At 31.4% G+C, this 72089-nt stretch overlaps 5 protein-coding genes across 6 annotated transcripts in view; 3 read left to right on the top strand and 2 right to left on the bottom strand.

Annotated features, from left to right (window-relative positions):
* The first annotated feature begins 7410 nt into the window (after positions 1–7410).
* Positions 7411–13780, top strand: LOC109804421 (casein kinase 1-like protein 1). Its single transcript, XM_020366244.3, has 14 exons — positions 7411–7823; positions 7960–8000; positions 9784–9853; positions 9991–10139; positions 10320–10415; positions 10500–10570; positions 11504–11565; positions 11675–11738; positions 11820–11904; positions 11988–12114; positions 12258–12340; positions 12435–12498; positions 13069–13208; positions 13303–13780. Exons 1-14 carry the CDS (start codon positions 7748–7750, stop codon positions 13489–13491), a joined length of 1317 nt encoding a protein of 438 aa, XP_020221833.1. The 5' UTR covers positions 7411–7747; the 3' UTR covers positions 13492–13780.
* Positions 13781–31689: 17909 nt separating this feature from the next.
* On the bottom strand, positions 31690–43583 carry LOC109804420 (diacylglycerol O-acyltransferase 1C). 2 transcript variants are annotated; one of them, XM_020366242.3, is made up of 16 exons: positions 41619–43583; positions 40973–41053; positions 40775–40848; positions 40612–40687; positions 40378–40445; positions 39475–39598; positions 39083–39181; positions 38291–38392; positions 38039–38175; positions 35094–35175; positions 34969–34989; positions 34552–34614; positions 33765–33812; positions 32716–32778; positions 32353–32406; positions 31690–32241 (listed from the first exon to the last, which is right to left on the bottom strand). In XM_020366242.3, the coding sequence occupies exons 1-16, from the start codon at positions 41946–41948 to the stop codon at positions 32137–32139; spliced, it is 1527 nt and encodes a 508-aa protein (XP_020221831.2). In that variant the 5' UTR covers positions 41949–43583; the 3' UTR covers positions 31690–32136. The 2 variants fall into 2 exon arrangements, 1 of the variants encoding a protein (XP_020221831.2); XR_003804549.2 differs by having other exon boundaries at positions 32209–32241; positions 32716–32965.
* A 156-nt stretch (positions 43584–43739) lies between these two features.
* Positions 43740–47009, bottom strand: LOC109804423 (eukaryotic initiation factor 4A-10). Its single transcript, XM_020366246.3, has 5 exons — positions 46832–47009; positions 45844–45913; positions 45544–45650; positions 44860–45290; positions 43740–44638 (listed from the first exon to the last, which is right to left on the bottom strand). The coding sequence occupies exons 2-5, from the start codon at positions 45909–45911 to the stop codon at positions 44003–44005; spliced, it is 1242 nt and encodes a 413-aa protein (XP_020221835.1). The 5' UTR covers positions 45912–45913; positions 46832–47009; the 3' UTR covers positions 43740–44002.
* Positions 47010–54367: 7358 nt separating this feature from the next.
* On the top strand, positions 54368–56083 carry NMT1 (myristoyl-CoA:protein N-myristoyltransferase). Its single transcript, XM_020366245.3, has 2 exons — positions 54368–54519; positions 54721–56083. Exon 2 carries the CDS (start codon positions 54745–54747, stop codon positions 56056–56058), a length of 1314 nt encoding a protein of 437 aa, XP_020221834.1. The 5' UTR covers positions 54368–54519; positions 54721–54744; the 3' UTR covers positions 56059–56083.
* Positions 56084–69710: 13627 nt separating this feature from the next.
* LOC109804538 (peroxidase 59) overlaps positions 69711–72089 on the top strand; it is a 2996-nt gene continuing 617 nt past the window's right edge. The window contains exons 1-3 of the mRNA XM_020366387.3: positions 69711–70022; positions 70344–70529; positions 70639–70804. Coding sequence (XP_020221976.1) covers positions 69813–70022; positions 70344–70529; positions 70639–70804 — 562 coding nt within the window. The 5' untranslated portion in view covers positions 69711–69812. The remainder of the gene's footprint in view (positions 70023–70343; positions 70530–70638; positions 70805–72089) is intronic.

Here is a 72089-nt window from a genome sequence, read left to right on the forward strand (position 1 = left end):
CTCATAACATAACAGGTCAAAATGGACATGGTGGCCGCCACGGTGGAAATGGTGGACGACGCAACAAAACGCCATTTTGCGGATGGCGAATGGTGGCAAGGCCCAAAACTGTCCCATCATATCATTATAATGGCGTTATAACAATTTTTTGATAACATTGATCCATTTAATCTTTTTTGAGACATTGTTGATCTTAGGTAAGATTTTATTAATCTTAGTTTTGAAAAACTTCTTTCTGTTGAAGCAACAGTGACTAGGATTGTTAACATTATTCTAGAAGCAATATATGTATTTGGAAAAGAATCAAGTTTTCTTATGTAATTGAGGAGGTCAATTGGTGTATCATTTTCAACTTGTATAATTACTTTTAAAATGTTTAGTTCTTTAAATAAATCTAATCCATCAATATCGGAGTGGTCATTATGTTTTAATGAAATTTCAAGATTAAGACAATATTTTTTTAAATTCTCGCCATTTAATGACTTAATTTCTTATTACTAAATAAAAAACCAAAAATATCTTCATAAATTTTAAATTGTTCAAACCTAGTTTGAAGTGAAATAATTGTTTGATCTACCACGTACAAGAAGTAATCAATTCTAAATGATTCATTAGGAGTTTTTACAATTTCATTATCGATAACCTCATCAAATTGATTCTTTCTACGAATAGTGTGTTTTTCATGAAACTTAGGTTCTATATCCATTTTAGTAGCAATTTCTTTGACAGAAATCATAGCATTTCAAACCCTTCTTCCCTATATTTTTTGAAAAATGAAATAAGACCTTTCAATTGTTATATAGCAACATCAATATGCATATTTTTTTATTGTAAAGTTTTACTAACTGAATTAATTGCAAACAATATCTCATACCAAATAGTCATACCTAATAAAAACTCATAAAATTTTAGCTCACAAGTTTCTAAAAAATCCGCTTCACTTTTTATTTTATGATCATTATTAACTTCAATTATTTTCAAAAATGCATCTCTTATTTGTGAAGTTTGAAATCTTAAAGCTTTTACACTTTCAATACGACTTTCCCAACATATTTGTGGCAATGATTTAAGAGTTAGAATAAGGATATGATCTTGTAAAAATTTTCATCTTTTAGTAGATGAAGAAAATAATGTATATATACGTTGTAACACTCCAAAAAAAGATGTAGCTTTAGAGCAAGAATTAGCCATATCACAAAGTACCAAATTTAGACCATGACAACCACATGGAGTGTAAAATGATCTAGGATTAATGTCTAAAATCCTTTTTTGTACACCTTGATGTTTTCCTTTCATATTAGACCCGTTACCATATCCTTGTCCTCTTAAGTTACTAATATCAAGTCCAACATTTTTTATTTCATCCATGATAGCATCAAACAAACCTTTTCCATTTGTATCATCTACTTTTAAAAATTCTAAAAAATATTCATAAACTTGTATCGGGATTGATGAAACATCCACACATCGTAATACAAAAGACACTTGCTCTTGGTGACTCACATCAGGAGTACAATCAAGTATGATTGAATAATATTTTGTGTTCATAACTTTTTTAATGTTTTTTTGTTTTAATTCACATGACATAAAATTCATCAATTCATTTTGTATTCTATGTCCAAGGTAATGATTATGAATTTCATTATCTTTAATTCGATAAATGTGCTCTTGCATTATTGGATCAAATTCTGCAATCATTTCAATTAAACTTAAAAAATTTCCATTATCTTCTTGGTATATCTTTTCATTTGTTCCACAAAAGGCTAAGTTATTTTTTCTAAGAGTTTTAACAACTGCAATAATTCTAAATAATACATTTCTCCAATGTTCTCTATCTCTATGTATTTGTTCTTAAACGTGCTTGACAATTGTTTTATTTTTTTAACAATCTCATTTCTAAATCAATCCATAAACTCATGTCAGCAATATGTTCTTTACTTATCTCATGATTTTTTAACTTAGAGCTAATATTTCTATAATCCCTAATACCTTCATTTGCTAATTCACTTTTACAAGGAAGAGCATTAAACAATTTGCAACAAAAAACAAAATACTTTATCCAAGTCTTTAGAATAAATTAGTCATCTTCTTTCACGTTTTTCTCTGTTAGGCAACTTTTGAATGTAAAGTGATCAATAACTTTATTGGGATCCTTTTCTACTAATAAATCTCTCAAATTTGTATCAATATCTATCCATTGACTTGGATCATATATATTTTTAAGAGTGGACTCTTCTTCATCATGAAATTCATCAATATAATCTTGTTCATTAACTAATACTTCTACTCCATTTTCATTTTTGTCTAAGTCTACATTGTTAAATTGTTCATTCAAAGAGCAATCACCTATGTTTTTGACATTACTTGTTTTGAAAAATTTATCTATAGCTCTACTTTGAGATTCAATTAAAGCTTCAACTCTTCTCTCTCTCTCTCTCTCTCTCTCTATCTCTCTTTAGTTTTGAATAACCTGATTCATATTTCCTAGTTGACATTTTCACATTTATATATTTCAAAATAAAAAACAATGCTATCACAATATATCCATATATAAAATATTAACTCAAAATATTATAAATAAAGAGAGAATGTTAGAACAATAAAACCTGTTTGACAATAGATTATTTCACATAAAAGGTTCTTTAGGGTGTTGCTCCTACCAAAAAGAAATTGTTGTTGATCCACTCAACCTATATCGAGACATTTATAAAATGATATTATTTCAATAACAATTTGTAAAACTTACGTAGTATCAAACTTGAAAGTTGAAACCTAATCTAATTATCTAAACTTAGTAAACTAAACGTAAATTATGTAAGATATAAAGACAACATAATGATTCTAATAAATTGTAAAATTAATTCTAATAATTTAAATAAATGGTTGAAATAATAAAAAAAATAAAATAGTGAATTATTTGAATACCTTTGGCAGTTTTGGAAATTCCCTTACTGTGTTTCTGTGTTATAATATTGTAAGAATGTTTCTGTGTTATAATTGAGGTAATAAGGCGAATGACATTATCAAGAGAGGGGTTGAAAAAAGACAGAGGGAAAGAGGTAGGGAGAGAAGATGAAGAATATAGTGAGTTAGTAACATTGATAATTTGGGGCAAGAAAATCAATAGTCACCCATAAAAGAAAAAAATTTCAACAAAAAATTACAATACTAGGATTCAAACCCAAGTCCTTACAATGTTAGGCTTAGACAACGACCAACAAACTAAAGTTAGTATTGATACAACTAATTCATTAAGTTCTATAATTAAAAAAAATATTTGGGGGGTCTAAAGCTAAGGCTTAGGCTACCTTATGCTTGGGTCGGCCCTGTTTTCTTTTTTGTAAGTCAAATATAAAACATATCTTTCTAGACTAGGTTAGGTATTCTATAATACACTTTTAACTTTTATTATAAGGAAAAGAAGATGATTGAGAGAAACAAAAGAGAATGAATATTTCTCAATTATTAAAAACAATACAAATTTTATGTATATATATAAGAAATAGTTATTTTAGGACTAATCAAAAGAATATGACAAAACAATAAATCCAATATAAAAAAAAGATATCTGCACAAAAATATCTACAAGAATCAAAATAAAAATTACAATTTGATTCTATCAAAAAAGACAAAATAACAAAATTGAGGAGGTAGTATTAGCTTTTGGAAAAAATAACTAAATTGATGAATCAGAAAAAATAATAGAATTGATGAGGTGGTATTAGCTTTCTTCTAGAAGGCTTTATCCATAACCTTTGATAGCCTGCAAGTTGAAGAACAAATACATTGATGAGATCTAATTAACTTGAAACAAATATTCTTGAAAGATTGAGGACTTAGTGGTGGAAATAAGAAGGGGTTGGATGAGACCTTTCTTTAATTTTTCTTTGATAAGGAGAAAGCGAAATAGAAAGAGAGAGAGAGAGAGAAAGAGAGAGAGAGAGAGAGAGAGAAAGAGAGGGAGGGAAGGAGGGAGAGGGAGTTAAAGAATAATAGAAGGGGAATGAAAGTGATAGAGAAAAAGAGAAATAAAAGGAGAGAAAGATTTTTTATTTTAAAAAAGGATATTATGGTCTTTTTATATACATAAAACTTTTCTCATAATTCGAGAAAATTAGATTCCCACCTCCCATGAAAATATTTTTGCGAGAAAGTGAGATAAAAATGGTTTTCAAGAAATTATATTCTTGGAAATATTTTTTTAAACAGCTACCATATATGGAAAACCAAGATTTCCAAGTTGAGATTCTTAGGAAAATAAAAAAAATTTGTGTGTCAAATCCCTCCTTAAGGTAATTTGACCTCTCATGAGAAAGGATCATTTTTTTTTACAAAATTAAGAGAATACACATGAATCGATCGTATATCAACAAGTATGACATGACCTAAATCGATCCTAATCTTCAAATTCAAGGATCAATGTATATAAGCGTTACTAATTATTAACATGAGATAATTGTCATTAGTGTCACATGCATGCAGTAGCAAGATAACATGAGATACATTAAAATCCTATTTTTTGCTTAAGCAATTTTTTTTATTTAAACAATTAATGTATACAAATTTGATATTTGGGCTAAAATTATACCTTTTTTTTAAAAAAAATGAAAGACTAAAATTACATAATTAAATATAAAAAGAGACTAAGAGTAATATATATATATATATATATATATATATATATATATATATATATATATATATATATAGATGGGGGTTATAATTACACCGGTGTAACTTTTATTAAGTGTTACACTGTTCAATAACTTTATATTAAATGTGACTTTTGTAAATCCAATCGTTAGATTGAAAGTTCATATCTCTTAGATCATATATATAAAATTTTATATTAATCCAAGATGATTTGATATTTCATTTTTATAAAATAAAATTGACGTAATATATTTATTTTAAAATATACTAAAATATGAACACTTTGATTACCTTCAAATTGTTGTTCAATTTTAAAAAAATTTGATATACACGTATAAAGTGATATGAATTTTCAATCTAACGGTTGGATTTACAAAATTCACATTTAATATAAAGTTATTGAGCGGTGTAATACTTAGTAAAAGTTACAGCGGTGTCGTTTGAACCCTCTTCATATATATATCCGCGGTAACTTTTACTAAGTATTACACCGCTCAATAACTTTATATTAAATGTGAATTTTATAAATTCAACCGTTAGATTGAAAATTCATATCACTTTATATGTATATATAAAATTTTGTTAAAATTTAACAACAACTTGAAGATAATCAAAGTATTCATATTTTAGTGTATTTTAAAATGAATATATTACATCAATTTTGTTTTATAAGAATGGAGTATCAAATCATCTTGTATTAATATAAAATTTTATATATATGATCTAAGAGTAAAAAACTTTCAATCTAACGGTTAGATTTACAAAATTTATATTTAATATAAAATTATTGAACAGTGTAACACTTAGTAAAAGTTACACCGATGTTGTTTGAACCTCCCCTCTCTCTCTCTCTCTCTCTCTATATATATATATATATATATATATATATAAGGGGCAAGAATGACAAGTAAATTCGTACTCGTGAATAGGGATGGAAATAAGTCAAATCTTAAATAGGGACTTATGGCCTGACGTTTTTAAAGTCTGTTCTGACTTGACTTGTTTAATAAAAAGATAAGTTTAGACATTTAAAAAAGTCTATTTATATAAAAAGACCAAGTTTAAGTTTATAGAAAAAATTGTTTGATCAGTCTATTTATTTATATAATATACTAAAAATTAATATATATTATTAAAAATATAAATAAATAAATAAATTTATAAACACAAAAATAAATTATTAATCTTTAAAATATTTTTTGTATGACCTGTGCATGAATGTACCTCAACATATATGGCTACGTATGAATTGTCCTTTCAACAAAAAATGATTCAATTTTTCTCCTATATTTGTTTTAAAATTTAAATTTTAATGATCTTGAGTGAACTATATTTTAAAAATAATTTTATTGATTTTTAAAAATTAAATTTATTGACTTAATTAACATTAATATTTTAAATAGGTTTTTAAATAGACTATAAGACCAAGCTAGACTTTGAAAAGGACAACTCAGACCTATAAAAAAAGTTTTGATAAATAATAAGTTAGATTTATGTTTTAATTTTGTAGAACAGGCTCAACTTATATATTCAAAGTCTGTCTTGGTCACGTCTATTCCCATCCCTACCCATGGGTAATACTCAATTTATTAAATTGGGTATGGGGCTAGGATTGGTTTAAACATACCTACCTTGTACTCATATGCTTTAAATTTCTAGAAACTTTATTTATTTTTTAAAAAATTTACTTGACATTTATATAATTCTTATTCTATTTTAAATTTATGTTGAATGAAACTTAATTAATGTAATTTTTTAATTGTTATTTTATGTTAATTTTTTTAATATTTTTTTTTAAATTATTTAATTAATTTTTGGATAAATATAAGTATATCTGATACCTTATGAGAATAGGGATGAATACACAAATTTCACACCGTGGGATATAGAGGCAATGATGGGTATAGAGTATGAGAGCAAAGATGGGAATAGCGAAATTCGTACCCATTTCAATCCGTTGTCATCCTTAAGAGTAACTCTCGATAAAACTATTTTACTCAATAAATCATGATGTATAATGTATGTTGAATTTCAACTATTGTATAAATCAACAATATTTTTTTTAAAATAATTTGAAAATTATTTTTAAAATTAAGAAATAATGATAAAAATATTTTTGACATTAATTTGAATTAATATAATAAAATATCATATAATATAAAATGAAGTAAAAGAAGTAATAATTAATATTTAAATTAAATTACACTTTTTATTTCTATACTCACCTGACTTATTCTTTTATATATATATATATGAAATTTATAAAATTCACTATAATTAAATATTATATCTATTTTTCATTCACAGTCGTTTTATATTATTTATTTATCTTTTTTCATTATTACTTTTATATATCAATAATTTATTAATTTTTTTTTTCATTTTTATCGTTAATATTTAGTATGTATTAATTGAATGATGTGTTTATTTATTTTTAATGTATCTATTTTTTTTTAATTATCTAAAAAATATAATAAAAAATAAAAAATAAATATTTAAAAAAATTAAAATCAATTATATTTTTAATTTTTGTACATAAATTTTAAACATAAAAAAATGGAAAAAGTATTATTAAAAAATATATTTTTCTTATAGAAGAGAAGATAAAGAGTATACAAAAGAGGTGATATGTTGGTTATTAGATGACATAGTGGATAAAAGTCACGTGACGTGGAGCCCAGTGACGAGTGAGAACTCGGTGAAAACTTCGTGGCGTGTCCGTCGTATATATAATATATTTGCTCTTTCAATCAACACATCAAAATAACCGACGGTTACAAGAATATTCTTTCTTCCAAATCCAAACCACAATGCATGAGAGAGAACATCACAATTATTTTCTCTCTTAACACAATTATCTTCTCTCCCACTCAAATTATTTCTCATTCTTTTTATTATTCATTTTTCATTATATTATTTTGTGTTTTTCTGTTGGAGCTGCATTTTCCTTTTCATTTCTGTTTTTTTATCTGATCGATGAACGCATTCGTAGAACTTTTCGCATTAAATGTTACCCTCTTTCCGAATTCGGCAATGGGATTAGCTTAGGGTTTCGAAAAAATTCTCTCTCTCTCTAAAGAATTTTGTTTTTCGAATGGAACCTCGCGTTGGGAATAAGTTTCGGCTTGGCCGTAAGATCGGTAGCGGATCGTTTGGAGAGATCTATTTAGGTTGCTTTATTTTGCTTCCGTTGTTGTAATCGTTGTTATTCTTTTGATTTTTCAGCGGTTATTTGTAATTTGCGTGTGTTATTGTCGAGGATGATGAGTTATTTTGTTTTTTTTTTTTTGTTTTTTGATTGTGCAGGTACTAATATTCAAACTAATGAAGAGGTTGCAATTAAGCTTGTAAGTGCTTTTAATCAATTAGGTTTTGGATTGTATTGAATTTAGAATTAATAGAATTTGAGTGTTTTGTTTTTTGTATTTAAAGTCTGAAGGAGAGGACAATTTGCCAGTTTTGTAGCCATGAGTTATGTGAAACTGGTCTGGGAATGGGGGTTTCATGTGAAGTCGGTTTTTGCAACGGGTTGTTAAAATTATTTTCAGGCTGGATTTTGTCCTGGCGTACTTAATGTCATTGATTGGTGTGTGGTTCCGTTATGGGTGTCTGTGACTGTGTCTTCTTTCACTGAGCTTATTGTTTACGTTTTTGTGGGAGGGGACAGGGTGGAGGGTTAAAGGGTTCTCATGAGAGACATTTTTCACTGTTTAGTCACCAATCTTTATGGGGTGTGAGCGAGAATTTTGTTGTTATGTAGTAGATTCGCGATGATTAAAGTAATCTGTCTGCTCTTGTTCAAAAGCAGAATTAAAAAATTGTAGGTTTGTCATCCTGCTTGTTATAACATTTCTGAACTGGTTGGAATGCTAGTTCAATTCCTTTTAGCTGTAAAAATGAGCTGGAATTGTATAAATTTAGGCATAGGAATGGGAATTCTTCTGATCGATGTACTTTTCCTTACATCACGATGGCTGTCAAAAGCTAGTGTTTTTCACGCATAATGTTATCTTTTTAAATAAGGAATGGATTTTTATTTTTTAATTATTGAGTGGTTCAGATTATAGAATATCATTATTCTTTTTAGTGTGATTGCATGTGTTTTTTAGTCCTATGAGAAGAGGGAGAGGGAGACCAAGAACTACATTATGGGAAATTGTTAAGAGGGACCTCATAGTAAATTATATCTAAAAAAATCCGGTCTTTAGCCGAGCTGAATGAGAATGTCATCCATGTAGCTAATCTCTGTGGGAAAAGGCTTTTGTTGTTGTTGTTGTATGATATGATTATGTGGCCAGCATTGCTCATCACCTTCTATGACATGTATGATTCTAATTTGTGACGAAGATTTCATTCATTTCATGTGTTGCCTTAAAATAATTATGCATGTGATGTATCATGAGAGAAAAATGCATATTAATTGAGCTTTCTAGCATGCTTTTTTGCCAGATCAATGAAAGAGTTCAATTTGATTGACTCATGGTCCAAAGATTTGGGGTAGGGGGTTTGGTTACAGCTTGAAAGTTGAAATATTCCCTATGTACTGTTATTAAGTATTAGCTGCCTGCCAGGAAATTTAGTATCCAATGCTCATTAAGAAATAATTTTTTTTTTAGAAGAGATTAAATTCTAGAGAGGTTTATAAGTTATAATTGGTCCATTTTACTCTTAAGTTTAAGTTCATAATCATAATCATCTACAAATTAAGCCTCTTAGCTCCTGTTTTTTTGATATAGGAATTATTTACTGTTCTTTTTCCTTCAATTGTTATTTTCTATTAATTTTACTTTGTCTAGAGTGTATATTGTGTAGAATAATTTAATGATGAGGAACAATTGTTAGTCTGTGAAAGAGAATCCTTTAAACTGCAAAGAGCAAAATTACTTGTGAAGTGAATCATCGGTAAATTTATTATTTATACCATCTGTGGTATTTACTGTTAAAGTAGAACAATATACATTTCTGCTTTGGTCTCTACTTGGATTTTGCTGGTCATGTTGGACTTCTGTTTTGTCTTAGGTAATTACTAGATTCTGGATTTCTGAGTTTCCCAGAGCTGATTTTCCTTTTTTTTTTGTTTCCCCCCTCTCTTGTTCCTGTTCTTTGCTGCTTCTTGATCTTTTATATTAGGAAAATGTCAAGACAAAGCATCCTCAGTTGCTTTATGAGTCCAAATTGTACAGAGTTCTCCAGGGAGGAAGTAAAGTCTCTTCTCATATTAATTGTTTTTGTCTTTCTTTTATTTGCATATTTAGCAATGATCCCTGCTTTTAGTAATTGATCTTTTATTCTTATTGATATTTATAAACAGTTCTGACACAAATTTGGTATTGGCAGCTGGAATTCCGGATGTTAGATGGTTCGGAGTGGAGGGAGATTACAATGTTCTAGTGATGGATCTGCTTGGACCTAGTCTTGAAGATCTATTTAACTTCTGCAGTAGAAAGCTCTCACTAAAGACAGTTCTCATGCTTGCTGATCAAATGGTAGCCCTTCCCCTTCTTTTGAGTGGAGAGAAAATTCCAATGAACTATTTCATTCATATGATACTATTAATTAATGATTCATTTAGGTCCTCTAGGTTCTATTCATGCAGTTGATTAGAACTAACTACTTGGCTAACTAATAAACTAATAGTAACTACTTGTATTTTGTTTCTTTGTCAGCTCAACCGCGTTGAGTTTGTTCATACTAAATCGTTTCTACATCGGGATATTAAACCAGATAATTTCCTCATGGGCTTGGGAAGGCGGGCAAACCAGGTGGCTGATCTTGTTTAAATGATAGCTTTTGATGTATTGTATGTTAATGTACTAGGCATTTACTCCATTTGGATCTACATGTAGGTTTACTGTATTGATTTCGGTTTGGCAAAGAAATACAGAGATAGTTCAACCCATCAACACATTCCTTACAGGTGCATGGATTCAGTTACTAATCTACATTATTCTTGTAGAGTGTTGATAGACCTTGTTTCCTACTGGAATTGATGACTTAATTTTGATATTGTAACTTTTCATTTCAATCCCAATCTTCATATGAGAAAAGTTTAGGAAATGTATTTGCCTTAGGGAGGGTGTATTCATTTGATTTTTTGAGAGCATAATTTTGCATTATCAAACACTGAAGCTACAGTGATGCTGTCGTGTGGCGTTTCACTGGAGCAGATGGAGCAGGCATTAAAATGGTGAAGCGGCTTGCACGATCGTGGGTTGGTGCTGAGAGTGTGGAGCGGTTTGCAAAAAATCGAAAATACCCTAACTTTTGAAAAGAATTTATTTCTTAGAAATAAACAATTTTTTTTCTTCAAAATTTCTCTCAAGAGGCTGATAAAACAAACAATTATTTCTCCAAAATAAGTTATAAAACAAATACACTTTGATGTTAAACTAATACTCAAGAATACTGTGTCTCCTAATAATTGAATACTCTTCTTGAATAATGTAAATAGGAATTCAATTCTCGTCCTTTACTGAAATTATGATTCTTCCTTTCCATGCAGAATCTGTCAAGTTTCCAAAACTTGAATATCTGCAGTTTCATGCTTAATGCCCATCTTCCTTTATAATTTGTTGACAATTTTTTATTTTGCACTGATACCATTGTTTAATTTTCCTGATTGGGTAGGTGGTGAGAAGTGGTCTAAATTTAATCATGTGTAGAGTGGTTTCTTGCTTGCGATAACATCCTAGTTTTGTGGTTCTAGATTAAGGTGGTGATTCTTGTTAGTGATGTTGCATCCATGTCTGCTTGATTTTATGTTTATGTAGCCCACGCTTGGCTAGTGCTGTTTTGTATTAATATAATTTATAAATGCTATATGTAATCTATTTGATCATTGAAACTGCAGGGAAAACAAGAATTTAACTGGGACTGCTAGATATGCGAGTATGAATACCCACCTTGGCATTGGTATGTAATTTTACTGTGATTCTTACCTGGCAATTTTTTAGTGTGTGGCAAAGTTATGCCATCTAACAGATGAATGTTGCTTGAAACTACTTTAATGATCAATGCACAGAGCAAAGTAGAAGAGATGATTTGGAGTCTCTTGGTTTTGTCTTGATGTATTTCTTGAGAGGAAGGTGATTATTGCCATGTACCCTGCCTTTTTTCTTCAGGTACTGTGTTGAATGTCTTTGACCTGATATGCATTTTATATGCAGTCTCCCTTGGCAAGGACTTAAAGCAGGAACCAAGAAACAGAAGTACGATAGAATCAGTGAAAAAAAGGTTTCTACCTCGATTGAGGTTAGTATTGTTTTATTGGCCTCCTTGAATTCATATGTTGCATTATTTCTTGAATTATACTGATAAATTATTGATTATTCCAGGCCTTGTGTCGAGGTTATCCAACAGAATTTGCATCATACTTCCATTACTGCCGCTCATTAAGGTTTGATGATAGGCCAGATTATGCTTACCTCAAAAGAATATTTCGAGACCTGTTTATTCGTGAAGGTGTGAAATTAATCTCATATAAAGTGCATCACTTTTGTCTAAGTGCTCGAGTTTATCATGTATATACTTTATTGTATGATTTTCTTTACAATCTATGAAAAGACCATGCGGTATATTTGCTCTTTGCATCGGCATGTGGACAGGATTCCAGTTTGATTATGTCTTTGATTGGACAATCTTGAAGTATCAGCAATCACAGCTAGCTGCTCCTCCAGCACGAGCCATTGTAAGTAGTTTTCGTTACTCATGATTTTTTTCCTTTCCGGAATTTCACTTCAGCCATGGATAGAATTCTAAGAGGGCAAGATGCTTGTATTTAGGGTCCTAGTGCTGGAACTAGTTCGGCAATGCCTCCAGCTGCAACTAATGCTGATAGACAGACAGGTAATTTCTTCACTGTCTGTATGTTTCTTTATGATGCTGAAGTTTGGTTAGTGTGCTACACATGTGTATGCTTTCTTTAGAATATTCAAGTCTAATCCCCATGGTATTTGAATGTCTAGCTTAAAGTTCTTGATGTGATCTAGTCCACGGTATATTCAAGTCTAATCCATAGTAATACATGAGTGTATGCTCTATTTAGTATATTGATTCAAGTCTAATCCATGATACTCTTGGTGTGACTGATCTAGCCTTTTCTTCTATTTTAAAATTAAATACAATTTTATTTAATCAATGCTGCAAAAATAATTATTTTTTGCTCCCTCACTGTTGTTGCTCTTATTGTCTTTATTTTTTGGTAACTAGCTAATGTAGGTAGACCACTAGGGTTAGCCTAGGGGAAAGTGATTGATTTAGATGTGTAGATCTAAGTTCGATCTTTATTGCCATTTTATAATTTTTCTAATGAATAAAAAAAACTAGTTAATGCAGTTTCTCTAATAGCTTTTTTTCTTATTCCTCCAAGTTTAGCTCAAGCTTATTGCTGCTAACCCCCCGTCCTTGTTCTCACAGGAGAAGAAGGGCGACCTCCTGGTCTGGTTTCAGTGGATTCCACAAGGCGAAGAATGTCTGGGCACATTTCAAATTCTGTAAATATTTCAAAGCAGAAAAATCCATTCTCTGCGGATGCTGCCGTCAGTAAGGAAGCCTTGGTAAGTTGTTTTCCTTTTTAAAAATCAGATCATGATTCTTAACTCGCTGATTATGAATGTGTAACATGTGATATCAAATCATATCTTGGGTCAGCCAACTGGATCATCAAGACGAGTTGCTGTTTCTAGTAGCCGTGATGCATTTGTTGGTACTGAAGCTAACCCCGGAACAGCGCGCAGAATAGCACCTGCGAGAAATGCTTCTCATGTCAAGAATTATGAAACTGCAGTCAAGGGCATTGAAGGTTTGCAATTAGAAAATGATGAAAGGGCCCATTATTAATTCCTCACCTTTTCGTGTTGTAAATATAAATTTGAGTTGACGGGCGCTGCAATAGTTGCCTGTGTTTACTAAGGTGAGCTGTGAAGGGACGTGGGTATAACTCAGAAACCTGGGCTTGTGTTGTTTAACCCTTGTGCTCCTACTCATCAAGTGGAGAATTAGAAAGAACTTAAGCTAAATCTGGGATTGTTCTTGCTTTTAAAGCTTGGGTTTACATTGACACTTATCTTCTGGCGGGAACCGTAAATTTTGTAATATTTTCCTGTGAGTTATTATTGATTTTACCAGATGTTTAAAGTGTCATGTGGATCACATTGTCGAAAACTATCAAATACAAACAAAAATCTGGATGCACTCAAGCTTTGGATAACGACTTAAAGTTTCCAAGATTTTTCTGGAGATTACTGTAGTAATAGGAATACTCGAGGTTCTTGGAATGTTTTTACCTTAATTTGGTGGGACAAGGATTGAGTCGCTCTTTGTAACAAAATGTATGTTTTAAATTTTCATTATTTTAAAAATTAAACATGTAACCCGGACCGGTTCTACTACTTTTTTGTGAAAATTGGCTGGTTTTATCCGGGTTGATCTGGGTTGATTACATGCAAGAACCAATAACCCAACTGTTTTGTTCGTGCTCTCGGTTACCGAACCTATTTTTACAACACTGGCTGTAATTATTATCTGTACTTTAGCTGAACAACTCAGCTTAGTCTGATTGGTCCAACTAGAAATTAGGCTTGGTTCATTTTCTTAAGATTTGGTTCTGACTTCAACCTAGGCCTCTTGTAGTGCATTCATAAGCATTCATATTGTTTAATGTTGATATTTTGGCAAGTGCAGGAAGTCTTCACAATTTGGTATTAGTGTTCAATTTTATTATGGAATTTGAGCATCTAACCGTGATAAAAGAAAAGATTTTGAGATGAGATGTAGTGAAGAACAATATTTATTTAAGGGAGTTTCTCTTACCAAGTTTTTGGTCTTTAATGGAGAAAATTATTCATATTGGAAGGACATGATAGAAATGTTCATCAAATCTATTTAATATCATCTTTGGAAGATCATCATAGGAAGTGATGTTGCAGTTATCAAGCCAGAAAATGAGTATACAGAAGAAGACTATAATATCTTGCAACTCAACACCAAAATAAGATATATCTTGGCCTACTCTTTGTCTAGAATAGGACATAACAAATTTTGTAACTACAAAATTGTTAAGGAAATATGGGAAGTTATTAGATTAACTCATGTAGGTACTAAAGACATTAGGCTCAAATAAGTTGTAACTCTTCAGAGGTAGTATGAGTTGTTATTTATGAAGGAAAAAGAAATCACAGATGAAATATTTGAAAGATTTTAAACAATTCTTAATGGGTTGAAATTCTTGGAAATTGAGTTCTCCAAAACTCATAACAATCTCGAGATTTTGAATAACCTTTCAAAGATCAAGGAACCAAAGGTCGTTGCCATATCAAAAGCATGCGATCTCAAGACTCTCACTTTGGATGAACTTTTAGGAACCCTAAGAGTTCATGAAGTCTACTTGAACAACAATGATCATCTCATGGCAAATGAAGCTTGAAGATTCACTAGAAAGAAGAGAATAACAATTCACAAAATTTATATACATTCTCTTTATAAAAGCTTTGTATTTAATTAGTTGTATCACATCCAGGGATGACAATAGGGTGGAGCAAGCCGAGTGCGGGTTTCTCTATATCCACCCTATCTCCATTCCCATAACCTATACCTATCTCCGTCCCCATATCTGACGGGTATGAAATTTGTGTCCTCATCCTTACATCTGTTGGATATCGAGTATATCCGTACTCACTCTGTACCCGTTCAAAATTAATTAAATATTATTTTTTGCAAAAAAATATATAAAATAAGAATTTCAGTATAAAATAATAATTACAAAATTATATTAATTAAACTTTATTTGACATAAATTAAAAATAGAGTAGGAAATTATATAAATTTTAAGTAAATTCTAAAAAATTAGATTAAATATTTATAAATTTTAAGCGGGTATGGGTACAGGACGAGTATGTATATACCCATCCTCGTTCTCGTACTCAGTTTAATGAATTGGATATTATCTGTACTCGTGTCTGATCAAATCAGGTATTTTCCATCAAAGTCGGGACGGGTTCAAGCATTACTCACGAATACATATTTACTTGCCATCCTTAATCACATCTTGATAGTCAAATGAAATAACAGTGATTTTCCAACTTTAATTTTGTGTTATTGCTTTGAGTTTGAAGAGGCTTCACTATAAAATAATACTTCATTGTTGAAGTTTGAAGAGACTTTATGTTCCAAAAATACTTGGGTAATTGCTTGTCAAAGAAAACTTATGTTGATTCAAAAGTATCTTGTGAAAGAATACTTGTATCTATGTAAAAGATAGTTAAACTTGATTAAGTTGATCAAGGATTGGACATAGTCTCGATTGTTAAGATGAACCAGTATAAAAACACATTATGGTATTCTTGTTTATCTATTCATCTACACTACTAAAGTTAAGATACTACTTATTTAAGAAAAAAAAATGTGAGTTTTTGATTGACACTATTTAACCCCTTTTTCTAGTGTCTACCTTTTTTGCACAATTATTGTATTCAAGTCAATATTTCTCATACGCTACAATTATGTAAGGGGAGATCCCACAAAATAAAAACATCTTGTTGTGAAATTCCCTCGAGTTTTTCCCTTTAAGTCCTCCTCGCATGGAGTTTATCAAGGTCAACTATGATGGTGCATTTTGTCTCCATATAGACAAAGCGACTATTAGGTCAAAACACAATCTTGGATTCCTCATGATATAAGTTTTTATGATAACAAATTTAGATGTTTTTCAAGAGAAAAGCTTTTCAAATCATGTTATAAGACTAATAGTATAGATGATTGGTTACTTTGACATTAAATCTCTCAGAAGAATTACTGCATTTGTAAGATAAAATCATTTAATATATATATCGTTTATTATCTCTAATAAGAAAATTATCTTTGTCTATGTTATTTCTTATAGATCAAAAGGAATAAAAAGCTTCTTTGGTACTCATAATACAAAAAGGAACACAAATATGTTTTGCATTAGGGAAATGACGAACAAATTCCTTAAAACATGTGAAGTCTAAAAAAAAAGTCATTTCTGGATGACACACGCAATAACTCCCCTTTTAACTTTCTTGATCAAATAAGAAATGATAATTTGGTGAAATATATTTATTTCCCACATTTAATGTACCGATGCCATATCCTTCCACAAGGAATAGAGATGGAGATAGACAAAGAAAACCTGTGAGAAATGTTCAAGGATTTGCAATGGTCATCTTCATGAAATACCTACATGAAGAAACTTGAAGATTAAAAAGAAAGAAGAGAGCAACAATCATAAAAATTTATATACATTCTTAATGTAAAAGCTTTGCACTTAATTGTTTGTATCACGTCTTAAGAGTAAGACGAAACAACAAAGTGATTTTCTAGCTTTAACTTTGTGTTATTTGTTTGAGCCTGAAGAGACTTGATTGTAAAAGAATATTTGGTTTTTGAAACCTAGAGAAACTTTGTGTTCAAAGAATACTTGGGTAGTTTCTTGAAGAGGCAAATCAAAGAACATTTAGGTTAAGCCAAAGGTGACTTGTGAAAGAATACTTATATCTTTGTAAAAGATAGTGAAACTTAATTGACTTGATCAAGAACTGGATGTAGTCTCAATGGTTAAAACAAACCAATATAAAAACACAATGTGTTCCTTTCTCTTAACTCTTGTCTACACTTGTAAGGCTTTGTAACTACTTCATTGGTTCAATAAAAAAAATTTGAGTTTTTTTTAACAATATTTAATCCCTTTTTTAGTGCCTTTCTTTTCTCCATAATTTGGTATCAAAACTCAGCCTTTAACAAGATTGAACATCTAACCGTCCTAAAGGAAAATATCCTAAAATGGGAAGTAGTGAAGGTTAATACCAGTTTGAAGGAGCTTTTATTACAAGGCTACCAACCTTTAATGGAGAAAACTACCCATATTGAGAGGACACAATGGATATGTTCATCAAGTCCACCCAATATCTGTTGGTCCTGTTAGAACACGAATCTAAAAGGTGGGGTTGAATATATTTTTCACTTAGATGACTTTCTATGATCCTTAAAAATTTTCTTATTCTTTTCTTTCTTTTCTCAATATCAATTAATCAAAATTTAGATTACAAATCATTAAAAGATACAAATTATGAGATTTACCACATAGTGAAACAAATATTTGTAATCCAAATTGATTTTAATGATTACCTTTTTTCTATTATTATTACCAAATTGCTATATGATAAATTGAGTATGAACAAAAATTGATAACATGTCAATAAACGTTTTTCTTGTAATTCTTTTTAACAATTTTCACAAGAATTATATCAAGAGATACAGGTTAAGAGAGAAATACACAATGGTCTATATTGATTTAGCCATACAAGGGCCTATATTCAATTTCTGACTTAGCACCCCACTAAATCAAGTCATTCCACTATAATATTCTTTACACACACCATGTACAAGCAATATTACAATCATAATGAAAACCACACAATCTTGATTCCACAAGATTTCACAATCACAGAATTCTTGCACCACATAAGAACCCGCTTGAGAGAAAACAATCTCAAGATTTCTCTTAACTCTTCTTGAGATACCCTATCTCAAAGAGTAACATACCCGCAAGTAAAAACAAAGACTAACGATCAATTGAGAAGAATACACCTAATGTGTAGAATGATCTTCCTCAGCGATTAGCTCAACAATCTTTCTAATTCTTTCAAGGACTCATCTTCTTGAATCAATTTTTTACTATTGTATTCTTTTTGAAAAATATGTGATATGATGTTCTTCTAAAGCATTTTTCAGAGTATATATGATATCTATTTTTAGTAATAGTTGTAATCTATTTTCGATAAAGATAATCTATTACTAGACTTTTAAAAATTGAAATCAGATTGATTCTAGAATGGAGTTAATCTATTACCATACATGATAATCGATTATCTCGAGCTTTAGCAACCATAAAACTCAATTTTATGTAGAGGTAATCGATTACTAAGGAGGGTTATCGATTAACCCGATGTCAAAATCAATTGTTTTCACTCAAAAGTCATCATGGTAATCTATTACCTCAATTGGTAATCAATTATCATAATGAGGACTTCGAATTCCACAACAAAACTAAGTTTCAGTAATCTATTACCTGAAATGGTAAGTTATTACTTGACTTAATATTTAATTCTTTTGAATGAATCAAGTTTCATTTAATGTCAAAATATTTTGCAATCTATTACCAACTCTTGATAATCTATTACATTATGTGTTCACATAAAATGATAAACATTCAGTTATGTTTACTAAAACAAGATAAGATTTTGAAATCATAACAATCATAACAAGCAAACACACACAAGCATAAGTCTTATGAAACAATCAATACGATATCCTCTTAACATAGGCCACAAATTATAAAATGAAGTAAAGTTTGTTGAGCTTAGGAGAACTTGAATCTTAAAGGAGTTTTGATGATCACAACAAGTATACAACAACAACTTGGAGCACAAAAACAAAGTTAAAGAAGAGTCAAGAAAATGCTATGAAATGGAACTATGTAATAGAGCTTAGGAAATAAATTATTTTGAATGTGTTTTTATATTTTGTGTGCTTTGTATGCTTTGTGCATAAGCAAATCTATATCTAAACTAAGTAGAGAGTATATGATGATGAATTAAAAAGATTGGAAACTTATTTTGAGGTATAAAATGAAGTTTTAAAAACTAACTCAAAATAATCGATTATCATTAAATATAATCGATTATTCCGGCTAATAGGCTAAGTGGAATGCCTTGCTGTAATAATCGATTATTCTCCAAAATAATCGATTATCCCAGGAACAACTTTCTGGAATAATCGATTATCCAGCTAAATAATCGATTATATTATTCTTGGTTGATTTCCAGAAAATCTGAAGAACAAAATAATCGATTATTCTTTAAAATAATCGATTATCTGTGTCTGAAACTTTTATAAATAGTTTGAACTTTGAGAAACTTCAGATAAGGAGTTAGAACTGATAATCAATTTGTGAAAAACGTTTTTGTGAGTCTTTGTGACATCTTGGAGAGTTTTCTTTGTGAAATCCAAGAGTAAAAACGTTTGTGAAAAGCTTTGTTAGAAGATCATCATCATCATATTCTTGACAGGGGAAGATAAAGATTTGTTCAAGAATTCCAGGTGAATTCGTTCCTTTTATTCTTTGTGAATCTTTGTGGAAAATCTTGAGAAGGGTTTCTCAAGTGGTAAGGTTTCTTGTAGTGGGTTCTACAAGGGGTGTTTTCTTGGGGTCAAGAAAGTGATTATCTTTAGTGTTGAAGTATATGCATGTGTGTGTGCTTGTAAACCTTCTTGCTTAAAGATAGTGGAACAAATCTTAATCAGGTGTTGATTAAGGACTGGATGTAGGTCACATGTGGAGTGGTTGAACCAGTATAAAAGACTTGTGCAATCTTCTTTTACCTTATCTTTTACATTGTGTAATTTCTTGGTTGAACTTTAAAGAAGATAAAACTTGATTAACAAGTGTATGTGAATATTGATGGTTTAAATCTGTAATTGAACTTTATTTTTGAACCTCATTATGTTGTAATCAAGTGAGCATATTGCATTCATACTTTCTTAACAAGTCTTTAGAAGAGCTTCATTTGGAAATTCTATCATAGAAAAGTTTTGATTGAAATTAAGATCCAAAATACTCTGATAAATTTTTAAAGGGTCATTGAATCCAATTCATCCCCCCCTCTTGGATTGTGCCATTCTTTTCTAACAATTGGTATCTAGAGCAAGGTTCTTGAGAGTTATTCAAGATTTCAAAAATGGCCAACAACAACCTACCCTATGGTGAGGGTGTGTCTATTCATAGACCTCCTGTTTTCAATGGTGAAAACTATGTCTATTGGAAAATTAGGATGAGAATTTTCATTGAAGCTATTGATATTGCTGTATGGGATGCTATAGAAAATGGACCCTATATTCCTATGAAAAAAGATGATGATGGTGAGCTTAAGGACAAACATTGGAGTGAGTGGAGTGATGAGGAAAAGAAAAGAGCCCAACATGATAAGAGAGCCAAAAATATTTTAACATCTGCATTGTCTATTGATGAATTTTTTAGAATTTCACAATGCATATCTGCTAAAGAAATGTGGGATACTTTGCAAGTCACTCATGAAGGAACAAGTGATGTGAAGAGATCAAGAAAGCATACTCTCATAAGAGAATATGAGCTGTTTAGAATGCAAAATGGTGAATCTATTTCTGATTTTCAAAAGAGATTTACACACTTGATAAATCACCTTGTTGACCTTGGCAGGAAATTTGAGAAGGAAGAGCTGAATTTAAAAGTGCTGCAATGCTTGGACAGATCGTGGCAAGCAAATGTGACAGCCATTGAAGAATCAAAGGATTTGACCTCCTTGACATTAACTACTCTCTTTGGGAAGTTGAGAGAGCATGAGCAAAAGCTGCACATATTTGATGAACATGAGCAGCAAGATAAGAAAGGCAAAGGAGTGTCATTGAAAGCCTTGAAATCTGCCAAAGGTAAAGAGGTGTGTGAAGAAAGAAGCTCCGATGATTCCGAAACCGAGAACTTCAATCTGCTGGTAAAGAAGTTCAGAAAGTTCATGAGAAGAAAGAAGAATTCCCCCTACAAATTCAATAAAAAGACAAACAAGAAAGAGGAAGCAAGCACATCCTCCTTCAATTGCTTTGAATGTGGAAAACCGGGACACATGAAAGCTGAGTGTCCAAATCTCTTGAAGAAGCAACAAGAGGAGAAGAAATTTAAGAAAAATGGAAAAGGGAAGAGAGCCTACATTGTTTGGGAAGATAATGACTCAAACACATCAAGTGATGAATCTGAATGTGAGGAGAACAACTTGTGCTTGATGGCTGGAACTGACCATAACACAATTGTAAGTGACTCTGACCTTGAATCCAATCCGGATTATGATCAGCTCCAAGAAGCTTTTATACAAATTCATGAAGAAGCTGTCAAATTAGGTGCCTTAAATTCAAAGTTGAAAAACAAGCTGAAATAGTATGAAAATGCTTTAATTGAAGCTGAACAAGAGCTTGAAGATTTGAAGCATAAGCATGAAAATCTTCAAACTATGTTTAACTTTAGTGAAGCTCACTCCTCAAAAGATGTTTGTGAACATTGCAAAGTTTTTGAAAAAGAAAATGCTGATTTAAAATCTACACTTGCAAGGTTCACTAATGGAAATGAAAACTTGAACATTCTTTTGGGAAAACAAAGAAACACTTTTGATAGGAGTGGACTTGGTTTTAACCAAAGTATGAGCATGCCATTTAAGTCAAAGAAAGAAGCTTTTGTGAATAATCAAAATTTTAGAAAATTTAAAAGCAACTTTTCTATACAAACAACTTGTTTTTATTGCTGCAAAAGAGGCCATACAATTAGGAACTGCTATTCTAGGAAATATGGAGTTCCAAATGGAGAAATGATTTGGGTTGAGAAGAGTCAAAGGCTGAGAACTAACCTACAAGGACCCTCCACATGGGTACCTAAATTTTTCCTCTGAATTTTTGTTGTAGGAATGCTTGAGGGCCAAAAATCTACTTTGGTATCTTGATAATGGCTGCTCAAGGCATATGACTGGGGATCCTTCAAAATTCACAAATCTGAAATTGAAGAATGAAGGGTATGTTACCTATGGTGACAACAATAAGGGAAAAATCCTTGGCCATGGCAATGTTGGTAATGCCTCCTCTCAAACATTGATTGAAAATGTTTTGCTTGTTGATGGGTTGAAACATAATTTGTTGAGTATTAGTCAATTGAGTGATACAGACTTTAAAATTGAATTTGATGATACATGTTGCTTGATATGTGATAAAAAGAGTAAAGAAATCAGATTCATTGGTAAAAGAATTGACAATATATACATGCTTGACTTAGAACACTATATAACAATGTCAAACACTAAGTGTCTAATAACTCAAGAAGAAAGCATATGGCTTTGGCATAGGAGAGCTGCACATATTCATATGGATCATTTGAATAAGCTGTGTAGGAAAGAATTAGTGGTTGGTCTACCTAAACTCAAGTTTGGTAAGGACAAGCTATGTGATGCTTGTCAAAAGGGCAAGCAAGTGAAGGCTAGCTTTAAAAGCAAAAATCAGATTTTCACATCTAGACCTTTGCAATTAATTCACATTGATTTGTTTGGTCCTTCAAGAACCATGAGCTTAGGCGGAAACTACTATGACTTAGTAATTGTTGATGACTATTCTAGATACACATGGGTTATGTTTCTTGCAAATAAAAATGATGCTTTTAATGCCTTTAGAAAATTTGCCAAACTTGTTCAAAATGAGAAGTGCTCAAACATCACCTCTATAAGAAGTGACCATGGAGGTGAGTTTCAAAACTTGATGTTTCAGAAATTCTGTGAGGAACATGGTATAAACCATAATTTCTCAGCACCTAGGACACCTCAACAAAATGGGGTTGTTGAGAGAAAGAATAGGTCCTTAGAAGAACTTGCTAGAACAATGTTGAATGAAACAAACTTGCCAAAATATTTTTGGGCTGATGCTATTAACACTGCTTATCATGTGTTAAATAAAGTTCTGATTCGGCCTATATTAAAGAAAACACCCTATGAAATTTACAAAGGTAAGAAGCCTAACATTTCATATTTTAGAGTGTTTGGGTGTAAGTGCTATGTGCTGAACAATGGGAAAGAGCAACTTGGGAAGTTTGATGCAAAGGCTGATGAAGCAATATTTCTAGGATACTCTACAAATAGTAAGGCTTATAGAATTTATAATAAGAGAACTCTAGTTGTAGAAGAATCTGTCCATGTGGTATTTGATGAGTCAAATAAGCAAGAGACTAGGCAAACTAAAATTGAAGATTTAAATGAGTTGCTTGATCAATCCCTATTGGAGAATGAACCTAATGAAGTGCCTAAGGAGAGTGAATCACATGAGAAAGCAAAGGAAACAAGTGAACAACTGCCTAAGGAATGGAAAACCACTAGAGACTTATCAATGGACAACATAATTGGAAGCATTGGTAAGGGTGTCTCAACTAGGAGTGCTATTAAAAATATTTGCAACACTATGGCATTTGTGTCACAAGTTGAACCTAAGAACATTGATGAAGCACTTAAAGATGAGCATTGGTTAATGGACATGCAAGAGGAACTAAATCAGTTTGAAAGAAATGTAGTGTGGGATTTAGTGCTATTACCAAAAGATCATCCAATTATTGGAACCAAGTGGGTCTTCAGAAATAAGCTTGATGAATCTGGAATAATTCTAAGAAATAAGACAAGAATAGTGGCTAAGGGGTATAATCAAGAAGAGAGAATTGACTATGATGAGACTTTTGCCCCTGTAGCAAGGATAGAAGCCATTAAATTACTTCTTGCTTATTCCTCTATAAAGAATTTCAAGCTTTATCAAATGGATGTGAAAAGTGCTTTCCTCAATGGATTTATACAAGAGGAAGTGTATGTGGAACAACTACCTGGCTTTGTGGACTACAAGAATCCTAATCATGTGTACAAGCTCAGAAAGGCACTCTATGGCTTGAAGCAAGCTCCTAGATCATGGTATGATAGGCTGAGCAAATTTCTAATTGAGAATGATTATGAAAGAGGAAAGGTGGATAATACATTATTTGTCAAGAAGTTTGAAAATTATACAATGTATGTACAAATATATGTGGATGACATTGTGTTTGGATCTACAAATACCTCTCTATGTAAAGAATTTGCTAAAACCATGCAAGGAGAATTTGAAATGTCAATGATGGGAGAGCTTACATTCTTTTTAGGATTGCAAATTAAACAAATGCATGATGGAATATTCATAAGTCAAAGCAAGTATTGCAATGAACTTCTGAAAAAGTTTGGTATGGAAGGGTGTAAGGAGGCTGCCACACCAATATCAAACAATTGCAATCTTGACTTAGATGAGAAAGGAATTGTTGTTGATAGTTCAAAGTATAGAGGCGTTATAGGATCACTCTTGTACTTGACAGCAAGTAGGCCTGACATAATGTTTGCTGTGTGCCTATGTGCAAGATTCCAAGCTAATCCTAAAGAATCTCATATGAAGAGTGTGAAGAGAATTCTTAAGTATTTGAAAGGTACAACAAATGTGGGGTTGTGGTATCCAAAGGGAGTCTCACTAAGTCTGATAGGTTACTCAGATTCAGACTATGCTGGGTGTAGACTAGATAGAAAGAGCACAAGAGGAACTTGTCACTTGCTAGGTAGTGCACTTGTTTCATGGCATAGCAAAAAACAAGCTTGTGTTGCTTTGAGTACAGCTGAGGCTGAATATATAGCTGCTGGAAATTGTTGTGCTCAAATTCTTTGGATGAAACAACAACTAAGAGATTATGGAGTTGAGTTGAACAAAATTCCTTTGAGGTGTGACAATACTAGTGCAATAAATTTGACCAAGAATCTAGTGTTGCACTCTAGAACAAAACATATTGAAATAAGACACCACTTTTTGAGAGATCATGTTCAAAGGAATGATTGTGTTGTAGAGTTTGTGGAAACAAGCAAGCAATTAGCTGATATTTTTACAAAACCTCTACCAAGAGAAAGATTCAACCATTTGAGAATTGAATTGGGAATAATCAATGAATCATGTTTGAATTGATTATGCTTTGAGAGTGGAAATTAGAGATGGTTGGAAGAAAGTATCAGTGACAAATAAGACTTGGTAAAATTTGACAAATGTTAAAAATTCTGAGAAGCAAAACTTCTCTGGAATAATCGATTATCTAAAGATATAATCGATTATCTTAAGTAATTCATGGAAATAATCGATTATCTTGGGTAATAATCGATTTTTTGGAACATGAAGAATTCCAAAAGTCTCTGAAATAATCGATTATTTGGGCAATAATCGATTATCTGGTAAGAAGGAACTCAAGAGTCACTGTAATAATCGATTATCTTGGGTAATAATCGATTATCTGGAAGCTGGAATTTGAGAAGTCACTGGAATAATCGATTATTCTGTAAATAATCGATTATCTGGGTTGTGTTAGGAGAAACTACCCTCTGTAATAATCGATTATCCTTAAAATAATCGATTATCCATATCAGATTGCGTTTTTAAGTGTTTTTACTGATGCAAATAATCGATTATTTGCATAAATAATCGATTATCTAGGCGATGTGTTTTAAAATTTCCTGAAACGGTTATCTCCGCGCCAACTTTTAAAACCACCCATTACCCTTATATCCAGAATGTGTTAGGGCATAAAACACTTCTCTCAACTGATCTTCTCTCATTCTCTCATTTTCTCTCAACCCTCAAAACCCTAACCCTCTCAAATCCTCTCAAAATCTCTCTTCTTCTTCATTTTCTTCAAGACCCATCCATGGCATCTTCATCCAAAAGGCCAAAGAAGCTTGAAGTGAGGGGGAACAAACGTCCTCTACCCTCTGGGAAACTTATTTCTAAATGGTTCCCTGATGAGAAGACATGAGTCCTTATTTTCTGGTATTCTTGACAGATTTGATGATTTGGATCGTGAAGTGAGGCTGATCAAGACCCAACTTGGGATACCGGAGGATGAGGATTGATCCGTGTTCTGTTTCTTTGATTAGTTTTAATTAGGATTTTTAATTCTGTTTTGGAACACTTTAGTTCAATATGGTTGTAATAGTTTAAGTTTTTGAACAATTTTAATGCTTTGTGGTGTTGAACAATTTGAATTCTGATGAAGTTTGGATTTTATTTTGCTGATTTGGATGTGATATCATTTTCTGGTTTGCTTGACTGATGCAAAAGTGCTCTGTTTTGTGAGCATATGAGTTGCTATTTTGGTTTTGATTGGAATACTCTGTTTTTAATATTGTGAACATGTTTTTCTTGACTTGATTTGGTTTGAACTGTGGCTAAATGGTGCACATATGATTGGTTTGGTTTGCTGAATCAAAGTTTTATTTTGGTTATTGCTGAACATACTCTATACATGGCTTATATTTGAAAAACTTGGCTTACTTTGTTTTTGATAATGCCAAAGGGGGAGAAATGGTATGGTGTGTGGTATGGTGTGTGTATAGTTGTTTTTGCAGGTATTGTGCTTGTTTGTGTGTATTATGCAGGTTGGAATGAATTGAAGGCACAATGGCTGAAAATTTTTGAAGCACAATAGCATTGGGTTGATACAATATGGATCATGGGTTGTCATCATCAAAAAGGGGGAGATTGTTGAGTTTAACAGAGCTTGAATCTTAAAGGAGTTTTGATGATCACAACAAGTATACAACAACAACTTGGAGCACAAAAACAAAGTTAAAGAAGAGTCAAGAAAATGCTATGAAATGGAGCTATGTAATAGAGCTTAGGAAATAAATTGTTTTGAATGTGTTTTTATATTTTGTGTGCTTTGTATGCTTTGTGCATAAGCAAATCTATATCTAAACTAAGTAGAGAGTATATGATGATGAATTAAAAAGATTGGAAACTTATTTTGAGGTATAAAATGAAGTTTTAAAAACTAACTCAAAATAATCGATTATTATTAAATATAATCGATTATTCCAGCTAATAGGCTAAGTGGAATGCCTTGCTGTAATAATCGATTATTCGCCAAAATAATCGATTATCCCAGGAACAACTCTCTGGAATAATCGATTATCCAGCTAAATAATCGATTATATTGTTCTTGGTTGATTTCCAGAAAATCTGAAGAACAAAATAATCGATTATTCTTTAAAATAATCGATTATCTGTGTCTGAAACTTTTATAAATAGTTTGAACTTTGAGAAACTTCAGATAAGGAGTTAGAACTGATAATCAATTTGTGAAAAACGTTTTTGTGAGTCTTTGTGACATCTTGGAGAGTTTTCTTTATGAAATCCAAGAGTAAAAAGTTTGTGAAAAACTTTATTAGAAGATCATCATCATCATATTCTTGAAAGGGGAAGATAAAGATTTGTTCAAGAATTCCAGGTGAATTCGTTCCTTTTATTCTTTGTGAATCTTTGTGGAAAATCTTGAGAAGGGTTTCTCAAGTGGTAAGGTTTCTTGTAGTGGGTTCTACAAGGGGTGTTTTCTTGGGGTCAAGAAAGTGGTTATCTTTAGTGTTGAAGTATATGCATGTGTGTGTGCTTGTAAACCTTTTTGCTTAAAGATAGTGGAACAAATCTTAATCAGGTGTTGATTAAGGACTAGATGTAGGTCACATGTGGAGTGGCTGAACCAGTATAAAAGACTTGTGCAATCTTCTTCTACCTTATCTTTTACATTGTGTAATTTCTTGGTTGAACTTTAAAGAAGATAAAACTTGATTAACAAGTGTATGTGAATCTTGATGGTTTAAATATGTAATTGAACTTTATTTTTGAACCTCATTATGTTGTAATCAAGTGAGCATATTGCATTCATACTTTCTTAACAAGTCTTTAGAAGAGCTTCATTTGGAAATCTTGTCATAGAAAAGTTTTGATTGAAATTAAGATCCAAAATACTCTGATAAATTTTTAAAGAGTCATTGAATCCAATTCACCCCCCCTCTTGGATTGTGCCATTCTTTTCTAACAAAGTTAAACAAAGCTAAACAATGTTACATCAAAACTAAAACTTCATCTTCACAAAGATCTTCGAAAGGGCTTCAGACTTAACAATATCATCTCTAGAAGATCATCACAGGAGGTGATGTTGTAATAACCAAGACAAAAAGTGAGTACATGCAGGATGACTACAACACCCTACAACTTGCACCAAAGCAAAATACATCTTGTCTTGCTCTTTGTCAAGAATGAAATACAAGAAGTTTTGTAAATGCAAAAATGTCAAAGAAATATGAGAAACCATCAGGGTAACTCATGAGAGCACTAAAGACGTTAGACTTAAATGAGTTATTACTATTTAGTGACACTATGAGTTGTTCTCTATGAAGAAGAATGAAACTATTAATGAGATGTTTGGAAGATTTCAAATTATTCCTGATGGGCTAAAATCCTTTGAAATTGAGTTCTCTAAAGCTCATAACAATCTCAAGATTTTAGATAATCTTCCAAAGATCTAAGAACCTATTAAAAGAAAGATTTCAAAAGTTTTAGTTCTAAATCAATTATCGATGATTTCAAGTACCTAAAACGCACAAATCTGCACTTTAAGGTAATTTCTAATCATTTAATTTAATATTGTTTCTAACATGGTGTATCATATTGTCTCAATTTTTTGACCCAACCTTTTCTAGTAGTGTCAAGATGAATGTATCTACTAATGTGGTGGGCTCATCTTGGAAGATTTGGGATTAACAAAATGGTTTATACATTAAATAACTTTTGTTTATATAAAATATATTGGAAACTTGTTACATTATTTTGCACACATATATATCTTGCTATGCAGACTTGTCATAGGTGATATTAGGCTTATGGTGTATTATTTTGATCTTTTGTGTTTTATCTACAACTTAAATTTTAGATATATAATATAATATTACATATTTAATTTATATATTAAATTTTATGTTGGCTAGCTCTCCTAAATTTTTGGTTCAAGCTTTGTCACTACCTACAGGAAGACCAACTCTTCAATAGATGCTCTAACTGGCTATGGAATGACTATGAATTTAAGCTTTAAGATTTTTTTACCATGTTCCTACTTTTCTTGTTTTACCTTTGTTAGTTGATGACTCAACAATTGACTTCGGTCATAGTTGTTTGTTCGTTGGCCTTCAGGCTATTTTATTTATATAAAAAAATGAGTGACAAGAGATAAAATATTTAAGTTATTAACAAAATAATGAAAGGGAATACATGTGACAATAAGATAGATGTATTTAGCAATTGTTTAATATAAAACAAATCTTTAAAGAAACTAATAAGATAGGCTAAACTTATATAAAGTTAAACCAAACTATAAAAAAAAGTTTGTAACAATTTAACAAATCAAAATAGGATTATAAAATTATCAAACAAGCCCCGAATCAAACTTTGACTTAATCTATTTTCTCCCACAAGGCATTAACCTAATGTGTTTTGATGAAAAAAATTTGAGTAAGATAAAATAGTTTTAAATATGTTTCTATAAGCTATAATATGTTATTTTATTTTATTTATACCTATAAAGTTTTAACAATTTTCCCCTATAAATCCTATAAAATAATTCTTGTAAAATTCTTAATGATATTTTTTTGTCATATAAAATTATAAACTTTTATTATTGATTCCTCTTATATTATAAAATATTCATTTTAGTCCTATAATTTAATTTAAAAAACAATTGATTTGTTCTTTTATAGATGGTTGACACATCATTGGTTAATAATTACAAGTATAAAAACCATAATAAAATTTTATAAGAACCAAAATCCAAAAATATTTATAAAATTTTATAGGAACCAAAAGTGTAAAATGGATATATTATGAAAAGTAAAAAAGATATATAAACCTATAAAATATAATATTTAACTCTTCATTAAAGAAGGGATACATTTTAGAGCATCTATAATACAAGTTATTTAGATTGAGTCACTTGTTCTATTTTTTTATGGTTGTTCCTTATACATATTTCTAGTTGTCTTTGATTCTTGAATTATATTTTACTTTTTATCGTATGTTGTCATCCTACCTCCTAGTAAGATGGTGGTTACTATATTTTCTTTGATTTGATGCTAAATATAATCTTAAATTTTCTTTTAAAATAAATCATTGTATCTTATATATGATATATAGCATAAAATTAAGCAACTCAAATTGTACAACCTCGTGATAATGACATTAAAAATATTTTTACAAGATAAGATAAAATGTATTTGTATATAGTTAATTTGAAAGTCATGGATTATGAATACTTCAAAACATAAAGTGTACTCATAATATTATATTAATTATGATGTAATAAAATAAATAATAATTACACTTCTATATCTTACTTTTTCAATTTCAAAAATTTAATCTCTTCATTTTCATTTTACAAATGTAAATCACCAAGTAAGAATGTGAGTAAATCAGATCAGACTAAACTTTAAATAAACAGGTCAGACTTATTCTATAAAATTAAAGTTCAAATTTAACCTACTGTTTATCATAATTTTTTTTATAGGTATGACCTTACCACTTTTAAAGCAACTTATTTATTTGTTTAAAAACATATTTTAGTTTAACAAGTCCATAAACTTAATTATAAATGAGCCAACAAATCTAATTTTAAATACACATGTACATATATATATATATATATATATATATATATATATATATATATATATATATTTTAATTTACAGATTAAATTTTTTTAACTTTATTATTATTAAAATTTAAATCTAAAAAAATAAAAACTAAAAATGGACAACTCATGCATAAAAGAGAGTAATCTTTTATATGTGTATGTGCATGCATGTAGATAGAGAGGTGGAGGGAGGGAATGAAAGAGGAAGAGAAAAGAAAGATGAGAATTTTTAAACTTAATTCACTCAAAAATTCATATTTTATATTAAATTTTAAGAATTTAACCATTGAATTAAAAAAATTTAATGCATAAATCAAGTTTATAAATTTTTAAAACAAAATTTGAAAATAATTTGATACTCCATATATTTGATTTTATTTAATTTGGAATTTAGAATATTAATAACTAGTCATGAGACAAAAAAAAAATTAGACGAAAATGTGATTGTCAAGAGTTTTTATTTTCTATTTCTTAAATTTTACACGAAATATAAAACATTTAAGTGTAACAAAAATATCAAAAATATAAATAATTTAAATTTTTTATTACAAGCTTATTTATTTAATTACATTATTAATAATATAATATGTATATCAACTTTTATTATATTATATAGTTAAATAATCTGACCTATATTAGACTTGAGAAACCTTTTTAATGCCTAAGTCAACCTTTTTAAATAAATAACTTTTTAAAAATTTAAACTTATCTTTTTTATTAAATAAGACAGACCGAATTTGAAATAAGTAATGTCATATATCTTCTATTTAAAGTCCGTCTTATTTGCATCTTTGATCAAAGCCATCATTAATGTAAGTTCCACAAATGAAGGGGACAAGACATCTCATGGATTTGATGTTTCAACAATCAGCTAAAATAAATGTAAACTGGCAGTTGGCAAAGATTTTGTCACAAATATTACGCACCAAAGGTACTCTTGTCCCGTATTCCTCATTTACGAAATTAGCATGTTATTAGTGCACTGAATGATGGCCATCATCATTCATAAAACTTTCTAGAAACTAGATACAGTCAAACCACTTGGGCAATTACAACTATGAGCTATCCCTCAACTCAACTCAACTAACAATTACAGCTATTAGCAGCTGCCACATGACATTGTTAGTTTGCTTCCAAAATTGCTTGCATATTGATGAAAGTGCAAGAGCAAGTTATAAAGTACATAGATCAAGATGAATTAACGTCCAAAGACTCGCAAATCACATGGAAAAGCTTAACCCAGAGGAATCACTGTCAAAGCAGATGATGATCCCCATACAAAACAAAGATATCTACATCTCAGAAAATGCAAAAGCTCATCCACATCGACAGTTAATTATGCAATGCTGCCTTAGTCAACTTCTCCTTTTCTATTCATCAAGTCATGGTAGTATAATAATACGCACATAGGTTGCCCAAGAATACAAAATATGAACCAAAAAATCATATTTCCAACCTGCCGTGCATAAAATAGCAATAAAAAACAAATATCAACTTGAAGAATATATCTTATAAGATACCTTATTAATAGACCAAAATTCTTAAATAGGACACTTTAGGGACATACCATTGAGTTTCTGTATTTATTTTGCAGGTAATTAGTGATCAAGACCAAAGGAACCTAGAAAGAGGGAAAAGACATTCGTCATTATCACATCAAGTGAACTAAAAGTACCGTTGTCATAATTATTAATTTGTCTAGACAACACTATCCTTCGCTTGGCCATAGAACTGGATTTAAACACTCACTACAGATTTTTCATTTCTTATATTGGGGAAAGTAGTTGTTTTTTTTTTTTTTTGGGGGGGGGGGGGGGGGGGGCGGGGGGTGGGGTTGCTACGAAAGTTTATGCAAATTTTATACTTGAATAATAATTGAAGCTTTAATAATGTGGAGAAATAGAAGGAGAAAACGGCAATAAGCCTTTACCTGAAACATAATTCCTATAAAAGCCCACAACTTGAACACATGGCAAGGAACGGCAATGCATAACTGCACTCAAATGAGAATGAGCAAAATTGCTAAAGGAGGAAAAAATTAAAGGCAATACAATAAATGACACAACTCAATTAAAACAACAATACCAATAATGAATATAACAACACAAGTGACATCACCACTAATATTGTCAATTCAAACAATCAATTGACAGCCGTCTTCACAAAGTCTTTAAGGAGTCCTGGAATTGATTATATTTGAAACTAGCTCAGTGAATATACTTTATATGCTCTAGCTCGAGGGGACCATTAGATATTGTAGATATCTTATATTCTGGTTAAAGGCAATTATTGAATATTGCTAGATATCCTTAATTATGGAAATTAGGAAATTCTAGGATTTACATAATTATGGTAATTAGACAATTATTCTCTGTTGTTATTACCCGTGCTTTGTGTACATTATCACACAGATTCAATCATGTCACTTGCTTGTTCATATTCCATATGGATATGCAAGCTCCAACTATCCAAGCCAACAGAAAAGTATTTTTTAATTAAATACCTAATGAAGAGTGACTGACGTGTCTGTCAAAAACACATCCAACACTCTGTCTGACACCTCACTGTAAGAGAAATGTCCGTGCTTCATAGATGCAAATTTCTCCCCAACCATGATTAGCCAATATAGATGTTGTGGTCTGTGGAACTTGGTTATGCATTGCCCAACCCCCATAATCATGTTTTCCACTTTTTTATGATGTTTGATTTTCATACGTGAAAGTGGGTTTAAAGTTCAAATGAAATAAAAATAAAACATTGATGCTTATGTGGTGAACAAATGCCCTATTTTTTTGCATGTCATTTAGAGACATCTAACCATAAACTATTTCACTTCAAACCAATTTTTTATTAAAATTAGTTTTGCAAAATAAAGATTAAATTCAACTTTATAAACGTTTACTCAATGACAAATTATAACAAACTACCAAAAGGGAGAGAGGACAATTGGGGAGAGAGGAACAGAGATGAACCACACACCTCATGAAACACCGCAGAGACCAGGAAGGCAATTAATGCAGAAGCACCCTGTACATGACAAAAATCACAATCACAAACACAACTAAAAAGAGAAAGATGAAAACAAAGAATAACAGAACAAAATTATAGAACATGAGAAAAATAAAGTGAGCTCCTCTACTAATCTACTATTCTTGTTTAATCTTGTCAATCCACATGCGAGTGCATGTGACTAATTATGCTAAAGTCGATATCTGAAGTGACAAAACAGAAAATACTTGAATATTGTATATCAGTTGAAAACATTTCACAAACAACTAAGTCTGCAATATGGAATGTGGAGATATCAAAGAAGGTAAATGTAAAGGAACAAGCACAAAAGATGAAATGAGGTCTGATTTTAAGGAAATCGAATCAAACATAAACTTCATGAAAATTTTAATTCTGCTTTTCAGTTTAAGCAGTGCAAGATCTTTACTTGCTTTACATATATATATATATATATATATATATATATATATATATATATATATATATATATATATATATATATATATATATATATATATATATATATTTACCAATAGCTCATTCTTACTCCATACATAACAAGTTGTGCATGAAAGTTAATGTTTTACATTAATTAGATAGAATATATATATAAATGATTTACAAAATATTTATTTATCATTATAGAGTAACTATATCCAAAAAAACAGACACTTCTGAAGGCATACTTTTCATTTGTGCCTAAAATTTACAGTTTAGGGTTCACCCACCAAGATGGTAGGATGTTGCTTCATTTTACCTTGGGTATACCATTCCTTATGCATGGAAAATATATGTGGCGAACCATCCATTTGTGCACAGGCTGCATATTATAAAAGAATCCATCAGTTAAATTGTACTGGTTTGAACTACAAAATGAAAGTTATAAACAATTGCTGATATGTTCTAGCATATGGTTTAGGAACCATATATTCAGTAAATGATGGAACATTTAAGACAGAATTCTTTGGGGGAACTGCAATTTTGTTTTTTCTTCCCAATTCCTTATTTTGTTAAAATAGCCTTATATATTAAGCATGCCTATATAACCAGTGGCATAACTATATCATAATTCATAATATTATATATATTATATATATATATATATGCATTGACAAGAATGTCATCTGAAAATCGGGCAAGCACATGATATTATCTCACTGAAAAGGAAACATACCATATTCCACATTCTCCAATACTGATGAAAGCAGCAGCATAAATGCAATCAACAAAGAAAAGTCGTAAGTTCTCTTCAAGAAAGTGCAGTAACTAAATCCAAGAACATGCCAGGACAAAGCCTACCTCTTCAACAGTCTTGGCATTCCACCAATCTTTATAGAACTCACGATCACCAAATCGAACAAGCTCTGCAAGTATATTTAACCTACATTGCAGCAGAGTTTCTAAGGATAACCACTACCAATATTACTCAGTTTTTTGGAGGAACAAGTCAACAAATGAATAGATTTTTATATAAACTTTTCTAAAATACTACTTTTACTAACAACAAAAAAGGCATGTTGATCAAAACCTGAAAGGTAAGCACTTGTACATGAAAACACAGATCTAAACTATTTTCATAAAACAAGAATCTTATTGATGAGAAGGGAACAAAGATTAAAAGTGCAGAGAATGGTAAGGTATCTCAAAGAAAAAGTAAGCAAACTCATTAGTAAAGTAAACCACTACAATTTCTTTTTTGTATAAAATGTCTCAGATTCTTTGGTGCATCTTAAAAAGATTTTTGAATATATTTATATTTTGGAGTATAATATGGAATCAAATAAATACTTAATAGATTAAGAAATCTTAGCCATTGTTTTCTGATTTTATTATATGGTTAGTAGTCATGCGATATTATCAGGCTTAGGCTGGTACTAGCAGTACTAACTAGTATTTGACCTAATCATCTGTATAAAGAGAACCAATGGATTAGCATTCTGTAACATATCATTTCGTACCATATCAACAATAAACATGTCTATTATTCTTTCCTCTCTTTCCCTCTCTCTCTCTCTCTGCCTGAAACTTTTAATTGGTCCTGATTTCCATAAAATCTGGAACTCCACTATGACAATGTCTTTCTCCAGTGTACCAATTGAATTATGGCAATAAGAAATTTTCTTTTTACTTTCAAACTACTGATGTTCTTCCATGTTTCTTTCTCAGTGACTGTCATCAATGTGTGAAAGAATGTTTGGCCTTCTTTTCATCAGTTTTCAGACATCCTCACCATCATTATAGTGTCTCTGTTTGATGGTTTCTACTGTTTGATTGATGTTCCCACACTACATACCATATTATGGTTGCCATTTGACCCTATTTGAGTCTGTATGGACTCAACTTTCTAACTGTTTGCCTTTATTTTGTAGGTTATTCATGCTTAGCTTCCACTTCTTTATGTTTGACACTCTTTTCACTTTTTTTTTTTTCCAAGGCATCTTTCTTTGCCATTGTTTGGAAGCACTTTTGGCATTCATTGTCAAGTTTACTAAATTACTTGTCTTTGCTCTCTTCCTTTGTATGGTAATACTATTGGTTTTCCAATGCTATCTTGGCATTGATAGGTACTGCAAAAATGATAAAGATGCAATCTTTAACCACAGTTTAATCATTCTTATGGTGATAAATCTCCCTGCCAAGTATCCTTCCTGTGGTGTAGTGGCACCTTTTCCCACTGACAATCAATCTGGTAGTGAATTGTCTACCTAATGACAATCATACCAGTATTAGCCTCTTTTGTCACCAACGATGGATTCTTTAATGCCAGAAATTCAAACCAGCCTCATTTTCAATTTTCACCTCCTAAACTTTCTTGCAATTTGAAGTTTTTGAATGCAACTCTTCATTAGTTTGTAAATTTTGGGCCTTCCACAGCCATGCAAACTTCAAACTAGCTCTTTTGCTTGTCTGTCATTCCAGCCATTTTCTCCAAGTTGTTTTCCAGCAGTGCTCATCTCGCACATTATCTCTCCACAGCACCCCCAACATACCTGAGTAATTTATTCAGCTACAGTTTATTGTTCCCATATTATTTTACCATTCTTTTAGTGGTTTTATTCATAACAACTTAAAGTTTAGTAAGATTCAACTTGAAGGAGAGCATTTGAATATCTAAAAAACTTCTTATAATATCTTCCACGCATCTAAGAATCTTTTAGAATAACTTCAAAGATCTTTAGATTTTATTGTGTGTGAATAATCAGAGAGAGAGATAGAAGAAAACTGAATTTTGTTATTATTGATATTCTAATCGCTACAATGATAGAGAGCAGGTTATATAGTGACAGAGAAGTGTATAAGAGAAGCTAGGTAGTTATGCTGACTTGTCAACAGCCAATCAGCTTACATTGAAGCTAACAACCTTCTAACTAACTGTGCTGATGTGGCAAACAGAACCCAGGCTAACCAAACTATGCTGACATGGTCAACAGCCACTCAGCTTACAATAGAAAGAGAAGAGTTCTCTCTAATACTCTATTATTGTGAAATAAACTGGTTGCCCAATTGAGAAAGCAATCTTTTGCAATATTTCCCAAGTTTATTATGTTTCCTAATTTACCTTTTTAATTAGGATTTGGCCCTATTATATTAGTTGGCCGGGGCTTCTACAATTCTACTAGTAGTATTACACTAGTAGTTGACCTAATTATTAGTATAAATAGGACGATCGAATTAGTACTTTATAACACATCACATTACACCATATCAAGATAATTGTATTATATTGAATATTCTTTTTCTCTCTCTTCCTCTACTTAAGCTGTATACTTTCAACACTTCAAATATCGTCTAGAGAGAAAATCAGAGAATCACTTAAAATAACAATCGGCAGTATTGCAGTAAAGATGGCCATAAAACAAATTTTACATCTGAAAAAGCATATACTTCGGACAACAGTCTTGCATACACATGCTTTTTAATCAGCGAGATCTATTCATCAATGTTGCAATTACTCTTCAAGTTTATAAGGTAGATATAAGCTTCAGAAAAGTTTGAAGATCAAGCAATAACAAATAGACACATAAAATCATCATTATTATTAGAAAATTGCCCAGGAAGAAGTCAACTTTTGACTATTGCTAGTTTTCATGCTCAACAATTTTCTCAGCAATAAATACAAGCATCGAAAGCTACAAACTTTTCAAAATTTAAGGTTAGTAATAGAAATTTCATGTGGATAAATTTTTCAAAAGAACACAATCACATACATATATATACAAAAAAAAAAAGGAGGGAATACAAACCAAAGGTGGAAAAAGCAGTAGAACATGCAGAGCCACACGTATACATTTGGAACAGAAAGCTTCAAAACTCTCTCAATGGCATATAGAAGGTTTCCCTTCAAAGGATGTTGAGAATTTTGTACAATAGGATTCATATACTGCAAAATTATGAACAAAATGATGTCATAACTTGAACACTGCAGAATTAGTGAATAGAAATAGAAATTAAAGGGAAAGAAATGAACCGTAAATTTGTTAACAGCTAGTGCTTACTTGTTCTATTATAAACCCCATGACTCCTGTAAATATTATCAGCTTGACAAGTTGACGAAACACCCAACCTTTTCGAACAGAAGGTGTGCGAGGATAGCTTGTCTACAACAGTAATTCATCAAATAGGACATTTACGTGTAGTAAAACATGTTTGAGTAAAAATCTCATGATAATAGAACAAAGTCAGCACACTAATACATTTTGGCAAGTGCAAACACAAGTGAACAGCCAAAAATACTTCTAAAACAAAATCTGGAAAAATTTTGCAACTTAATCCTAACAATGAACATATTACAGTCTTCATAATGCTCTTTCCCTATTGGTTAAGTGTTCAATATATAAAGAACACATTTCTTACTAAAAAAGCAAACACCACTAGAGCTACCAAAGCCAACCAGTATCATTAAGAAGTCCCATGAATGTACACTATCTTTATATTTTCATGTCAACAAGTGATGTTATAACAGGTTCTTAATGTTGGGAAAAACCCAAATCCTACATCGACTAGAGATAAGGCAATCAAAAATTATATAAGTCAAAGGCAACCTTTATCTTACAAACCAGTAATGTTGAGTTAGACCCATAACCCACATTCTAAAATGGTATCAAATCTATCTAGATCCATTCTAAAAAGACCACCCACCACTTGATACACGCATCAAACCCAATAGAACTAGGCGTGAGGGAGTGTACTAGAAAAAATCCAAGTCCACTATAAAATTCTATAACAACAAATCAGAATAATTTTGTAAAATGTATATAAGTAAACAATTCACTTAAAAGTTCCACTACCTGATAGCATAATGTAGGAGCAACCATGAAGTATGCCAAACTCTTGAAGGTCACAATGTACGGATACTCCATAATCGAAGTATCAAGTAATGTTTCTCCCTATAATGCAGGGAATCATTATTGAATAAGGGGAAAAACAGAGCGTTTATCTTTCACTAATCTGAACAGATTATAGCAGAACATCAGCAAGGAGCAAAGAAGGAAGGATTGGAGAGGGGAGTGGGCTAGATGTTATTCTAATAAGGATGAAACAAAACTGTATGTTTAGTTTTTGAACACAACAACCACAACTACAGTTTGGTCATTCATCGGGTTCAAAAACTAACCATCATATAAATTGTATAGCATATGATCTTATTTAAACATTATTTTTCATGAAAATTAACTACTACCTTTTCATTTGAAACAGTAAGTGCTCTCATATCATAGTTTGTATGTGCATATGACACCAATTTTAACCACACAATGCAAGTAAATAGCATCAACGTGACACCGGATAAAAAAGCAGAATCGCACCTGCACAGAAAAGTAACAGATCCATAAGCTATCTTTGCTATATTAATATCTATGAAATGAACAGCTACCTATGGCTATAGCTATTATATCCAATAAGCAGACATCTTTACTGTATCCCTTATCAGGAATTTCATGTCTGAAAAGAATGTCTGAGATGTAGTCCCCTTTTCTGTTGATGGAAACATAGGGATATGCTTTGATCCTATAGTTAATTAAGGCTTGCAAATGTTACATGGATGTAATGCATATGACAGCAGATGACACCTTACATAGTTTCAACAGACAAAGCTTCTGCTTTTATCACATTAGTATATTTGAAGAATGAAGAACCAACAAATTTGTTTTTCCTTGACATAACCTTTTGTATTTCTACTAATAAGAATTTGCAAGACAAGGTTCAATTTAATTCATTTCATTTTGCCCCACAACAAAGTTGTTCACATTAGTATAATGTTGAATTGAATATTTCAGGTTGTTGTTCACTTTATTTCAATATGCGTAGTTTAGTTCAGTTCAGGCAAACCTTTCTTAAATTCAATGTAGTTTTTTTAAGTTCAATTCAATTCATTTTGCCTACCCCTAAGGTTCATATATAAAAAAGGAATTAAATATCTAATGCAAAAAAAAAATCTTAAAATTCCTTCCTAGATAAAGACATTATTGTATTTGCAAATACTTCCAAGATTGATATATATTATGCGGTTGGTAATAACAAAAGCCAGGGATATTATAAACTGAAAGTTTGAAACCCTAGAATAAATTTTGAAGACTATACTGACCTGAGTATCACTAAAACTGGATAGGAGAATTCAACAGTCGTGATGATTACATGAAGTAGAACAACAACCTGCAATATTCAATTCAACATTCTCATCATGTATGGAAATATAAAAAATTATGTGATAAAAAATATCTCGTTTTATATTATGAAACTATTGTTACTTGTCAAAGAATCAAGGAATTAATGTGGACACGGAACAGTTTTTTCATGCTTAATTGACAAGATCACTTACTGGTTCAGAAATACACTTTTGTTGTGCCAACCTTTCCACTAGAAAGGCAGCAAGCGGAAATATGTTGAGACTAAGACTGCAAACAAAGCATAGATATAGTTTCAGAATGTCAAATGACAATTTAAGAACTAATCTTATTTTTCAGAGGATTCATCAAACATACCAGCACATGAAGAGGGGCCAATCTCTCAACGATTTTGAACTAAACCAAAAGCCATATTTAATCAACCAACCATACTGCAAAACATATAATACAAGAAAAAAAGTTAAAACAGCTGCACGTAGATAAATGCATGATTATATATTGGAAATTCAAAAATCTTGCGCAATAGAAATAAATAAAAAAATGGAAGAAGCAAACCTTCATTAAATTCTCAATGATAAGTCTGCTGTTCACCGCAACAAGCACTACTATACAGAGATTGAACAGTCCTGCGTGACTCTGCAATTTATTGTTTAATAATTATTAGTAAAAAACAAAACAACCATTATGAGGCCACAAGATAAACAAACAAAACAACTAAGCATGCCCCTCCAATACCAACAGTAGGTTGGAAAAACTAGAATATCCAAATTTTTATTTAATTAAACGCAACAACTGATCAAGTTAACAACCAGTACTCGTGATTAAAAAAAAGTAGCACGCAACCAACAACTGACAGTCAACCAGCGCAAAATTTATACAGAAAAAAAGTTAAACTCAAAAAGATTCGTACGCCACTATCAATTATATACACGCAAATTTCAATAGCTCTCTAACATATAATAAATTTTTTAACCACGTATATAATTTTCTCAACTACAAACCTACTGGGAGCAATAGCACAAACACTAGATATGTATTATCGTTATTACTACAAAATATTGAAAACTGTATGCCGCCGGTAAGATTCGACGAATTACATATACAATAATAGAATTTTTTCATTTTCGTGGATTGAGTGGATTACGAGGCAAGAAACTCTCCATGCAGGATTTGAAATGAAGAAGCAGCGGAGGAAATAAACCTGTCTGAAAATGTTGTCGGAGCTGAGCGGACTCTCCTTGATTCTGCGGTGAGCGGGAACGGAGGGACGGTAAGCGTATTTGACCTCGGCGACTAGTTCTCGGTCATTGGCGGTCGCATTATCGGAGTCTGCATGATTCATCTTGGGATCTTGATTCTCGTCGTTGCTCTTTCCGTTCAAGGACTCGTCGGAGCCTGAATATCTGACGGCGTCTTCGGCGTCGAAGAGGCCGCCGGCGGAGGTGGCGCTGGACTTGCGCCGCAGTCTGAGATCCGAGTCGCTTTGGACGGAGGCGGTGCCTACGCTTTCAGACACATCGGAGATCGCCATCGGCGAGGAGTAACGGTTGCTTACTCTGTCGCCACGCGGCACTCACGTGGCAGCGCAGAAACGATTTGCTCTTTTAACGCAAAAAGACTCTGAATGTCTTTTATAGAGAGAGAGAGAGGGATCGGAATCAATTACTAAAGAAGATTCGAAAAGGGGCTGTGGAATAGAAGAGCGAAATTTCGACAAGTGACGAGAAATGTCGTCATGGAGATTAACTCTTTTTCTTTTTTTTCTTTTGTTTTCTATTTGTGAATATGTTTGGTTAAAAATTAAATTGAAGTGGCATGTGGGAGAAGAATAATAGCCTAGTCACTGGTCATACAATTTGGAATCTTGTTTTGCCTTCTTATCGAATATTGTATTCTTTATTTAGTATTACTGTAGACGTTGGGAAGGGAAGCAGAGCAGAGCGAATGCCGAATGAAATGAGGTTGGACTTGAAAGGTTCCCAATTTGTGAAGAAAATACGCGGGAGGCACAGCTTTCCGTTAACACGTAACGTAAATGCGGACTATTATTATTTATTACTGAAGCAATAAATGTTCCCTTCAATTGCTACGTCGTCCCCCAAGACTCTTGCTCATGCTGTTGGATGCATTTTGTCCCTTTTTTAAGGTTTTTTTACGTTATTATTTTTGTTTACGTCGTATTTTCAAATATCAACGGAAAACGCCAGTCACATTGGAATCATTAGCATTTAGAATTACAAGGTTTTTTAACCCCCTCCATTGATTGTGAGTTAATAAACTAGCTATTATTCCCTCCATTTTCCTTGTTTCACTTTGACCTTTTATTTATTTTTTTCGATGAAACATACATCTCACCTTTAAACAGACTTCAAATTCTTTTTTTTTTTTTTTTGGCGAACGCGATGTTAGCTAAGGTTAAATGACCACTCACAACTTCCGAACCCAGTCCTTAAAAATTAGAAACACGTTGATCACAAATATATAACTTTTTTAACTGCAGTTCGCATAGCGTATAGCCAAAGAACATCGAGTAATCAGGCCCTTAGCTCATCGCACATTGAACAATACAAGAGGAAGCTAAGCCTTAATCAACCAAACAAAAACCAGTTTCAATTTCCTTTGTCATTATCGGGTTTTAATATTAAAATACGTGTAATAACATTAGTAGGAATACTTTATCTGTGACCCTAATCACCCGACAAAACAGGCTTCTTCGACGTTGTCACAAGTAAATAGCAACATTAATCACCCACCGCCACTGACTTTCTTTCAATAACCTACACAGTATTTCAAATTACCAGTAAAGTTGCTCAAGAATTAAAACATGATTTTAAAATCTTGAAATTTCAATATCATCCTGCTCATAAACAAGTTAACCAAGTGTTCCATAAATGCTTACAACATTGACAACCACAGAAAACAACTTGTGACTGATGATTTGACGAGATTGCAATCCATATAGCCTTTTATGGAAAGTAGATAAACACAACCAAATATCTTTAGCACCATGGTCTTCCCATCTTTGGAACATCGAATAATAGACAAGTTGATAGCTACTTCAATTGGGATTATAGCAGCAATAATCACTAGAAACAGGCTACCCATGACCAGTTTCATTTTATTAATACCATTTTCAAATTGAGGAAATGAAGCAACCAAGAAAATGAACTGTTCTTTAAAAAACATAATATGTAACCCATGAACCTAAAAAATAAGTACCACAGCACACAACCGCCATTAAATTAATGTTTTGTCTGCAATGCCATGAATCAACTTCGAATACATATAATCAAATTATCTCATGTTAGAATAGCCAAAAACGTATACCAAAAACCTTGCTTGTTAGAAAGGTGCAACAACGACCAATACACCAATTCGGACAATAATGTGATTCCACATTGCAAGTACTTATCACTTGGGACATTCAGACAACTGACTGTAAATTAAATTACTACACCTATTAAAAAAGTCAAACAAGGTTTACGAGCAGAAATACAACAAAAGGGGCAAAAAGGAAAAGAAACATTACATAACACTTACCTCAGAAACCAACTTCCCTCTAATATGATAGAACAAAAAATCTCATCAAAGGAGTTCAGCAACATTTGAAGGCAGCTCCTCAATTACCACGTTGTAAAACTTCTGGATGTCATACAGCATTTTTTCATCATCCTTTGTGACAAAGTTGATAGCAACACCTTTCCTACCAAACCTCCCACTACGTCCAATACGATGGAGATAGTTCTCAGGCTGTGTTGGAAGATCGTAATTTATAACCAAAGACACTTGCTGGACATCAATACCACGAGCCAAAAGATCAGTAGTTATTAAAACACGGGAGGACCCAGAACGGAATTCACGCATAATAATGTCCCTGGTATTCTGATCCATGTCTCCATGGGTTGCTGAGACTGTGTGATCTCGGCTTCGCATCTTGTCAGTCAGCCAATCAACCTTTCTTCTGGTGTTCACAAAAATGACACTCTGAGTAATAGCCAATGTCTCATAAAGATCACAGAGTGTGTCAAGCTTCCAGTCCTCTTTATCAACATTGACATAAAACTGCTTGATACCCTCCAAGGTGAGCTCATCACGCTTCACAAGGATTCTCACAGGTTTGTTCATAAACTTCCTTGTGATCTCAAGTGCCTCAGGAGGCATTGTAGCAGAGAAAACTCCCACTTGAATCTTAGTTGGAAGCAGCTGGAATATATCATAGATCTGATACAAATGAAATCAAGATTTGCAGTTCATGCATTAAATTAAACTAATCAGAAATACAAATAAGGAAATAAATAAATTTAATGAAGAAACTTGATGAACATGGTTAAAAGGCATGAGTTTATCATCAATATACAAAAATAAGAAATGCATGGGTACTACATATCAGACACAAGAAATACAATCAGTAAATTAACAAGGAGTTATTAATTAACAAGCACCTGATCTTTAAAACCACGGGAAAGCATTTCATCAGCCTCATCCAATACAAACATCTTAATGTGATCCGGCCGAAGTGACTGCCTGCGCAGCATATCAAATACTCGACCAGGAGTACCAACAACAACATGGACACCACTTGATAGAATGCGTTGGTCTTCACGAACACTGGTACCTCCCACACATGCATGCACCTTCACACCAAGGTAATCTCCAAGTGCCCTCATAACCTTTTCAATCTGCTGAGCAAGCTCCCGAGTTGGTGCTAAAACCAAAGCTTGGCAATCTGTCAAACTATAGTCAAGTTGCTGCAGAATTCCAGAGCAGAAAGTTGCTGTCTTCCCAGTTCCAGACTGAGCTTGTTGTATAACATCAAGTCCTTTGCAGAATGGAACTATTCCCCTTTGCTGAATAGCTGATGGCTTCTCAAAACCTAAAACACAAATCAAACTAGTCTAAATCATACATCCATAGATCAACACTAGCATCAGGACAACAAACACCACAGTTTACACAAATTTAGTGAAATAAAGCCTTACACCGTTACCAAAGAGTAATACTATGACCATATATTTAAAACAAAAAAAAATACAGAAGAATTTCATGGTCCACTCCAAAATAATAGAGCAATAAATAACAATTGGCATCACATGAAAATAAAAGAGGACACAGAAGGTTAAATCTACCATATGCATAAATGCCTCTAAGGAGATTCTCTTGCAAGCCCATAGCATCAAAACTGTCATAAACCTCATCATAAGATGTGAAGAAGTCCTGTACATCAGATGTAAGCCTGCAACATCAAATTATCAAAATCAAAAAAATAACATTAGAAACCCATAGGCCATTGCAATTGGACATGTAAAATTAGACTGAAACATGGAAGACAATCACAGCAAAGAAATGATAATGAAACACAATTCTATACAACTACTTCGAAAAACAATAATGAAAAAATAAAACTTAAAATAAGTGGAAGATCTTACAACTCATTCATCTTGCTATCATATTGACGAGTATCAAACTGTGATCCCTCGGGTGCAAGTCCTGCCATGACTGCAAGATGAAAAGAAATACTATCATGACGTCATCTATTAAAGCATGTTTGGTTTGGTGCCCAGCCAATCCAAAGCCCATTTGCAGCTCAAATGGGCCACAAAAATGCTAAAAGCATGTATGGCAAATGCAAATCCATGTACACACTCGAACATTATTCTCGCTCTGCAGCCAAATAGGCGACAAATTTTGCTTTGGCCATTATGAAGGGAAAAAAACATTGTTTGTGAATTGATAAAAACACTAATAATTCGACATAATTCAACAATACTGCAATTATACTCCAGAATTATTCTATCTAATACCACCCAAAAAGTTTGAAAAAAAATAAATAAAAAAAATACCACCAGCTTCTTAAACATCAACTCAATTTATATGCAACCTAACTCAAAAAACAGCTCATTCCACGTCAAAAAACAATCTATATCCACACTATACATCAGCAGCGATTCCGACGAAATCACTTTCAAATATATGTTGGTGTTTCCGATCACACGCCACTTCACTCCAATAAAATCAAGTTCATAAACTCCAATCCGAGTTCAGAACACACGCTAAGCAAATCAGCACAAGAAAAAACAAAGGTGACAAAAAGAAACACAAGCGCAAAAGAACACAGTCGGAACAAAATCAAATATCAACAAACAAACGAAATCCTTAAAAAGAATAAATTAGGCGTCACGAGCGCAAAGGAAACAAATCAAATACATCCACAGGATACTAACGGTATCGAAAGGAAACAGAATCGATGATAAAAGGAAGTTCCTAGTTCCTAAGCGTTCGCAAGGGTTGAAACCAAGGCATCATAAGCAGATCCAATCGTAAAATCGCGGTAACAGCTACATCGATTGAATAACGGCGTAGAAAAAGAGAGAGAGATGGCGTGGAATCGGAGGAGAGAGAGGGAGTGAAAGCAACCTTTGGACGACGGAAACGTTGGTTGATCGGAGGAGAAAAAGACGAAGGCAAAGAGAGTGGTGAGAGCAGTTAGGGTTTCCCAAACTGCTCAGATCTACGCCGCGGAAAGAGAGAACAATGCGTTTTTGCGAAAGTGAGTGGGAACTGTGAGAACAAGGAAGATTATAGCAACATAATACCCCTCTCCTTTTTGGCTTAGGGAGTGTGCTCTTTTTTTCTTCTGTTCCTATTTTGCCCTTGCCCTTGCCCTTACCCCCACTCACTTTGCACCCAGTCAACGGGCATGGGTCAAACCGCCATCAGATTTTATTCAGGATGCACCGTTGTTGGGCTCCGGCCCATAATCAGAAAATTAGTTTTATGTTTTTAATATACTTAACTTTTGAAAAAATAGGTAATGCAATATAATTTTATATTATTATTTAATCACAAATTATTATTTATATTAAATGATTGACTTTGATAATAAATAATTAAAAAAACATTATAATAATAATATCTAATTGATTCACAATGTAAAACTATTTCACACTTATAATATATTATTATAAACTCTTAATTTTTATATAATACTTATTTTATAGAGTATTAGGAGAATAAAAACACTATGTGTGTACCGTAATAGAAATTATATAATACTGAGTTCTTAATTAAAAGGTGAGTAGTTTGTGAAGTAAAAAATTAGTGTACTATTTAACTAATCACACTAGCATTTAATTATTCATGTAAGCATCATTAATTAATCCATTGATTGCTTTCTTGTTTATAAACCTAACATATAAATAAGTAAGAATTATTTGTTTTTTTTTTAATTTCATTGTCGTCATGTTGTCGTGTAAAGCTTTTCTTATGTGAAAAGGAAAAAATTCAAACTCATGCACTCGTAATAGTTTAGATTTTATTGCATTTTGATTATCATATTATTTCTATTTCTTGACTTCGGTCCCTTCATTTATTTTTCTTGTTAAATTTGGTCTTTCTACTATTGTAATCAACCAATTTTAATCAATGTATTGTCTTGATATATAGTATTTAATAAAAGCATTAAATGTCAATACATTATTGTTGCGTTAATATTTTTGTTAAATATTAACTATTAAGTTAATAAATAAACTAAAATTGTAGGATTAAAGTAATGGGGACAAAATTCTCAGACAAACAAAAAAAAACGTTGACACTAATTAAATAAGTAAGAAATCAAAAGTGTAAATTTGTGAAATCTTTATTCCTAATAAAATGAAAAAAGAAATTAAAACTCCTTGTCATTCTTGTAATTAGTAAAACAAAAGGCACTATATGTCTTATTAATGTTATGAGATGTGAAAGTTACATAATCGTTATGAGATATGTAGATTATTTTTGATAAATAATAATTTTTATTTAAATTAATAAATGAGATATGTAGATTATTTTTGATAAATAATAATTTTTATTTAAATTAATAAAGCAAAATTACTAAGTTATCCTACTTTAAAAGAAAGAAGTACGTAGTTATCATAGTAAATAAAAAGTAAAAACATCTTAAAAATTATGTACATAAGAATAATGAATCATCTTTATATATTGTTATAGATAATAACAAAATAAACTCATCAATTTATTATGGAGAATGAAAGATGGGTTAGCGTGCATAGTAAATAAAAGGTAAAAATATCTTAAAAATTGTGTACATGAGAATAATGAATCGCATTTATATATTATTATAGATAATAACAAAATAAACTCATCAATTTATTATGGAGAATGAATGATGGGTTCACGTGTCTTTAGAAAATAAGTAAGAAATATAAACTCATTTTCTTGGCTTTGAATGGTTTGAAATGTTAAAACTTAATATGGTTATAATTTGTCATAGAATTTGCTATTGTAAATTACAATGTGTTGTTAAGCTCAATAGTGATAATGAAATGTTTCTATTTCAAATTATTTAGTGTTAAATGTTTTAAACTAGGATAGAGAAAAATACTTTGTTGACATTGTAATAGTTTATGTAAGTGTTGTCAAAAATAATTTTCTAAAATCCTAATGAAAGTGGGGTTGGTTAAGTTTCAAAAAATTATAAGGAAAAATTGTTTAGTGTTTAGCTTTGGAGAGGCTGATGTCGAAGAAAATCATTCATTATGTTGGTTTTAAAAGGCTAGGTACAAAGAAAACTCAAAAGAGATCCTTTATTCCAATGTTTCCTTTATAACAAAAAATACCAAAAGTAAAAAAGAGCAAAAGAATGAATGAAGTAAAATGGTAGAAAAAGGTTGTAGAGGTGTTGTAGAGATGACTATAGAGAATCCATGTACAAGAAAACTATACATAACTATCTTCAAAAGATTAAAAGATCATAAAACACTTGAGATTTAATAATGAAAAATCTCATCATAAGGGAAGATTATATGTAGAATCCACACTTGCGGTCAAATTAATATAAAATCACTTACCTTCTATATCTCACATCCTTAACATTTTTGGCTAACGCTTCCATTTTTTAAACCACATAAATCATAAATCAATTTAATTAATTATTATTTTCATAATTTATGTCATATTATCTAGCATGAAAATATATAAAGAGAATATCCCCCTTTGGTCTCCATTTTTATTAAGATCTTTATAACCTTATATTATATTAGAATATTTTCTTTCACTAACTATCTCTTAAGGATAAAATAGGAAAAAATATAAAAATAATAAAGCAATTACCCACTATATTAATAATAACTACTAAGTTATTTTATTTTATTTTTGCAATAAAGGTATGAACTATCTTTTCCCCTACTTTTAATATATAATATTGTTTTTACAAAAAAATAAATAAATAAAGTTAGACTTAATTAAACCTATTTATTAAGCATATTTTTATTAACTCTTAAAATATATGTCCATGTTTATAAGTATGTGTTGACTAATTGTCATACTATTTTGAGTCGTGTAATATTCGTCTTTAACTTGCAAGTGAGTGAATGATTAATGGAAGATCTTAGATAATAGACTATGTTGGTGGTGTTAAGTGCAATCCATTCAATTTAGAAAAAAAAAATGATATTTTATAGCTATATAATGAGAATATAAATAAATTTATCATTTGGTTTTAATTAAAGTTCAAAAATCTAACTAAAATGTCTAATTAATTACCCTTCTTTTTAACCATTTGAGAATGAGGTAAGTAAAGCATATATTATAGAAGTTTTTGCCTACTAGTATGATAATTATAAACGTTGTGGTAGCATATATTTTCATGGTGTGTTTGGAGCTAACTTTTTTTATTTTTCATATTTAAGATCAAATTCATCATCACATTGGATCTTAAAGTATTCCTTTTGTGGTAGTAGTATGTTGGCTTGAAATTTTAGTTGTAAGTTGATTAAATTGTTTGTTGACTTCATGTCTACTTTTTACATCATATTCAAACATGTACATATATAAGACATCCAACTTTCTCTACCATTTTTTCAATTGAAAGAACTTATTGAGGATTATAGATTAAGTTTATCATAATAACTTGTATGGGTTAAATTTAACTTCGTTTCATCTTAAACTCTTGGTCAATATATAATTATGCCAATATTTTAAATCATATCCCATTTTTGTTGTGACCTATATTTTATTGGGTCAAAATTGTCGCAACTTAAAATTTAAAAGAAAGACCAAGGCTAAGGTGGAATACTTTGCAAGTGATGTTTTAAGAATCGGATTCATCATCAACTAATTAAGATATTGGGTCAATGAGTCAGAGATCAAATCCGTAGGTCATTAATTGAACTACATGACCTAGTCTTTATTAATTTTTTAAAAAAATTATTTGTCATATATATTTCATATTTATAAATTTCAATAAAATTCATACAATGCCTTAAAGAAAACCTAAAAAATTGCAATCAATATAATAATGACAAAGCAACCAAATAATAGACCGGTTGAATCACATAAATTAATGCATAATTTTAAATTTAAAAATATAGTATACAAATTATTTAAGTTAATTGTATAACAATAGAACATATAGGTTTAAAAGTCACTAAGGAGTTAAATAATCACATTCGTCTAGATTCAAGTTCCATTGTTAGTGAAGTATAAGTAAAATATAATTTAAGTATATATTTTATTTGTCACACATTAAAACACAAGTTTATATGGCTCAGTGGTTATGCATGCTCTCTTAAATTAGGAGAACCAGATTAAACCTATCAATTTTCATGAAAAATGGACGAACTAGTCTGAGTCAAACTTAATTCTTCAAATAATGAAAAACTAAAATATGCCTTTTAATACAAGAAAGGCGTGACACCCTCTGAACCTTCATGTCGATATACATTATAAGAATAAAGCAATAAAGATTGTCTAAATAAAACATTGATCAAAAGATATAAAAGTTCACAAAATCTAATCACTATCATATCATTATCAATGTCATGAATCATATCCTTAAGTTAAACACCATCAAATTACCTCAATATGCAAGTCCTCACTTGTTTTCCAAGTGATGCCTGACAAAGCAACCATCGTGCTCGATGTCAAACTCATAGAGAGCACATGCTACTCTCTAAAGGTCCTACACCTAGTGAAAAAACAATAAAGAGCTCTTGCGTTGGGTGTGGTCAACCCCATGCCCAATGCATAGGCCACAAAGATCAACATGTGTTCTATGTTGCTCCCATGCCTAATGCTGCCCAAGTGGTGTTTGACGCGATACCAATTTTGTCTATATATGTAGAATATGCGAAAATCGCACAAGACAAACCCAAACATCAAACCTTCCAATCCAATTGGCAAAATCATCAATTTAAACATATTACTACCCAATTATAACACCATTTACTCAAAATCAAAAACAATTGCTCAAACATCATCAATTAATATCTATTTATAACTTACTCTATCAATTTGGGTTTCCTACAAGAACTAAGGGTTCCTCACATGTTTTTATACACATTAATTCATTCATGATTCACATCATACACAATGAAAATATCAACAACAAGGCACAATAGAATCATGTTATCAAGCAATCACTCGAAACATAAGTAAAAGTAAGGGTTTCTAAGATTCCCCGTAGAGCATGGAATACAAACAATGAAATTAGGGACCAATCCCTAGAACAATACTACTCACTTTCTCTTTATCTTGATACACGTTTGAGAAGCATAAATTGAATCAACTAATGGTAACCCTTTCTTAACCCACACTTAATTCCTAGAGTAAAACCCGACCACACTTCCCTTCCCTCATAATTAATTAAAACAAAATACATACAACAATATAATGTAAACTTATATTTTCTCCAAATAATTTATATATTATAATTTCTCAAACCTTCCTCAATTAAATAAAACACTCCATTATTTTATAAAAACCATCAAACAACCTAGGCCAATTTGATGAATTGTTAAGCTTTTAAAACATTTCCAACACACGTCTTCCATATTATTGCAATTCATTAATGTGTTATAGCAACTTTCAAGTCTCGTATGTAGTGCAACAACTCTTGAGTGTTGGAAAATCACATCACAACACGTGCTTAACAGAAGTGTAAGTCTCAAGACACATAACTTATTAAAAAAATCTCCACCCTCGGCACCCTTAAAGTACACTCATAGATTTTAAGATGAATGTGTAGTGTGTTAAGGATACGATGACTACTTACAAGTAGCATTATTGCTACAATGTGGTGGGTTTAGTGTTTGCAAAAGTCATGATGAAATTATAGGGGTGGGCATTGGTCGGGTTTGGGCGAGTTCAAGCCCAAAACACCCAATCCGATGTAAACTGAACATTGGAAAATATAATCTATTTTTGACCGATTAAGCTTTTAGTTTGTAACGGTTCAAGTGATGTCGAATTTGGGTGGTGTCAGGTGGTTTATTTAGATTTTCTATTTTAAAAAAACAAGAAACTTTGCAAATAACCATACTTTCTTAACTAGAGGTCTAGTCCATGGTTGTATGGGTGGAAGAGACCAACCACTCACATAAATAGGCAAAACATTCCAAAGGAGGGAAGACGAAGACAAGGGAGGTCTTAAGTGTGAAATATCACTACCATTGACAATAATGCTTGCCACAAGTCTTCACTATCATTGCTAATGAAGAACGCCATGGAGTCCAATTGGATTCTCCTTCATGAAAAAAGTTACAGACCAAGGCAACAACAACGTGGGTCAGAGAAAAATCTCTTCTTAAGTGAAGAAAATTTGTTGAAGCTTTAAGCTAAAAAAAACTAGACTATATAAACTAAAAACCTAAGACCGTGAGCGTGAGAGAGAAACTTTTTAGCTCTTCGAACAAAATAATAATTATGAGTTGAGAGAGAAACTTTCTAATTTTATGAACAAAGCAATAATTATCTTTGTGAACTGCAATATTTGCATCAGATGTCAACTTGATTCAACTAAATTTAAATACGTCATTTTATAGTTGGTCAAGTGCGGATTTTGATGGAAATTATTTTTATTATTCGTAACTACCCAAGTGTACTCATAGAAAACCATTTTTATTGTATTGTTCTAATCTAATACCAATTAAGTCACTCAAAATAAAAATCTGGGTTGTGATTTCTTCAGGTTGCATTCGGATCGACAATTCTTACCTAGCCATAGATGAAAAGACCATTTTGGATTTATTCATGAAATGAGATTTGATGAGAGTGATGCAAAGGTGACCATTGATTTTGTGAGAGGGCAAAAAATTTACAAGTATGCAATGGAGGGATAAGCAAAAAGCACAAGCTGCATAAATTGTATTTTGAAAAATTATTATATAAAGATTGAAAAAGTCATTCTCTAATTTAAATTACAAAAAATCATTATTATCGGTAACTAACAATGATCAATGGTAGACTAGATGTAAAGGTGGAACAACCTAGAACTAGTCTTAAAGAAAATGTAAAAAGCTAAAAAAAATGAAACATGTTTTTAATTGTATAAATATAGACAAATTTAGTTATTATCTTCTACAAAAAATTTTATTTGTTTTTATTTTTTTGTAAATTTAAATAATTTGTGTCGTCATAAATTAATAGTGTTGTGATGTGAATTTAACCATGCCACGCTAGTATTGAAATAACATGAAATATAACATTTTTATGTGTGTTGCATCATTAGTAATGAATGGTAAAAATTCTTTTTACAATTTAAAAAATTTACAATATTGAAACCAACAAAAATAGAAGATAATAATTAACTAAATTTATTCATATTTGTAAATTTTAAAAATATTTTGTTGCAAATTAAAATAATAATAAATAAATATTTATTATTTACAAATTTTAATTGAAATATAATTTATATGATAAGAAAAATATTTTTTATTAAAAATTTTAATTATACTATAATTTTTATATGCAAAAATTATTTGTTTATTATAATTTTTTTATAAAAAAATATCCCTTGCATTATATAAATTAAAATGCTAGTTCAATAAAAAAGTTAATGATACAAGTAAAAATTAAATTAAATAAAAATTAAAGGAAAAATTTTATAATTTTAATTTTATAAAAATATAATATAACTCAAACAATGAGTCCTTGGTTAACCAACCCATCCTGAGATAGAAGTAAATGATAAAACACTTGTATTGTACCTATATCTTCTACAATGTTTTCCAGCCCCTCTCATTAGAAACCCCATCACATCACATACTTATTTTCGTTATTCCTCCAAGTGAGTCTTATTTCAATCCATCCTCGATCTAAATCACACAGTGAGTCCTTTTTAATTTTATTTATCGTTTTACATTTATAATTTCATTTTGATTTCGCACTAATTCCATTATTTCATGTCCAATTTCCATCAAATCAAGGTTTTCTTGTTTCTTCATTTCAATTTGAATTTGGATACAAAATTTCAAATATTTTTGTCTTTTCATTACCAAGATTTTGATTTTTTTTTATTATTTTCACAGCATTGGATTTGTTTGATAATTGAGATGGGTGACAGCAATGTTCCATCTGAGTCTTTAAAGAAAAAATCAGATCTTATTGATGGAGACTCAACAATTTTTATGGCTAATAATAGTAGCACCTCATTAGAAACCATTGTACAAAGTTTCCAAGATTCAATGTCTCTTGGTAAGAAACACAAGTTTTGGGAAACTCAACCTGTGGGGCAATACAAGGATGTTGGGGACCCTAGTTTACCTGAAGGCCCTATTAAGCCCCCAACACCTTTGTCTAAGGTTAAGCAAGAGCCTTATAACCTTCCTAATGCTTATGAGTGGACAACATGTGACATGGACTCTGAGGAAACTTGTGATGAGGTTTATGTTCTACTCAAGAATAACTATGTCGAGGATGATGAGAACATGTTTAGGTTCAACTATTCCAAAAAGTTTTTGAGTTGGGCATTGCGTGTCCCTGGTTATTACCGGAGTTGGCACATTGGCGTGAGAGCAAAGACATCAAAGAAATTGGTTGCTTTCATTAGTGGCGTCCCCGCTAGGATTACGGTTAGTAAGGATGTTATGAAGATGGCTGAGATCAATTTCTTGTGTGTTCATAAAAAGTTGAGGTCCAAGAGGCTTGCCCCTGTTATGATCAAGGAAATCACTAGGAGGGTTCATTTGGAGAATATTTGGCAAGCAGCCTATACAGCTGGGATTGTTCTTCCAACACCAATCACAAGTTGTCAATATTGGCATCGATCTTTGAATCCTAAGAAGCTAATTGATGTTGGGTTCTCAAGGCTTGGTGCTAGGATGACGATGAGTCGAACTATAAAACTTTACAAATTGCCCAATTCAACGGTTACTCCTGGATTTAGGAAAATGGAGTTACGGGATGTCCCTGCTGTTACTCGACTACTTAGGAACTACTTGAACCAATTTGTTGTTGCACCTGATTTTGATGAAAATGATGTTGAACATTGGCTTCTTCCCAATGAGAATGTGGTGGATAGTTTCTTAGTGGAGAGTCCAAAGACTCATGAGGTCACAGACTTCTGTAGCTTCTATACTCTTCCTTCTTCTATCCTCGGAAATCAAAATCACTCAATTTTGAAAGTTGCTTATTCTTATTATAATGTTTCCACCAAAACTCCACTAGCTCGGTTGATGAATGATGTGCTAATTATGGCAAAACAAAAGGATTTTGATGTTTTCAATGCTTTGGATGTAATGCACAATGAGAATTTCCTTAAAGAGCTCAAGTTTGGTCCTGGAGATGGACAACTTCACTACTACTTGTACAATTATAGGATTCATAATGCCTTGAAACCATCTGAACTTGGGCTTGTTCTTTTGTAGTTGTATGTTATTCAATTTTGGTTTTGTTATATGATTGGAAAAACCATTCATTTGTTTTGTTTTATTTGCTTGTTGTCTGAACATTATTTCTTACTCTTTTAAATATTGGAAATTAACATGTTAGGTCCACAGGGTATATGACAACCTATCTTTTGGAAAACTTAATACAAATATGCTTACATTGCAAAATTCTGAAGTTGTTATACTCATTGCTTTAATTTCCCTTTTCCTCTATTTTCTTTTAAAGTAATTTACATTTACAAAACTAATTTTATTACCTATATATGACACAACTTTATAGAAGCTTTGGACATTAATAAAGAATACTAAAGTCACCTGAACACTTAACTTATCTTTCATATCATATACATGTAACTAAATGATGTTGATGTATTTCACATCAAATCAAATTTTATAACATAAGCATATATATTATTGATTTGGGGAAATCAAATTCATTATAGATTGAAAATATTATACACCAAATAAACTTGGCATTATGAAATTGTTTATCTCCTTATAAGCAATTAGAGCATTGAAACTTTGTAACACTAACATTGTAATATTTTTCCAACCTTAGTCGTGTATAAACATAGTCAAACACATATTTCAAAACATTATTTGAAACAAAAGCATGTGTTAAGATTGTGAAAATATTTTTACTCCTTCTTAGAAAGGCTTGACTTCAATTGAGTAAACTTTAATATTTATATATTCTCAATAAATAAATTATTTTATAAAAGATAGAAGTTTAGAACATGTTCAAGTGAGAATCAAATTAATATTTTCTTACTTATTTTTAAAATAGACAATCTTAACTAAATGATAACTTAAAAGATCAATTTGTAAAAGTTTATTTTTCTAAATAATATCCCATGACAAACGTATAGAAAGTTGAATTCCTTTATGTACATTTCCCGATAGTGGAAAATGAAAGATTCTTGAAAATAAATGAGTTTTAACATTAAAACTTTTTTACTATTTATTATATGCTCTACTAAGAAGACTATTTAACTCCATAACTATCAAGGAAGGTAATTTATTTCATGCTTGTAAATTATAGGGAAGAAAAAGTATTAGAAATCAAGAGAAAATCAGATGATTTGTAAAAATAGTAAAATAAATATTCACAATGATAAATTACAATAACAATTCAAATGTACTTTAGATAAAAGTGAGTTGTCATTCTAAAGAGTAAAAAATGTTTTAGGTAGTTTTGAATAAGTCAAATAATTTCTATCCTTCTAGAAATGGAATCTCAACAAATATGCATGAGTTTGAGTCATTTTTAGTTTGAAATATATGCAAAATGTTATGTACTAGTTGTTTTGTTTAGTCTTTGTATGTCAACACTTCTTAGTACTTTTTCTTTTTGAAATCTTGAAGAAAAGACATGATATATGTGCTGGATGAATCTGTTGTGTAGCTTTTTGTTTATGATCTTTGAGTTTATACATGTTATTAGATCATTAACATGTTTCTAATAGAGTTAGGATTCCATATGTCTTGTAATTTTCAATATTTCGTTGTTTCCTTGATTTTCTTCTATCCAATTTGAATCTAAACTTGGTGAAACTATTTGAAACTCTTGTGGCTGAACCAAAATAGAGAATGAACCAATATTTTTTATGTACAAAAAGTTGAGAAACAATGGGTTAAGCGAAACAAGAGTAGTAGCCTTAATTTCACCAATTTTTAGAGTCTGTTAGTCCCTTAGCCTCAATTAACTTAAGAGAGGGGGGTGAATTAAGTTTTCTAATTTTCCTCATATAAAAAACTTTTCCAATTACTTTTTTATCAATTTATTTCCTTAGACAAATTTGTATGTAAAGAATGAATGATGATGCAAACTACACAATTATAATTAATAACAAGAAATTAAAAGTGTAGGGAAAGAAGAATTGCAAACTTGATTTTATACTAGTTCGGCCAATCCTGCCTACATCCAGTCCTCAAGTCTCCCACTTGAGATTTCCACTACTCTTGTAAACCTTATAAGAATTGAATCCTCCAACACCTCGGAACTCCTTTTCCTTGTGTTGAGATTCAAACACCAACAAGGAGAAAAACCCTTTCTCCTTTACAGATCCAATGATCTATTGAGTTTTTACAAAATGACTCTCTTTGAAGAGTAGATATTACACTTTCATGATCTTGACGAACTCTTTAGAGATTTTGCAAATGACTTTGGCCAAGTAGTTTTTGTAAAATAATTTTCACAATAAAGTTCGTCACATTTCTCTGAAAAATTATAGGTATTTATAGACAATTGTATCTTGAGTTATGTCTTTTCATGAAGAGTTGTAACTCTCTATAATTTTTCAAAAAATAGGCTCTGGTAATCGATTACAGTACTTGGTAATCGATTACAACAGTTTAAGTTCAAAATGTTTGAAACGTTGTATAGTTCAAATTCGAATTTTGAAAATTTCTCTTCTGGTAATCGATTATAGTCAGTGGAAATCGATTACCAGAGAGCATTTTAACATTTTGAAAGGTTTTCTTTCTCTGGTAATCGATTACAGCAAGTGGTAATCGATTACCAGAAACATGTCACTTGTTTTGGCTTATGAAAACTTAAGATATAAAGAGCTTCTATTTTCCAGTTAAAAATATTTTTTTTTAATCTTTTGAATACTTTTGAATACTCTTTTTTCTTTCTTTTCGAACAACTTATTCTTATATTCAAAAGTATTAAGTTTAAGTTTTGTTGAAATTCTTATTTTAATGGCCAAGTCAAATTTGCAAATTCTAAAAGTTCATTTTACATACTAAGCTAAGCAGTCAAGACTTATCTAGTTATTACTTGAGATTTTGCTTCTTGATCAGCTTGCTTTAACTTGACCTTTATTTTCTTCAATGCTTTGGCATCATCAAAACTTTGTGCATATTTTCTTCCACAGAGTCATTTTGGATTATTTATACTTCTAAATTTCTTGCAATTTTGTGTTCTATCTCTTGGAACATTTTATGACTTTAAAATAGTAGCTTAAACAAAATAAAAGAGTCACAAAATAGCTCCAAAATAAAAGAAAAACAAAAGAGTAAAAAAAAAGAGAGAAAAGAACAAAAGGAAAATACAAAAGAAAAAGCACTGGAAAATATTTGTGATAAAATAAAAATGCAAGTGGAGCATTTTGTGAAAACCATTTCAAAAATATGTCACATTTCATTTCATTGTAATTTGCATTTAATTTGGAAGTGGATTTGATTCTTCATTGATTTTGTGATCCAAATATAGAACCTATCCTAGGATTACTCCTTTGTTGTCCTAGCTTCCAAATTTGTGCTTTAGTTGTTTGCTTGTCTATTTCTTTGCTATTCTTTCTAGTTTTTCACATCTTTCTATATTTGAGTTTAACTTTTCTTAATTTTACTTTTGTTGCTTGTCTTGTAAATTTCTTTCTAGTGTGTTTGGTGTACTATTTTTGTGTGAAGGTGAACAAGAACTCTAATGTTAGTGTTTTGATTCTGATTTTAATGCTTAAAGCAAGTCACTTCTTATTATATGATCTTGATTGCAATCATTGTTAGAAAACGTTTTTGTAATCTGAATTGAACCAAACACCTAATGATTCTAAAGACTAGGATAGTTTTACAATCATTAGTTAGAGAAATTCTTGATCGTAATGCAAGAACTCTAAGTTGATACACCAAGGGATCGGGTATTAGGTTAAAGTTCTTAGAATATTTGATTTCAAGGAGTCAGGTCAGATGAGCTTTTGAGAATTCGATAACATTGAAAAATGGATCATATGTATATGAATCATAGGAAAACATCAAAATTAGTAAGGTGAAATCCAATCCTAATGTCTTCTCATTCTAATTTTCTCTTAAGTTTACTCACTTTTAAACATTCTAAGGTCTCATGTAAATTTTATCATATGCAAATGAATATGATCATGTATTTTATATATGACTTTTACACAAATTGTAACTAGGATAGTGTTATTATAAAGTGCCAACAAATCTCTAAGAATGATATCTTGATTGTAATACTTTAGATTTGGTATGATTGTTGAGCTAAGAGGGTACCGGTTTGAAATTTGAGAAAATTTCCTCCATAAATAATTACATGAAAATCACTTTGATTTCAATGTTATTTTTAAAGAATTTTACTAAAAATACTATAAAAATAAGCTACGTTTTTAGCTTACTACAATAACTTTTGTGCCAATGATATGTGAAAAAAATAAAAGAAAATCACCCCATCATGTCTTTAGGTTCAACCATATATATGATAGGATGTGTTTAATTTTTCGTTAGAAAGTTTCAATTAGATGTTGAGTTCAAACACCAATCCATTAGGTTTTGTTCACACACTCCAAAGCATGATTATCTCAATGCTTGAGTCTAGTTAGTGGACTCAATGTTCATCTAAGCTTTCTAATGAAAAATCAAAGACATCTTTAATTACATTTAGACAGCACAAGTTGATATAAGGATAATTAATCCCATTTTTACTAGTGTGTGCATTGGTCGTTTAAAAAAAAGGTTAAAATTCATTATGTTTATGTTAATTATAAAAATGAATTTTATTTTTGTATATGTTAGGTATAAAATTTATTTTGTTTGGATTGTTTTAAAAAAGAAATACATTTTAGACTAAGCATAAAATTTAAAAAAGTTCGGAAAAAGTATTTAACTTTATATTAAAATAATCAATTGTTAATAGGAATATAATGGAAAATAAAAGTTAACTAAAAGTAATTTAATATCTTTTAATCACATGTCTCAATATTTTGTTTTTGATAATTTTTTTATTATTTTAATATGGATAGGCAAACACATATACAAGTTTTTATCCTTAAGAAAAAGTCTTATATTTAAACAATGAGTAAATTATAATACAGACATAATATATATTGTTGACAACCACATAGTATAATACGTATATAAACAATAGGGAACAAACTGAATTTGACCTGAAAGAATCAAGAAAATGTGGAGATTTTTGACGACATTGGAGTGCTTGTTTATTAAATTGACAAGATAAGAATATTTACAACTAGAGAGACATATCGAGATATTTTCAGTTGTGGGGGTAATATTTTATTGAGATAATATTATCATTGGTTTCCACAAATAGTTAGAACCACTAGTACAAAAGAGGTCTTTTACGTCGCATATTTTGAGCCTTTTACGTCGGAAAAGGCTCCGACGTTAATATGGGAGACGTAAATTTACGTCACTTGTTAAAGACGACGTAAATTTACGTCGGAGATTTACCCAGCCCGACGTAAAAAGGGGCCTAAAAAGGGCAAAAACATGCCATAATTTACGTCAGACAAGACCATGTCCGACGTAAATTTACATCGGCTAATGCTAGGAGCGACGTAAATTTACGTCAGACATGGTCTTGTCCGACGTAAATTCTGGCATTTTTTTTAAAACGTTTATTGTTTTTTGATATACCCAACACCTGCATATATATATATAGTCCAGAATATCAAACCTAAACCAGACAGTCCAGAATAGAAATTCAAATTATATTTCAAAATTGAATGACAAAAAGAAAATAATATATAAATCTTAAAAAGCATAAATTATGACAATGTAAATCCTATTATCCTAAAAAAGCTATAAAACATATGTTTGTCAATGCTATCAAACTATAAACATAATATCTAACTAACTAAACTTAGAAATCTAACTATTATATACTTTGAAGAAAAAAAGTTTCTCATTGTTCTCTTATCTTGATCATCTCATCTTCGGGCAATGGAGATGGATCTCGAAAGACCTGAAACATTAATTTAAGTGTGATTAATATGCAATGTTAATTATCGTAAAGGTAAATATACTTAAATTTTGATATGAATTACCTGCCCCCAAGAATCAGTAATACCCGCAGAAACTATGGCTTTCATCCAATACATGATGTAATAGCCACATTCAAACGAGTCTTGTTTCTTATTACACTAAAATGAGAAACAAATAACTATTATTTCCAAAGTCAATAAATTTAAATATTATTTGTTGTATTAATTAATTTGCTAACCTTAGGGTATATGAAGTGCAATGTCTTTGATGATCTGCTTCTTCCACTTAATTACAGTTTTAAAAGATAATGAAAAATTTTAGTTACCCTTGTAATTGGCATTTAATTTCGTGGCTTGGTTTTCGATGTAGTGAACAAAACCACACCACAGTGTATTCCTTATGAATGATTACCATTAACTGTCAATGAGACCTACATTGTATGACAAACAAATTAGGTATAAAATTACCATGATTAAAAAACCAATTAAAAAACTAACTCGTCAATGTATGGAGCCATGTATATATCTCTTCGTGAGTCACTCATCCATGTTTGCATATATTGCTGGATGTGGACCTGAGTGTTTCCTGATTTTTGGATGGATTGAGGCTCAGTAAATCCATATATTTGTGCTTGTGCTTGCTCCACACTCAATTTGTCCATGTACCTAACACAAATAATTATTATAAGTTAAATGTAATTATTGTAAATTTAGACTCATAAAAGAAAATATGACTTACATGGCCCACAGCTGTATGATAGATATATTTAACATGGAGTTTCCCCCAACAATCTCTAATGCATCAGGCAGGGATATGTATAGCGGAACATCAGAGCTATCAACTCCAAAAACTCTAATGTCCCACTGCAATTGAATTGGTTTCTTCTTTAATCGTGGTAATATGGATAGAAGCCTAGATATGGGATCATCCTCAGCTTCTACGATATTAGCATGATCAACATGAGGTTCTCTCATGACCTCCTTACCACGATTGATAAAATCCTAAAGAAATAATCAAAATTAGTTAAACAATAATAGAATTATAAGAATATAAAAGAGTAATAATAGTATTACCTTTGCCCGTGATGAAAGCGGCATGACCAAACACATTGGCCAAGCTAAGAATGTGTCGATTGCCTGCCCCACTAGTTGAACCTCTATATTGGGCAAAGGCACTAGAGCAGCAGCATCTTGAACTTGGTCAACCATAACCTGTGTCCAGTCTGGCTGTAGAGGGACACCATGGATGGTTGAGCCACCCTCAAATACTCGGCCAATAGCCACTAACCGTGGGGGGTCATCCTCAACATATAACTCACACTAGTTTGGTACATCAGTGTGAGTGTGTTCCGCTAAGGGATTTGGAGCAGCGCAACTCCCTTTAGTGCTGACTCGAACACCATCATGAGCAACTGCAGTCTGTTGCTGAGAACGAGAAAAAAGTTCAAACTTTTGTTCAAACTCTTCTCGAATGTTCTTCAATTTCTCTTCAAACTGCATCTCCATTCTCTGCATAGCCTCTTGACTGCAAGAGTCAACAGTGCTCCTCGATGATCTTGCACCAAAGAAATCTCAGTGGCTCCAAGAACCACCAACACCACGCACACAGCCTCTGTGCTCTGGCCTTCCTATGGCTGTTGTGAGGATATCATCCCGACCATGGGAAACAAATGAGCCCTGGGTGGTCGGCTCAACTAAACCCTCCTGCAACATATTAACAATAAGTATACCCTAAACTACACTTATGAATTAAATGAGTTGAAATGAAGAGTCTTAGTTTGTATATTTTTACTTACTATTTTATCAACAACGACCCTTGCAGACTCAGAAGTCATTTGCCCATCTGATTTTGTTCGGGCTGCTATCCACATCTCATGGCGGGGAGGTGACTCCACACGGTCAGCAGACTCAACCCCTGCTGCCTCTGCCCTAGCCTTCTTCATTTTCTTTTTTTTTTAATTCATATCCCCCTCTTGACAATAAATGGGGTGCATCATTCTTGCTCTGTCGTTCTTTGGCAGCTATTCTTTTGGCCTGCAATAATACAAAAAAGAAAATGAGATTAATTAAAATAATGATTATTTGTGTCAATGTAAGAGTTATCAATAACTAACCTGCCAAGAAGAGTCCAATCGAGTGGCACGAAATTGCATCCACTCCTCATTAGTGATCTGGTACTTTAGACAGGGAGTATCATTTTGTCGCTCTCCAAATACATACTCCCGTGTCAAGAAAGTCTTGAAGTCTCTCCACCTGGTGGCAAGGGCAAATAACATCTTCCTCCTTATGACCTCAGTGTTGGGAATGTCAAAATTTTGCTATGAAAATAACAATAATTAATAAATAATGTATTTAAGTTATATAATATTGAAGGGATGTGAAAGTATATACTTGAATATCCTGCCACATGAGGTTCTTGTCAGCCTCCTGAACGTCATCCCATGATGGAATGATAATAGAAACATGTCGTCGAGCTAGGACTCTCAAATAGCTCTTAAACTTGGCAACATTTGGGCCTGACGCCTTGCCGGAACGAGGATCCACCTCAACCGGTGTCCTCTCCTTGGCAATGCGTCCAGCTGTCAACCCAAACAATCGGGTGACAGATCTACCTTCCTTCCACTGCCAGACCCTGAATCCTCCATAATCCTGAAAAAAATTAAACTCTCATTATTAAAACAACGAATTAACTTAATAGATAAATAAAGTAAAAAAGATAATATAGCAACAAAAAAACTAATAAAAAAACAACGAATACAAAAACAGAAACCTATTAGGTTGGAATGTTTTCCCATATTCCTTCATCATGATCACTTCGAATAGCATGTATTTCGTCTACTTCATTGTCCGCAATAGGACCAAATGATTTACTTGAGAAAGACGGTGTCTCATGCATATCTAGAGACTCATCTTCGTGAGTTCCATGCATGGTTCTTCCTTCGAGGACCACTGACCATTTCTCATTACATGGATCCCTGACATAAAAAATTTGTCTTGCTTGATATGCCATAATAAAAGGTTCATCCTTATAACCAACCTTATTCAAATCAACCAAAGTAAATCCTAAATCATCTGTCCGCACACCCGTATTTCCATCAACCCATTTACACTTGAACACAGGCACTCTAACGTAACATAATCAATTTCTCATATGTCTTGTATGACTCCAAAATAACTCATGGATGCTGTAATGGGATTTTTTATCTTTAGAACTAGCAAAGTGCACAGCCTCAGCCTGAATTGTAACCCCACTGTTTTGTACTCTACTTTTGTCATCTTCTGTCTTTGTATAGAAATAATATTTGTTAATGTCATACCCACCAAATGTAATGACATCGTTGTTAGGCCCACGCGCGAGTCTCAAAAGTGTATCAAAAGCATTAACCTCACCGTAAACCTTTTTCTTAAACCAAGCTAAGAAACTCTTGTTATGTTCATTCAATACCCATTTCTCATTCATTCGGGGGTGTGCTATCTTTATTTCATCTATGTGTTCAGATATGTAAGGAATTACTTCATCAGTGTTGTTCAATATGTACAAATGTGCTTGGCCAACTTCTGTTTGACTCACAATTCTAATCTTTAAACTTCGAGTACCCTTACCAAATTGTTTCCCATCATGTCGAGTCTTGGGAATTCCTATTGGTTCTGATTTCGACATGTAGCCTGAACAAAACTCAATGGCTTCTTCTGCAATGTACCTCTCCACAATAGAGGCTTTTGGGCGGTATTTATTCTTGACATATCCTTTTAAGATCTTCATGTATCTCTCAACAGGGTACATCCATCTAAGATAAACCGGGCCACACAATCGAATCTCCCTAACCAAATAAACAATCAAATGCACCATGATATCAAAAAATGAAGGTGGAAAATACATTTCCAATTGACACAAGATTGTGATTGCTTCATTTTCTAACTCATCTAACTTTACAGGGTCAATTACTTTGTTGCAAATGGCATTGAAGAATAAACACAATCGAGTAATAGCAACTCTAACAGAAGATGGTAAAATGTTACGAATAGCCACAGGCAAAAGTTGTTGCATTAAGACATGACAATCGTGAGACTTTAAACCAATTAACTTCAAATCTTGCATAGACACCAGACTTTTAACATTTGAGGAGTACCCTTGTGGAACTTTCACATTGCGTAAGCACTCACAAAAGCTTTTTTTTTCTTTTCTTGATAGAGTATGACAAGCTGGAGGCAAGTAAGTGTGTCTTCCAATAGACTGAGGATGTAACTCAGAACGTATACCCATGTCCACCAAATCTTGTCGTGCTTTCACTTCATCTTTAGTCTTTCCTTTGATGTTTAGCAATGTCCCAATTACACTATCACAAACGTTTTTCTCCACATGCATCACATCTATGCAGTGTCTAACATCTAGCTTGCACCAATAAGGAAGATTAAAGAATATTGATCGTTTCTTCCAGATATTTTTCTCAGTTGACTTCTTTTGCGTCTTTCCGAACACAATGTTAATGTTCTTCACCCGCTGATATACTTCTTCACCATTGCGCGGTGTCGAGGCAATTTCATCCTCCTGACATCCATTGAATGCTTTCTTCAATCTACGGTATGGATGACTACGAACAAGAAACTTACGATGCCTAGTGTACGCAGTATTTTGCCCATGTTTCAATTGGGTATAACTTGTATTTTCTTCACATATAGGACATGCATAATGACCCTTCACACTATACCCACTCAAGTTACCATATGCTGGAAAATCATTTATTGTGCAAAATAACATTGCACGCATGGTAAATTTTTCTTCACGATATGCATCAAAGACCTCCACTCCTGTCTCCCACAACATTTTCAAGTCATCAATCAATGGACTAAGATACACATCTATGTCATTTCTTGGTTGTCGGGGTCCTGATATCATCATAGACAACATAATATATTTTCTCTTCATACATAGCCAAGGAGGCAAATTGTAAATGACCAACAAAACTGGCCATGAACTGTGTTTACTACTTAAGTTTCCATAAGGATTCATGTCATCTGTAGCTAGACCAATTCTCAAGTTTCTTGACTATGCACCAAATTCTGGAAATGTTTCATCAATTATCTTCCATTGCGGAGAATCAGTTGGATGTCGAAGAAAATTGTCACATTTTCTACCATTTTCATGCCATGTGAGGTTTTTTGCATCCTCTTTAATGGCAAACAATCTTTTAAACCTAGGTATTATTGGAAAATACCATAAGACCTTAGCAGGAGGACCCTCTATTTCTTCCTCACCACTATTTCCATCATTTTTCTTTTTGAAACGCGACAATCCACATGTAGGACACACTTTCAGTGTAGCAAAATCATTTGTATACAATATGCAATCATTAGGGCACGCGTGTATCTTCTTATACTGCAAACCCATTGGACATAGTATCTTTTTTGCCTCATAGTTGCGATTAGGTAACGTGTTATCTTCTAGAAGCATCTCCTTCAACAACTCCAACAATTCTGTGAAACTTTTATCAGTCCAGCCATTTCTTGCTTTTAAACTAAACAATCTTAAAGTTGCTGATAATCTTGTAAACATACTGCATCCTGGGTACAATGGTTGCTCAAAATCAGACTTTAAGGTATCATACACATGTGCTCTTTCAAAATTTTCTTCACCAACATCACGTATCATCTCTTCTAAGTTATCGTCCACCCCTTCAAAATTTTCAGTTGTTGACACTGTTGGAATGTCTAATATTTCTCCGTGCCATGTCCATACTGTATAACTCTTCACAATACCATATATAAACAGGTGATCACGTATTTCTCCAACTTCTTGACGTATATGATTCAAACAACGAACACATGGACAATAATATGCCCCTTTGATAGGTTTCCCATTTTCTCTTGCAAATTCCAAGAACTCTTCAATTCCATTTCTGTACTCTTGACTAATGCGACTTGCATTCATCCAACTTCGATTCATTATCTATATATTAACAGTTTAACACAAATTAACTATTCACTCAGTTATTGATAATTTTTCTAACCTAAACTACAACCCTAAAAAATTGATACCAATTTCGAATAAAATCCATAAATATTTCTACTAATACGATGGTAAACTAAAAGTCAATGCCTAAAAAAGTCCATCTTTAATGCATTTGGAACGGCCCGTACTGAAACCAGAATGGTCCGTTCCAGATCAACAATTTACAAAACAAAAAATTTAAGCAGAACGGTCATTCTGCAAGCAGTACAGCCCGTTCTGCTTGCAGAACGGCCCATTCCAGATGAACAAATAACAGAAAATAAAAAAAAAATTGCGTAGAGAACAAAATTACCTCAAACGTGTAATGTGCAGACTGTTAGGGACTTAGAAACGTGCAATGTGGAAACAAAGGCAGTTGGAGACTTAGAGAATATAAGAGAAGAAGAATAGTAGTTTTCGTAAACAATGGGAGGCGCGGGAAGAGAAATGGAACGTTGGAGGTTTTGGGGGGAAATTTACGTCGGACATATGGGGGTCCGACGTAAATTACATAATCTACGTCGGCTACATAGCCGTCTGACGTAAATTGTCTAATTTACGTCGGACCCCCCTATGTCCGACGTAAATTTCCCCCTCTATATTTACTGAACTGCCACCGCATTTTTACAACGTCGGGTGTTCCAGTTTCCGACGTAAATGAGGAGACGTAGTAGCCCCTTTTTCCACTAGTGAACTTGTATTTTAATCATATTATTTAAGTTTTGAATTTTAATTTTAAATATAAATAAATTATATTAAAAAAATCAGAAGAAATTCGTTTATTCTAGGAGTAAGTCTACTTAAACTTATTTCGTTCAATAATTCATATTCTACATCAAATTTCAACGATCCAATCATTGAATTTAAAGTTTTTAATGCATAGATCAAATTTGTAAATTTTTAAAAAATTTAAAAATTATTTGATTCTTCATTTCATTAATTCAAATCAATGTATAAAATAATTTTATGATTATCTATCAATTTGAATTAATGAAATGAAGTATCAAATAATTTTCAATTTTTTTTAAAATTTACAGATTTGATCTATGCATTAAGAACTTTAAGTTTAACGGTTGGATCGTTGAAATTTGATGTAGAACATGAATTATTGAATGAAATAAGTCTAAGTAAACTTAGACTTGGAATAAATGAATTCCTCCTAAAAAAAATACCTAATTTGTGTGTCTCTATGATCTCCGACTTAGATTAATGATTATTTTTAACGGTTGATATTTTATATAATGTCACGATTATTAAAAAGAAAATCTAATTGAGAGAATGAAAATAATGAAACTAAAATAAATTAATAGACAATATTCATAATATAAATTAATTCTTTTGTCACATTTTAAATTATAAAAATAATTTTAATTATAAATATATATTATATTTACAAATGATAAAAATGATTTAAAAAAAAAAAAAAAAGTTAGTGGGTGCAGCTGCCGACTGATCTCGAGTAGATCCGTCCGTGTACAACTACAGTTAATTTGATGGTCCAGCAACCAAGCTACACTATAAACATTTTTAACATTATCAACTTTCTTACCCTCTTATAAAAAATAAAAATAAAACTAAAAAATGCTTATGCCCCACCACGCATGAATAATTATTTAGCATGTCAACCTTGTATTTTGAGTGAGTAGATGTCAAAAAATGAAATAAAATAACAATTATAAATTCCTAATGCGTGCACAACTTCATAGTGCTCCATAGTTGTTGCAAATCGAAATCGATTATGTTTATCTCAACACAAACTTGAATAGGAGGCTTACATTTTTCACAAGTAGAGTACGTGGCATCAATTCATTAACCATTTTCAAATGAACATGTGATCGCTAGTATTCAAACATCTGTCTATCATCTTTTTTCACAATGAAATCATAGTTCGAATACGATAAGTTTGATGCAACCAGCACTAAGCAACATATTGGCTATAAATAGAGCCATTGTTATAGGTGTGTTTGCTACAAACTTTGCGTGTTGATAACAACAAAGTGACAATGAATAGATCCTCTAATGCATATTTTTGGCTTATGAATTTGTTCATTTTGAGTGTGGGTGTAAGGTCCCAATTGACCCCTGATTTTTATAGGACAACATGCCCTGATGTTTTCAGAATAGTTAGGAGAGAGGTACAAAATGCTCTGAGAAATGAGATGCGAATGGGTGCTTCTTTGCTTCGTCTTCACTTCCATGATTGCTTTGTTAATGTAAGTCCATATGGTAGTTATTTACTTAGAATTAATGTGTTCTCTTTTGTTGAACGTTAATTTATCTCAATCTTTTTTATTTATTTTATTATTGAAAAGTAGTTAAGCAACCAATTTTGTATAAACAACATATAAGGAACTTCACATCATTTACTCTAATAGTAAAAAAATTGTAACTTCTATAAACAAAACCGTTGGAGAATTCTTAACTATTTTTTACCTTGTGTAGAAGTTAATTTATCTAACACGAATTGTTTGTTAACTCCTTTTTTTTTTTCCAAAAAGATTATTGTTTATCTAATTAATATATTTGGGCCTCAGGGTTGTGATGGTTCAGTTCTGCTGGATGGAGGCGAAGAAAGTGAGAAATTTGCTACTCCTAACCTGAATTCTGCTAGAGGATTTGAAGTTATAGACAGAATCAAAAGTTCAGTGGAGAGTGCTTGTAATGGAGTTGTGTCCTGTGCTGATATATTAGCCATAGCAGCCAGAGATTCTGTCCTCCTTGTATGTTCAATGCTTAAATATTGATAATTCATAAATCTCCCTATTAATTGGGTTTGTGTTTATTTATGATTTATTTATTTTTACTAAGGTTATTACTCATGTTTTGCAGAGTGGGGGTCCCTTTTGGTATGTTCAGCTAGGACGAAGAGATGGATTAATATCAAACGGGACACTGGCTAATGTTTCAATTCCTTCTCCATTTGACTCACTAGATACCATCGTTTCAAAGTTTAATAACGTTGGCCTCGATCTCAAAGACGTTGTTACTTTGTCAGGTATATAACATCTTCAATAATAATGTTTCGCTCACATGTTATCAGATAATCTTTTTAATAAAAGAAAAGTTAATCATACACCGTGAGTGTAAAATTTTTTATACTATAATCAATTATATATTTTAAATTATTTTATTTTATTTTTATTTTATTAAATAAGCAACTGACATAATATTATTAAAAGATATGATTGATTGCTAATATAAAAATATTTTACACTGATAACTCATTAAAAAAATTCTTGTTTGATCTTTATCATATACAAAAATCTTTTGAATTTGTTACGGTCATAATACTACAAATTAGACCTGAAATACCGATTGCAAACATGTTTAGAAACTCTTTAAAAATATGAATTCCCGTGCTTCATATCACATCTATAAACAAATCATATCTAAGATGTAAAAAATCATACCTGAGATCTAAAATCAAACATGCTTATGATAGAAATATGACAATAATTGTTATGCAAGCCCTAGAAGTGAAATTCTAGTAATTAGTTTGTACCACTTTATATATATATATATATATATATATATATATATATATATATATATATATATCATTTTTACTTCTTTTTTTTATATACTAAACATGTGATCAATTAATATAAGATTATTTTAACTTAACTAGTATTTAATTTTAAGTTTGAGTCTTAAATATGTAATTGTGTTAAATATTCGCATAAATTTTTTTGTCACCCATACATAATGATCCGATTAAAGTAAGATTAACTCCAATGAAATATTCTTGTACTCTATAATTTAATTTTATTTTTACTTTTTATTAATGGTTTTACACTTAATTTCTTGATTTTTATTGAATTTCAGTTAATAAAATCTAATATACACTCTTGTTCTTTATTATAAGATACAATTTAGAAGAAATGATGATCTTTTCTATAAGACATTTTATAATTTTTATAAGACATTAATTTCTTTTTTCATTTTTTACTCATATTAAAGATTATGAGTATGTGTTTCTTATTACTGAATAATGAAAATAAAATTTAAAAAATAAATATTCCTCATTCACCTTTTAAACTCTCTTATCATTTATCAATTATATTAATACAAAAGATATAAACTTTTTAATATCATCCAACCAGCTTAATGATGAGTACTAAAGTGTTACTGTCTAATACCCCATATATATATATATATATATATATATATATATATATATATATATATATATATATATATATATATATATATATATATATATATATAAAAGGAGTTTGTGTATATATTAGGAATGCTTCTAATTCAATGTTACCAATATC

This window comes from Cajanus cajan, chromosome 1, assembly GCF_000230855.2.
Source record: "Cajanus cajan strain Asha chromosome 1, NIPB_CcT2T_4, whole genome shotgun sequence".
NCBI classification, from domain to species: Eukaryota; Viridiplantae; Streptophyta; class Magnoliopsida; order Fabales; family Fabaceae; genus Cajanus; species Cajanus cajan.

Coding starts and splice junctions, on each gene's coding strand:
- LOC109804421 (XM_020366244.3), top strand. CDS start 7,748: ATGGAACCTCGCGTTGGGAATAAGTTTCGGCTTGGCCGTAAGATCGGT. Junction 9,854..9,990: donor CAGAGTTCTCCAGGGAGGAA/GTAAAGTCTCTT, acceptor TGGTATTGGCAG/CTGGAATTCCGGATGTTAGA. Junction 12,499..13,068: donor TAATGCTGATAGACAGACAG/GTAATTTCTTCA, acceptor TTGTTCTCACAG/GAGAAGAAGGGCGACCTCCT.
- LOC109804420 (XM_020366242.3), bottom strand. CDS start 41,948: ATGGCGATCTCCGATGTGTCTGAAAGCGTAGGCACCGCCTCCGTCCAA. Junction 39,599..40,377: donor CCAGTTTTAGTGATACTCAG/GTCAGTATAGTC, acceptor TTTTCTGTGCAG/GTGCGATTCTGCTTTTTTAT. Junction 32,407..32,715: donor TTATAGGAATTATGTTTCAG/GTAAAGGCTTAT, acceptor CCCTCTTTCTAG/GTTCCTTTGGTCTTGATCAC.
- LOC109804423 (XM_020366246.3), bottom strand. CDS start 45,911: ATGGCAGGACTTGCACCCGAGGGATCACAGTTTGATACTCGTCAATAT. Junction 45,651..45,843: donor GATAGCAAGATGAATGAGTT/GTAAGATCTTCC, acceptor TTGATGTTGCAG/GCTTACATCTGATGTACAGG. Junction 45,291..45,543: donor TAGAGGCATTTATGCATATG/GTAGATTTAACC, acceptor TTTGTGTTTTAG/GTTTTGAGAAGCCATCAGCT.
- NMT1 (XM_020366245.3), top strand. CDS start 54,745: ATGGGTGACAGCAATGTTCCATCTGAGTCTTTAAAGAAAAAATCAGAT.